The sequence below is a fragment of the Anomaloglossus baeobatrachus genome, chromosome 4 (assembly GCF_048569485.1).
Source record: "Anomaloglossus baeobatrachus isolate aAnoBae1 chromosome 4, aAnoBae1.hap1, whole genome shotgun sequence".
Lineage (NCBI taxonomy): Eukaryota > Metazoa > Chordata > Amphibia > Anura > Aromobatidae > Anomaloglossus > Anomaloglossus baeobatrachus.
The window spans coordinates 685,139,980-685,212,068 of record NC_134356.1 but is presented as its reverse complement, the minus strand read 5'-3'; the positions used below and the strand labels follow the sequence as shown (position 1 = coordinate 685,212,068).

The window sequence follows — 72,089 nt, the reverse complement described above, 5'->3', positions numbered from 1 at the left end:
CTCCTAGAAGCTTTCTTATCCACATCTCTTCTCCTCGTAGGGGTTTTTCCACAAAGGCCAGATTAGAGCCTTGTGCTCCCAGAAGCTTCCCTAGTCATGTCTCTTCTCCTCGTAGGGATTTTTCCACTATGGCCAGAGTAGAGCCTTGTGCTCCCAGAAGCTTTCCTAGTCACGTCTCTTCTCCTCGTAGGGGTTTTTCTACTATGGCCAGAGAAGAGGCTTGTGCTTCTAGAAGCTTCCCTATTCACGTCTCTTCTCCTTGTGTCACGGGGTCCTTCTCCAATATCACACAAGCAACAGAGCAGGAGATGGGTGAACAATCCAAAAATCCTTTATTCCAAGCAAATCAGATTGTCCATAAAATAATCCACCACACAGAGGGTAAAGTAGTTCAGTAATGGGATAAATGTCCCTGGGATGAATCACAATCCTCCAGCAGTGCTTTTCCAGGTAAATTGGAGTTTCTCAACTGCTTTCCGGGGTGCTGCCTGTAGCCACAGCTTCTCCTCCAGATGATGAATATTCCTGCTTGTCTCTTGTCCTTCTCAGCCAGACTGAATAATCCTTCAGGTCAACAGAGAGGTTTGGTGGATTTCAGGTCCCCCTCCCCTAGACTTAGGGACAAAAGCCCAGCAGGTGGTGATTAACCTGCAAACAGGACAATGTGCACACAAGGCAAGCAAATGGTAGCTGTGCTGAGCTAATTAACCTGCAGACAAGACCAGGAATACATAGAATGAATGGAGCAAGGCTCCTAAAATATGAATCTACAAAAAATGATACACAACCCACAATATCACACCTCTTAAGGGGTTTTTCACTATGGCCATAGTAGAGTTTTGTGTTGCCAGACATTTCAATATCCACGTCTCTTCTCCTCGTAGAGGAGGATACCGAGTAGCCAGTAGTGCCAGAGTAATGCCTTGAGTAGTGTGTTGAAGCTTGGGAAGAATCTGCCAGGAAAGCTGAATTTGCTCACATTCCAGGTCTTCTTAATGTGTTAACTTTTAAGCTTGGGGCCTTAACACTAAAGTCCCCTCCTACGGAGTCTTCTGCCTGGGGACACTCCGTTAGAAGCCCAGTCTTTAGCCTCAATGTTGTCTGGCATTCTGTGTCTCGATCAACACCTCAGGATCTCGCTATCTCCACTACAGTCTCCTTTTTCCTTCTGCCACAAGTCACCCACTGCATGCGACCTTGATGACCTATAGACTATGTTTCTTTCACAAGTGGGGTCTTACCTAAAGCTGGGTTCACACTAAACGACAGCGACAACGACGTCGCTGTTACGTCACCATTTTCGGTGACGTAACAGCGACCTTGTAAGTCGCTGTTATGATCGCTGCTTAGCTGTCAAACACAGCAGAAGCAGCGATCATAACGTCGCTGTGCTACATGTGCAGAGAGCAGGGAGCCGCGCTTAGCGCTGGCTCCTTGCTCTCCTACAGTACACATCGGGTTAATTAACCCGATGTGTGCTGCAGCTACATGTCACAGTTCAGAGAGCAGGGAGCCGCGCGCACTGCTTAGCGCTGGCTCCTTGCTCTCCTTGCTACAGTATACATCGGGTTAATTACCCGATGCGTACTGCAGCCACATGTCACAGTGCAGGAGCCGGCGCTGGCAGCAAGAGCGGAGGCTGGTAACCAGCGTAAACATCGGGTAACCAGGGAAAGGGCTTCCCTTGGTTACCCGATGTTTACGCTGGTTACAGCTTACCGCAGCTGCCAGTGCCGGCTCCTGATCGCTTCATTTCGTCGCTCTCTCGCTGTCACACACAGCGATGTGCGCTTCACAGCGGGAGAGTGACGACCAAAAAATGAAGCTGGACATTCAGCAACGACCGGCGACCTCACAGCAGGGGCCAGGTCGTTGCTGGATGTCACACACAGCGACAGCGACGGGACGTCGCTGCAACGTCACAGAAAATGGTGACGTAGCAGCGACGTCGTTGTCGTCGTCGCTGTGTGTGACACCAGCTTAAGCTCATAACGACGGCCGTACGACTTAAAGCGGCGGCAAAACAGGGTACTTATTCTGTTCCGCCGCTTTAAAGCGGCGGCCCGAAAAAACCCTGTAGCGCCCCCCAGCGACCGAAAATCTCGGGGGTTTCAGCTACCGGGGGTAGCTGAGACCCCCCAGATTATGAATCGGGGTGTTTTTTTTGGACCCCGATCATGTGATCGGCGGTATACACCGTATACCGACGAACACATGAAAAAAAAAGAAATGGCCGGTAAAACTGATTTCTTTTTCATCTGACATGATCAAACATGTCAGATGAGAAAGAAATCTAACCCCCTAGTGCCCCCAAAGCCCCCGGTACCAGAGAGTCCCCCCACCCCCACCCCTACCCCCACCGGACATCCAAAATGGCGCCGAAGCGCACAGAAAACTGCTGCCGGCGCCGGCTCTGCAGTCATTTCCCTCCGATCTGAAATGATCAAACATTTCAGATCGGAGGGAAATGTCCTCCCCCTGACCCCTCCTCCGGTCCACCGGAGCCCTCTGGTCACCGGAGCCCCCTCCGGTTCTCCAGAGCCACCACCCCCCCTCCCCCCTCCGGAGCGTGGAAGATGGCGGCGCACAGCGCGCGGCCGCCTTCATTCTGCTCTTTCTGCCGCATGTGACACGTCACATGCGGCAGAAAGGTGTCCCCAGGTCCCACTAGGTCACCCCCCGTCACCCCCCCCCCAAGCCCCCGGTTATACGTTACCTGTCTGCCGCTCCGGGCCCGCGATCGCCGCCTCCTTCTTCAATGCTGGCGGCGCATGCGCAGACAGCGGCTGTCAGCTGGATCCCTGCAAGCAGGGATCCTGCTGATGTCGCTGATGCACAGGCTCCACTGTGGACCGGGGGAGGGTGAGTGCAGTGATCTGCAGCCACACTCCTCACATGGAGAGGCTGCTGTTCCAGAAAATGGGGGGTACGTTCTGTGAGCGTGCCCCTCATATTCTGGAATGAGGTTACTGCAGGTCACTCTGCCCTAGGTTGGACCGGGGCAGTGTGAGTGCAGTATTCTCAGATTACTGCACCCACACTGCTCATGGAGAGCTTGCTCTTTCAGAAAATGGGGGATACGTTCCCTGAACGTGCCCCCCATATTCTAGAAGATCCAGAGTCGGCGTGGGACCTCCAAAATGGATTACAGCGACCGGAATTTCTTTATTTTCAATAAATTGGTAAAAGAGGAATGTTTCGGGGAGTGTTTTTTCAAATAAATTTTTTTTTTGTCTTTTTTTTTTCTATTACTGACTGGGTTAGTGATGTCGGGTATCTGTTCAGATGCCGTGACATCACTAACCCCAGGGCTTGATGCCAGGTGACATTACAGCTGGTATCAACCCCATATATTACCCCGTCTGCCACCGCACCAGGGCGCGGGATGAGCTGGGGCGAAGCGCCAGGATTGGGGCATCTAATGGATGCGCCACTTCTGGGGCGGCTGCGGCCTGCTATTTTTAGGCTGGGAAGAGTCCAATAACCATGGCTCTTCCCACCCTGAGAATACCAGACCCCAGCTGTCCGCTTCACCTTGGCTGGTGATCTAATTTGGGGGGGACCCCACGTTTTTTGTTTTTTTTTTAAAAAACGCCTGGGGAGCCCTCCAAATTGATCACCAGCCAAGGTGAAGCTGTCAGCTGTGGTTTGCAGGCTACAGCTGTCTGCTTTACCCTAGCTGGCTATCAAAAATAGGGGGGACCCCACGTCGTTTATTTTAATTATTAATTTTTTGGGGGGCTAAATACAAGGCTAGGCACCCTTTAGTGCCACATGAAAGGCACTAAAGGGCGCCAGCTTAGAATATGCAGGGGAATGGGACGTTATATTTGTTTGACATCTATCCATTCATCCATTGTAGCATTTAGGCTGTGCGCCCACAATCAGGGTTTGCAGCGTTTTGGGCGCAGAGTGTTTTCCCTGTGTCCATAACGCTGCATTGTGCAGTAGAAGCACAGTGGAAGGATTTTTAGAAATCCCATGCCCAATGTGCTTCTTTTCTCTGCAGCATAAACCGACCTGTGGCGCAGCTTCCCAAGCCTCCGCATGTCAATTTATGCTGCGGAGATGAGTGTTCTCTGCAGGTAGCATAGAGCTCCACAGCGGCCTGAACCCAAATCGTGGGCTTGGGCAGCTGCGTTCTCCCGTGGACAACACTCACATCTCTGCAGGAGGCTGACACTGTGTACTAGATGCCGTGTCGCTGGATCATGGCCACAGAGCCTAACAGTGAGACATTTGTTGCTACAGCAACATTTTTGTGAAGTACCTGTGGATTCAAAATGCTTACTATACTCCTGAATAAAATCCAGTTTCCAAAATGGGGTCACTTGTGGGGGTTTTCTGATGTATAGGTACCCAAGGGGCCCTGCTAATGTGACATGGTGCCCGCAATTTATTTCAACTTTTCCAGAATTCAAATGGTGCTCCCTCCATTCCAAGCCCTCCCATTTATCCAAACAGAGGTTTTTGGCCACATGTGGGGTATCCCTGTGCTCATAAGTCATTGGATAACAACCTGTGGGGTCCACGGTTTGTTGTTGTCTCTTGAAAAAGTGAGAAATTTGATGCTAAAGCAACAGTTTTGTGAAAAAAATGAAAATTTTCAATATGGCAACCTAAGCTTATCAAATTCTGTGAAGTACTCGTGGATTCAAACTGCTCACTATACACCTTGATAAAAGCCTTGAGGTGTCTTGTTTCCAGAATGAAGTCACTTGTGGGGGACCGCCACTGTTTAGGCACCTCAGGGGCTCTCCAAATGCAACCTGGCATCCGCTATTGATTCCAGCCAATTTTGCAGTCAAATGGCACTCCTTCCCTTCCGAGCCCTGCCATGCGCCCAAACAGTTGATTTCCACCACATATAAGGTATCGCCAAACTCAGGAGAAATTGCACAATAAATGTTATGCTGAATTTTTTCCTTTTACTCTTGTAAAAAAAAAAGCTACCTGGTTGAAATAACAATTTTGTGGTAAAATTTTATTTATTTTTTTTCATGGCTCAACGTTATAAAATTCTGTGAAGCACCTGAGGGTTCAGGGTACTCACCAAACATCTAGATAAATTACTTGAGGGGCCTAGTTTCCAAAATGGGGCCACTTGTGCGGGGTTTCTGCTGTTTAGGTACCTTAGGGGACCTCCAAATGCGACATGGTGCCCGCAATCTTTTTCAGCCAAATTTCCTTTCTAAAATTCAAATATTGCTCCTTTCGTTCCAAGCCCTCCCATTTGTCCAAACAAAGGTTTCAGACCACATGTGAGGTATCACCGCGCTCATAAAAAAGTGGTTAACAAACCTTGAGGTCAAATTTTTGGAATTACCTCTTGAAAAAGTGAGAAAATTGATGCTAAAGCAACATTTTTGAGAAAATTATTAAAATTTTCAATATGACAACGTAACGTTAACAAAATCTGTGAAGTACCTGTGGATCTAAAATGCTCACTATACCCCTAGATAGAAGCCTTGAGGGGTCTAGTTTCCAAAATGGTGTCACTTGTGAGGGATTTCTTCTGTTTAGGTACCTTAGCGGACCTGTAAATGCAACATGGTGCCCGCAATCTATTTCAGCCAAATTTGCTTTCCAAAATTCAAATATTGCTCCTTCTGTTCCGAGCCCTCCCATTTGTCCAAACAGAGGTTTATGACCACATGTGGGGTATCGGCGCGCTCATAAGAAAGTGGGGAACAAGTTTTGGGGTCCATTTTGTTGTGTTATTTCTTCTAAAAGTGAATAGATTTGGGTTAGAGCAACATTTTTAGGTAAAATTTAATTTTTGCTTTTTTTCATTCCACATTGCTTTTGTTCATGTGAAGCACCTGAAGGGTTAATAAACTTCTTGAATGTGGTTTTGAGTACTTTGGGGGGTGCAGTTTTTAGAATGGGGTCACTTTTGGGTATTTTTTGTCATCTAGGCCTATTGAAGTCACTTCAAATGTGATGTGGTCCCTAAAAAACTGGTTTTGTAAATTTTGATGTAAAAATGAGAAATTGCTGATAAACTTTGAACCCCTCTAACTTCATAACAAAAAAAAATTTTGTTTCCAAAATTGTGCTGATGTAAAGTAGACATGTGGGAAATGTTATTTATTAACTATTTTGTGTCACAGAAATCTCTGGTTTAACGGTATAAAAATTCAAAAGTTGAAAATTGCTAAATTTTCAAAATTTTTGCCAATATTCAATTTTTTTCATAAATAAACACAAAAAATATTGTCCTAAATTTGGTACTAACATGAAGTCCAATATGTGACGAAAAAACAATCTCAGAATCACCGGGATCCGTTGAAGCGTTCCAGAGTTATAACCTCATGAAGTGACACTGGTCAGAATTGCAAAATTTGGTCTGGTCATTAAGGTGAAAATTAGCTCCGTCACTAAAGGGTTAACTTTCTAGAAGAAACCTATCAGCTGACCCCTCCCCTTGTGTTGTGGGCTAGTCCCAAGACCTAATTACCTCTTGTCCTACAGTCTGGCAACTACATATAAAAGTGCTGTACATTATACAAGAAAATATTATGACATATGACATTACTACCTTACATCAAAATCCACATGGTACAAAAGCCGCAGGACATAATTCACATTACACTACATGACCATACAATAACACGATTGGGATCTTCAGGGAAAGGAACGTGGCAGTAACAGCTCACCTCCTTACAGGAGCACAGATCTCCTGGGTGAGGAACTACATTGTCCTGATGTGGGAGAAGAGGTCATAGAGGTGAATCGAAATGATCACGATACGAATAATCCCCATTATTTGTTACACACAAGCTTATTTCCTTTGTGTGTATTGTAACAACAACAAAAAAAGAGAAAGAAAAGACAAATTGGACATAATGTCACAAAAAAACCCAAAAATGGTTGTTGTCCCCTTCTCTCAATATTTAGCTGTGCCCTTTACCCTTTGGGATAAATCCCTTCCATCAGTCGCCTCCTATCCCCGTCCACAAGCTTCTTCCTCCCCTCACCTGGAATCTCAGACTCTTCTTTATAAATGTCTCCAGGTCTCTCATATCTGAAGGCATCTTCTCGTCTCTCTTCTCTTTCTCTTTTCTCTTCTCTTCTCTTCTCTCTTCTCTCTTCTCTTTCTCTTCTCTTTCTCTTCTCCCAATTTTCAGATCTCTCCACAGGTGTCAATGGGATTTAGCTCCGGACTCAATGAGGCCACTTCAGAACTCTCCAGCACTTTGATTCCATCCATTTCTGGGGCTTCTTGAAGTGTTTGTGCTCATTGTCCTGCTGGAAGACCCATGACCTAGGATTCCCCCTCAGCTTTCTGACACTGGGTGCTACATTGCCACCCAAAAACCTTTAGTAATGTTCCGATTTCATGATGTCTTGCACACAGTCAAGGTCCCCAGTGCCAGAGGTGGCAAAACATATCTGACCTCCACCGTGTGTGATTGTAGGTCCTGTGTTCTTTTCTTTGTAGGACTCATTCTGTCTTTGGTAAACAGTAGAAGGATGCGCTTTATCAAAAAGCTCTATCTTGGTCTCATCTGTCCACAAGACGCTTTCCCAAAAGGATTTTGGCTACTCATGTACATTTTGGCTTTTTTCTGCATCTGTGTTAGCGGTGGAGTCCTCCTGGGTCTCCCCCATAGCGTTTCATGTCATTTAGATGTGGAGGGATAGTTCACGCTGAGACTGATGCCCCCTGACACTGCAGGACAGCTGGAATTTATCTGGATCTTGATTGGGGCTTATCCACCACCCAGACTATCCTACATTACAAATATTATTTTATTATTAATAAACTCACAAATATACACTTTCAAACAAGAGAGCCACCAGGGGGGCACATGGTGCCAGAAAATCTGCATATCGTATCCATCCTATATATAGCGTATCAAAATTGAATCCAAACACAGGATAATTACACCCAGTATTTATACATAGATACTATTCAGATAAAAAAATTACATCCAGTGTCTATTTACATTAACATACAGTGTATGACATCATAATTATTCCGCATCGGCATATAATCTTATAAATGCCCATAAGAGCAACCTTCAATTAGTCATCCAGACATATTCGGCTAATCTTAATGCGCATATCTGTCACGCTCCCCGGGTCCTCTGCTCCGCTCCCCGGGTCTCCTGCCCCGTTCCCCGGGTCCTCTGCTTCCCTCCCCGGCTCACCTGCCACGCTCCCCGCTCTCCAGCATCCGGTGCCCGTACTTCCCAGGCCCCCTGATCTCCGCTCCCGGCGCCCGACGGCTTCCCAGTCCCTGGCCGGCTCCCCTGCGTCCTCCTCTCAGCTTCCTGCCCTGGCTTCTGGCACCCGGGCCGCGCGCATGCGCATTAGGGCGCGCGCGCGGTCACTGACCCTTTCTTAAAGGGCCAGTGTCAACTAACAGGAAATGATGCACACAGGTACAGGGTATATAGGGGATTAATGTCCAAGGGAGCGGGGCCTGTTCTTCGTGTTTTCCCAAGCTAGGAGTCAGGTCCCCTTGTGTTCTGTGAGATACTTACCTCTCTGTCTTCTAGAGCCGATCCTGCATCGCCATCCGGTCCTGCGGTACCTCGAACCCCGAACGCTGCCCATCTGCCATCCTGACAGTCCGTACCATCTCGGATCCCTGCGGTGACCCGTCATCTCGCTCCAACGGTTCCGGACCCCGCCTGACACCATCACGGCTTCCGAACCTGAGCTCCGTCACCCGGACCACCATCAGTGACCTCGTGGTCCCAGGGACTTCTCCATTTTCTCCCATTGCACGGACTGTCCTGCTACCTACAGTGCTCCGGCTACCGGACTCCTTTCCCTCATCCGGGAGTTCGGCCCAGTGGATCCACCTCCAGGGTCTACCCGTCCATCTGGCCCTAACAGTAAGAACAGGCCATGGATCCCGCCGAAGCACTAGCGGCCTTGCATGAGGAACTCCAACGCCAGCGTGAAGTCCAGACCCGCATGCTGAACTTTATGACTTCCGTGGACACCCGCCTGACCACGCTACAAGCGGCAGTCACGTCTTCAACATCCCGAGCCTCCACTAGTCAAGCCACGACCCCCGCTCCCGTGGCTGCCTCTTCGGATGCTTCCAGACTGCGTTTGGCCTCACCACCCCGGTACGCCGGAGATCCCAAGACCTGCAGGGGGTTTATAAACCAATGCTCCCTCCATTTCACGCAGCTGCCACATCTGTTTGCCTCCGACCAAGCCAAGGTCGCCTTCATCATGTCTCACCTAGAGGGCGAGGCACTGGCGTGGATGAACCCCTTGTGGGAGAAGGAGGAACCTATGACCAAGAACCTCCAGGAGTTCCTGCAGGCCTTTCGCAGCACCTTTGACGAACCCGGACGCGCCTCCGCGTATGCGTCATCACTTCTCCGGTTACGTCAGGGAACACTGACGGCGGGTCAATACGCCATCCGTTTCCGCACCTTGGCTTCAGAACTCGGGTGGAATAACGAGGCCCTAACCGCCGCCTTCTGGGAAGGACTATCGGGTCGAATCAAAGATGAGCTGGCTGGACGTGATGTACCGTCCACCCTGGACGCCCTGATTACCCTAGCGACTCGAGTGGACATACGCTTTCAGGAGCGGTCCAAAGAGGTATCCCGTGAGAGACGTCCGGTACGGCATTCCTCCCCTCCACAGAAGCCCGCCGTACTCCAGTCAACGGCCTCTGGTGTCTCCGTCCATGAGCCCATGCAGATCGACCGTGTGCGACAGTCTGAACAACGTCGAGCAGAGCGGCTCGCCAAGGGTCTCTGCTTTTACTGCGGAGAGGGCACACACCTGCTACGCGCCTGACGAGAGAGGCCGGGAAACTCCAAAGCCTAGGGTTGGTAGGAGAGGCCACCCTAGGTGCTGGGACTCTCTCAGACCCAGTTACATGGACTGTGCAAGTGACAACGGGAGAGACGCGGTTTACGGCTGAGGCGTACCTCGATTCTGGGGCAGCAGGCAATTTCATCCAGCAGGCCACGGTGGACAAGTACCAGGTGCCTGTTACTCCACTCGCCAAACCTCTTGTGATTGCCTCTGTGGATGGGAGACCCCTCTCTGACACCATCTCCTGGATCACCAAGCCGCTTGAACTGCGTATCGGTGCTCTGCACACCGAGAACATCGCTCTCTACGTCCTCCCACATATGTCACATCAAATCCTGCTGGGCCTTCCCTGGTTGCGGACACACGAGCCTTCAGTCAGCTGGGGCACTGGCGATATCACTCGATGGGGGTCTTCTTGCCATGAGAGGTGTCTGAAGACCATACAACCCATCCGGCGACCTCCGGTTCCCGAGTCCCTACCGGGACTGCCCTCAGCCTATTGGTCCTTCGTGGACGTCTTTGATAAGAAGGAGTCCGAAGTACTTCCGCCACATCGTCCTTACGATTGTGCGATTGACCTGCTCCCGGGAACTACACCACCTCGAGGACGGATATATCCACTGTCTCCAGCCGAAACAAGGGCCATGTCTACGTACATCACAGAGAGCCTGGCTAAGGGATTCATCCGGAGATCCTCCTCTCCTGCTGGAGCAGGCTTCTTCTTCGTAAAGAAGAAAGAGGGTGACCTACGCCCATGTATAGACTACCGGGGATTGAACCTAATCACCGTGAAAAACAAGTACCCCCTGCCGCTCATCCCCGAATTGTTTGATCGGCTCAGAGGAGCTCGTGTGTTCACCAAGTTGGATCTTCGGGGTGCCTACAACCTGGTCCGTATCCGCTCAGGGGATGAATGGAAGACCGCGTTCAACACTCGCGATGGGCACTATGAATACTGCGTGATGCCCTTCGGCCTGTGTAACGCACCAGCAGTCTTCCAAGAATTAGTGAACGATGTGTTTCGGGACCTTCTCTACGTCTGTGTGGTGGTATATCTGGATGACATCCTTGTCTTCTCTCCGGACCTCCAGACCCACCGAGAGAACGTGCAACTGGTTCTACAAAGACTGAGAGAGAATCGTCTGTACGCCAAGTACGAGAAGTGCGTCTTCGAACAGTCTTCTCTCCCCTTCCTGGGGTACCTCATCACCGAGACCGGACTGCAGATGGATCCAAAGAAGGTCTCCTCCATTCTCAACTGGCCTCCTCCTTCTGGACTGAAGGCAATCCAACGCTTTCTGGGATTCGCTAACTATTACCGCCAGTTCATTCCTCACTTCTCGGCTCTGACTGCTCCTCTCTCCGCCTTGACCAAGAAGGGGGCTAATCCAAAGGACTGGTCACCTGCGGCCGACGCCGCGTTTGGCGCTCTAAAGCGAGCCTTTGCCTCCTCTCCTGTACTCCACCGTCCAGAGTTAAACCGCCAGTTCACCTTGGAGGTGGATGCCTCCTCCTCGGGAGCCGGAGCAGTGCTCATGCAGAAGTCCTCCTCCAGGAAGATGGTGACGTGCGGTTTCTTCTCCAAGAGCTTCTCCGCGCCTGAACGCAATTACACCATCGGTGACCGAGAGCTATTGGCGGTCAAACTGGCTCTGGAGGAATGGCGCTATCTTCTGGAAGGAGCAGTGTACCCTGTCATTGTTTACACGGACCACAAAAACCTGGAATACCTGCGGACTGCTCAGCGACTGAACCCACGGCAAGCCAGGTGGTCCTTGTTCTTTGCTCGGTTCGACTTCCAGCTTCATTTCCGACCCGCGAACAAGAATGTACGCGCTGATGCCTTGTCTAGGTCTTTCGTGCCCGTGGAACAGGAGGAAGAGACATCTCAACCCATCATCTGTCCAAGTAAGATTATTCCGGTGGCTCCTGTCACCCTGGCCCAGATACCGCCCGGGAAGACCTATGTCTCTGAGACTGACAGGCAAAAAGTGTTACACTGGGGCCATGCCTCGAAAACAGCCGGTCATGCAGGTCAGAAGAAAACATGGAGCGCTATTGTACGTCATTACTGGTGGCCATCCCTTCGCACGGACGTCGCCTCTTTTGTCTCTGCCTGCTCCTCCTGTGCCAGGAACAAGACACCCAAACACCTGCCATACGGCCGTCTTCTGCCTCTGCCCATACCCTCAGTTCCCTGGCAACACATAGCGATGGACTTTATTACGGACCTGCCATTGTCCTCCGGACACACAGTCATATGGGTCGTGGTGGATCGGTTCTCTAAAATGGCCCATTTCGTTCCTATGGCTGGACTGCCCTCTGCTCAGGAACTCGCGGACGCCTATATACATCACATCTTCCGCTTGCATGGCTTTCCATCACACATAGTGTCCGACAGAGGAACTCAGTTCACCTCCCGCTTCTGGAGGGCTCTCTGCAAACATCTGGGAGTGACTCTGGACTTTTCTTCGGCCTACCACCCTCAGTCGAACGGCCAAGTGGAACGGGTCAATCAGATATTGACCTCTTTCTTACGTCACTACGTGAACGCCCATCATGACGATTGGTCCACGCTTCTTCCTTGGGCTGAATTCTCCCATAATCACCACGTCAGTGAGTCCTCCTCCAGTTCTCCCTTCCATGTCGTCTACGGACTTCAGCCGTCTGTCCCATTGCCTGTATCCTCGTCCTCGGACATCCCTGCTGCTGATGCAGTACTCCGTGACTTTACAACCATTTGGGACTCAGTTAAGGCGTCCCTTGCACGGGCAACCCTGCGGATGAAGAGACACGCGGACAAGAGACGCCTGGATCCTCCGTGTTTCTCTCCGGGAGATCTCGTCTGGCTTGCTTCCAAGTACATCCGACTGAAGATACCATCCTACAAGCTGGGACCTCGCTACATCGGACCGTTTAAAGTCCTCGGCAACATCAATGAGGTCTCCTACAAACTGCAGCTCCCGGCCACGATGAGAATACCCAACTCCTTCCACGTCTCTCTGCTCAAGCCGGTTGTCCTTGGTCCCTTCTCCGCTGCCGCCAGTCCGGCTCCTCCTCCTATTGCTGAGGACGACATCTATGCGGTAAGAGATATCGTGGCCATGAAGACCGTACGTGGTCGGCAGTTCTTCCTGGTGGACTGGGAAGGGTATGGTCCTGAGGATAGGTCCTGGGAGCCCAGGGAGAACGTGGGCACTCCTCTGATCCGTGCCTTCCTGTCCCGGTTGCGGGGAGGGGGGCGTGGGGGGGGGTACTGTCACGCTCCCCGGGTCCTCTGCTCCGCTCCCCGGGTCTCCTGCCCCGTTCCCCGGGTCCTCTGCTTCCCTCCCCGGCTCACCTGCCACGCTCCCCGCTCTCCAGCATCCGGTGCCCGTACTTCCCAGGCCCCCTGGTCTCCGCTCCCGGCGCCCGACGGCTTCCCAGTCCCTGGCCGGCTCCCCTGCGTCCTCCTCTCAGCTTCCTGCCCTGGCTTCTGGCACCCGGGCCGCGCGCATGCGCATTAGGGCGCGCGCGCGGTCACTGACCCTTTCTTAAAGGGCCAGTGTCAACTAACAGGAAATGATGCACACAGGTACAGGGTATATAGGGGGTTAATGTCCAAGGGAGCGGGGCCTGTTCTTCGTGTTTTCCCAAGCTAGGAGTCAGGTCCCCTTGTGTTCTGTGAGATACTTACCTCTCTGTCTTCTAGAGCCGATCCTGCATCGCCATCCGGTCCTGCGGTACCTCGAACCCCGAACGCTGCCCATCTGCCATCCTGACAGTCCGTACCATCTCGGATCCCTGCGGTGACCCGTCATCTCGCTCCAACGGTTCCGGACCCCGCCTGACACCATCACGGCTTCCGAACCTGAGCTCCGTCACCCGGACCACCATCAGTGACCTCGTGGTCCCAGGGACTTCTCCATTTTCTCCCAGTGCACGGACTGTCCTGCTACCTACAGTGCTCCGGCTACCGGACTCCTTTCCCTCATCCGGGAGTTCGGCCCAGTGGATCCACCTCCAGGGTCTACCCGTCCATCTGGCCCTAACAATATCACCGCTGTTGCCCAATACAATCACCTAACCCTCTTTTTTATGCTTTCATCAGCGCGGCATATATTGGGGTGGACAGATATAACGTCCAATACCTTCCAAGCGTCACTAGTATGCTAAAGCGTATCACACGCACAGCTAAATTATTGCCATCTATTGATACATCTATTCAGCACCTGCTGACTTGTATATGTGATAAGACACAATTCAACTACTGCGTCACCGCCATCTACTGATCCCCATATATATCACGCTGATAACGCAAGGGCACTCATTGCCTATATATATGATAGGGCAATACAGCAGAGATACGCGTTGCAGATAAAGTATTTGAAATACACTTTAAGGGATGGAGTATTAGATTGGATACTTACATTATTAACTGGTTCATCTGGCCATGCGTCCCACCACCCCTGACGTACGTTTCGCCGCTGCTTTTTCAAAAGGGGGCGCCCCCTCTATGTATAAATACTGGGTGTAATTATCCTGTGTTTGGATTCAATTTTGATACGCTATATATAGGATGGATACGATATGCAGATTTTCTGGAACCATGTGCCCCCCTGGTGGCTCTCTTGTTTGAAAGTGTATATTTGTGAGTTTATTAATAATAAAATAATATTTCATTAATGATATTGTATTAATTCACTTCATTCTTGGCCGGTAATTCGGTGTCAAGCTTGTGTTTAGTCAGAATCTATAGAAGTGTTCATAAGTAAGTGGACTTTGGTGATTGATTATCCTACATTACAACCTGTCATCAATTTTTCTCTGCCGTCCACGCCCAGGGAGATTAGCTGCAATACCATGGGATGTAAACTTCTTAATTATGTTGCACACTATGGAAAAAGGAACATCAAGATCTCTGGAGATGGACTTGTAACCTTGAGATTGTTGATATTTTTCAACAATTTTGGTTCTCCAGTCCTCAGACTGTTCTCTTCTCCTCTTCCTGTTCTCCATGTTTAGTGTGGCACGCACAGACACACAATGCAAAGATTGAGTCAACTTCTCCCCTTTTTATCTGGTTTCAGGTGTGATTTTCATATTGCCCACACCTGTTACTTGCCAACAGATGAGTTTGAAGGAGCATCACAGGCTTGAAATAAAGATGTTTGCACACAATTTTGGAAAGGTGGAAACAATTTTGCCCAGACCATTTTTGGGGTTTTGTGTGAATTTATGTCCAATTTACCTTTTTTTCTGTTTTTAGTTTGTGTTGTTCCAATTCACACAAAGGAAATAAACATGTGTATAACAAAACAGGTTTAATAGCAATAATTGTCTTGGAGAAAATCTTCATTTTCGGGAATAAATTCAAAGGTGTCAACACTTTCGGCCATAACTGCAAATAATTATAGAGTAATATTTCTTCTATTTTATATCGCACACGTCATGTCATATATTAAACAATTACAGATTGAACTCCTCCAGTGGGACTTAAAAAAAGTAATATAAAAGGTTTTAAAACATATTAATACTAGAGAATAATTAAAAAAATGATTGACCCCTCTTTTCCCAAACTAAAAATAAATATAAAAACAAGTTGACATTGAACCATCTGCACGAGTCCAATCTATTAAATCATAAAATAATTCCCAAAGGGGTTTACAAAAAAATAAAATTAAAATAAAATATGTTACAATTGCTGTTTTTTATTCACATCCCCCCCTCTCAAAACAGTGTACGTTAACCCAAATAGTAAAAAAAAAAAAAAAAAAAAAAAAAAAAATACAGGAAAAATAAAACCTCCAATAGGAGAATAAAAAGAGACGCGGGGTCCAAAATATGGAGACACCAATATTTACAATAAAAGTCCTTATAAGTTTGGTATCTCCGGGATCGCACTGAGCGGAGGATTCATCATACCAGATCTCATTATTACTGTGCAAACAAAACACAAAGTGCAGAATTTCCGAGAGGGAGGAGAAGAGGGATGAGGAGAAGAGGGATGAGGAGAAGGAGGAGGAGGAGGAGGAGAAGGAGGAGAAGGAGGAGGACAGGTCTCTTAGAAAAACTGGAGGGAAAAAAATGAAAGATCAAAAATGACAAAGGAAGTGAAGGGGTTAAATTGCCACAAATTAAAATACTTTGTTCTTCTTTTATTTATATTAATATTTTTTTGCTTTTTTTTTTTTTTTTCATCATGTTCTTCAAATCCATGGATGGGAAGAGATGTGCAAATATAACTTTCACCACCGGGGGGCATCATAGTCCCTGACAATTCAGAACTGAACGTTGCGGGATGGAAAAAATAAACTATAATAAAATCATAAAACCCAGAGCAAGATAAAGTGATGGTAATAATAACAACAATAATAATAATAATAATAATAATAATAATAATATCAATAATAACAACATTCTTCTTCTTCTTATTATTATTATTATTATTATTATTATTATTATTATTATTATTATTATTATTAATATAATTATTATTATTAATAAAGATCAGTAACATTAATAATAATTATTAATAATAATAATAAAGATCAATAACATTAATAATAATACCATTCATAATAAAAATAATAATAACATTAATAATATCAATAATAATATCAATAATAATATATACATTAAAAATGTATTAATAATAAAATTAATTATAAGAATATCAATAATATTAATAATAACAATAAGAATAAATACTAAAAAAAATAATTCTAATAAATAAGAATAATATTAATATAAATAATAGTACCAATTATGTGTATTATTATTGTTATTATTATTAATCATAATCATAATAAAAAGCAATAATAGTAAAATATACAAATAAATATTAGTATTAATAATAATAAAACTAATAATATTAATAACTGTATTACTAAAAATAAATAAAACAAATAATACTAATTATTATTATTATTATTTATTATTATACCGCCATCAATTCCATGGCGCTTTACATGTGAAAGGAGTATACATAATAGGGGCAAGTACAATAATCATAAACAATACAAGGCACAGACAGGTACAGGAGGAGAGAGGTCCCTGCCCGCGAGGGCTCACAGTCTACAAGGGATAGATGAGGATACAGTAGGTGAGGGTAGAGCTGATTGTGCGGCGCTGCATCAGACTGAGGGTTACTGCAGGTTGTAGGCTTGTCGGAAGAGGTGGGTCTATAATATATAATATATATAATAATGAATAATAATATTACTACTAAGAATATTATTAATAATAAATAATAGTAAAAAAAAATGTTAATCATAAATAATAACTATATTGCTACTGCTACTACTGCTAGTAATAATCATCATCATAAATAATAATATTAATGATCAGAATAATAATAACAAATATGAATAATCAAAATGCAATAATAATATCAAAATAATAATAATAATAGATTACTAATTTAGTTGTTATTATTATTATCTAATATATAAAGCTGAGTATATGTGTGCATATATGTGTGTATGTATGTATATGTGTGTATGTATGTATATGTGTGTATGTATGTATATGTGTGTATGTATGTATATGTGTGTATGTATGTATATGTGTGTATGTATGTATATGTGTGTATGTATGTATATGTGTGTATGTATGTATATGTGTGTATGTATGTATATGTGTGTATGTATGTATATGTGTGTATGTATGTATATGTGTGTATGTATGTATGTATGTCCGCTAAAGGAATTTGCACCGTCGCATTTACAATCATGACATTTTGCACAGACGCCCCATGTGACTCAGGGAACGTCCTAGACTATGTTTTGACGGGAAAATTTAACCCCGCGCTTTACAGTTACTCTCCAAAAAACCTCCATTAAAGTAAATGGAGCTGTGAGCTAAAGGTTATTAATAGCAGCTGTGAGTGGTTGCTAAAGGAACAAAATAAACTGTTAGTATAAGAAGCTTATGTGTGAGGTAATAAGATGTCGGTGGGGAGACGGATAGAGAGAGACAGAAAAAGACAGACACAGACAGAGTAAGAGGCAGGGAAATAGACAGAGACAGACAGACAGACAGACATAAAAAAGACAGAGAAAGACAGATAGTGAAAGAGACAGACAGAGGCAGACAGCCAGGGAAAGAGACAGAGGCGGTGAAAGAGACTGACAGACACAGAGATAGAGATACACAGACAGACATGGATAGAAGATAGACACACAGAGACATACACACAGAGACACACAGAGACATACACACAGAGACAGACACACAGAGACATACACACAGAGACATACACACAGAGACAGACACACAGAGACATACACACAGAGACAGACACACAGTGACAGACACACAGAGACATACACACAGAGACAGACACACAGAGACATACACACAGAGACAGACACACAGAGACACACACAGAGACAGACACACAGAGACAGACACACAGAGACATACACACAGAGACAGACACACAGAGACATACACACAGAGACAGACACACAGAGACATACACACAGAGACATACACACAGAGACAGACACACAGAGACAGACACACAGAGACAGACACACAGAGACATACACACAGAGACAGACACACAGAGACATACACACAGAGACAGACACACAGAGACATACACACAGAGACAGACACACAGAGACATACACACAGAGACATACACACAGAGACAGACACACAGTGACAGACACACAGAGACATACACACAGAGACAGACACACAGAGACATACACACAGAGACAGACACATAGAGACACACACAGAGACAGACACACAGAGACAGACACACAGAGACATACACACAGAGACAGACACACAGAGACAGACACACAGAGACATACACACAGAGACATACACACAGAGACAGACACACAGAGACATACACACAGAGACAGACACACAGAGACATACACACAGAGACAGACACACAGAGACATACACACAGAGACAGACACACAGAGACAGACACACAGAGACATACACACAGAGACAGACACACAGAGACATACACACAGAGACAGACACACAGAGACAGACACACAGAGACATACAGACAGAGACAGACACACAGAGACAGACACACAGAGACAGACACACAGAGACAGACACTCAGAGACATACACACAGAGACAGATGGGGAGACAGACACACAGAGACATACACACAGAGACAGACAGAGACAGATGGAGAGACAGTTTCTATCCCGGGCAGCGCCGGGTGCTACAGGTAGTTATTAATAATAATAAAACAATAAGAATAAAAGTAAGATAATAATATGAAGACCCGCTATCATAGCACACACAGAGGATGAATAGATCCTCAGATTACATAGCACAAATAATACAATATTTAAACAACATAAAAATAATTAAAAACGGATTCATTTGAAATCATACATTATACATGGTGTAATAAAATAGAGGTGAGTAATTGAAGGAGGTTCGGTCAGTAAAGCGTTAATAATGACGTCATGCTCTAATTATGGAAATTCCACTTTAAATCTAACGAGTCCTCCGTGACGTCATTACTCCGCGCCGCGCCTGCCAGTACAGAACAACTGTGTCCTGCACTCTGTGCCCACAGTTAAGATGGCGGCGCCGGAGCTGTGAGGTGGAGACACTCGTGACGGGAAGTACCTGGTGTGGGCTCCAGACCTCCAGTCCGCGCAGGATGGAGGCCGTGCTGGATGACACGGTGGCCGTGGACGATCTGCTGGTGAGCGGGAAGGGGAGAGGACGCCGTGACATGGGTGACGTCATGGATAGACGGGAGAACTGAGCTCAGTGACGTCACCTGACAGTGTGTGATGTTACTTGTATCTGCATGGAGGGAGAGACAGGGACGAAGAAGACCCCGAGGCTGCTGAGTGTGCCCAGCAAAACACACACACACACACACACACACACACACACACACACACACACACACACACACACACACACATATACACACACACACACACACACACACACACACACACACACACATATACACACACACACACACACACACACACACACACACACACACACCGAGGCTGACCCTCCCCTCATCCACTATGGCCACCCATCCCCCTCCCACCGTTCAACAAAACTATCCCTCCCCCCCCCATCCTGTCTGTGACCTCTCACCCCCCCATCCTGTCTGTGACCTCTCACCCCCCCATCCTGTCTGTGACCTCTCACCCCCCCCATCCTGTCTGTGACCTCTCACCCCCCCATCCTGTCTGTGACCTCTCACCCCCCCATCCTGTCTGTGACCTCTCACCCCCCCATCCTGTCTGTGACCTCTCACCCCCCCATCCTGTCTGTGACCTCTCACCCCCCCCATCCTGTCTGTGACCTCTCACCCCCCCATCCTGTCTGTGACCTCTCACCCCCCCCATCCTGTCTGTGACCTCTCACCCCCCCCATCCTGTCTGTGACCTCTCACCCCCCCATCCTGTCTGTGACCTCTCACCCCCCCATCCTGTCTGTGACCTCTCACCCCCCCCATCCTGTCTGTGACCTCTCACCCCCCCATCCTGTCTGTGACCTCTCACCCCCCCATCCTGTCTGTGACCTCTCACCCCCCCATCCTGTCTGTGACCTCTCACCCCCCCCATCCTGTCTGTGACCTCTCATTCCCCCCCCCCCATCCTGTCTGTGACCTCTCATTCCCCCCCCCCCCATCCTGTCTGTGACCTCTCACCCCCCCATCCTGTCTGTGACCTCTCACCCCCCCCATCCTGTCTGTGACCTCTCACCCCCCCCCATCCTGTCTGTGACCTCTCACCCCCCCCCATCCTGTCTGTGACCTCTCACCCCCCCCCATCCTGTCTGTGACCTCTCACCCCCCCCATCCTGTCTGTGACCTCTCACCCCCCCCATCCTGTCTGTGACCTCTCACCCCCCCCATCCTGTCTGTGACCTCTCACCCCCCCATCCTGTCTGTGACCTCTCACCCCCCCATCCTGTCTGTGACCTCTCACCCCCCCATCCTGTCTGTGACCTCTCACCCCCCCATCCTGTCTGTGACCTCTCACCCCCCCATCCTGTCTGTGACCTCTCACCCCCCCCATCCTGTCTGTGACCTCTCACCCCCCCATCCTGTCTGTGACCTCTCACCCCCCCCATCCTGTCTGTGACCTCTCACCCCCCCATCCTGTCTGTGACCTCTCACCCCCCCATCCTGTCTGTGACCTCTCACCCCCCCATCCTGTCTGTGACCTCTCACCCCCCCATCCTGTCTGTGACCTCTCACCCCCCCCATCCTGTCTGTGACCTCTCACCCCCCATCCTGTCTGTGACCTCTCACCCCCCCATCCTGTCTGTGACCTCTCACCCCCCCCATCCTGTCTGTGACCTCTCACCCCCCCCATCCTGTCTGTGACCTCTCACCCCCCCCATCCTGTCTGTGACCTCTCACCCCCCCCATCCTGTCTGTGACCTCTCACCCCCCCCATCCTGTCTGTGACCTCTCACCCCCCCCATCCTGTCTGTGACCTCTCACCCCCCCCCATCCTGTCTGTGACCTCTCACCCCCCCCCATCCTGTCTGTGACCTCTCACCCCCCCCATCCTGTCTGTGACCTCTCACCCCCCCCATCCTGTCTGTGACCTCTCACCCCCCCCATCCTGTCTGTGACCTCTCACCCCCCCCCATCCTGTCTGTGACCTCTCACCCCCCCCCATCCTGTCTGTGACCTCTCACCCCCCCCCATCCTGTCTGTGACCTCTCACCCCCCCCATCCTGTCTGTGACCTCTCACCCCCCCCATCCTGTCTGTGACCTCTCACCCCCCCCATCCTGTCTGTGACCTCTCACCCCCCCCATCCTGTCTGTGACCTCTCATCCCCCCCCCCATCCTGTCTGTGACCTCTCATCCCCCCCCCCCATCCTGTCTGTGACCTCTCATCCCCCCCCCCATCCTGTCTGTGACCTCTCATCCCCCCCCCATCCTGTCTGTGACCTCTCATCCCCCCCCCATCCTGTCTGTGACCTCTCATCCCCCCCCATCCTGTCTGTGACCTCTCATCCCCCCCCCATCCTGTCTGTGACCTCTCATCCCCCCCCATCCTGTCTGTGACCTCTCATCCCCCCCCATCCTGTCTGTGACCTCTCATCCCCCCCCATCCTGTCTGTGACCTCTCATCCCCCCCCCATCCTGTCTGTGACCTCTCATCCCCCCCCCATCCTGTCTGTGACCTCTCATCCCCCCCCCATCCTGTCTGTGACCTCTCATCCCCCCCCCATCCTGTCTGTGACCTCTCATCCCCCCCCATCCTGTCTGTGACCTCTCATCCCCCCCCCATCCTGTCTGTGACCTCTCATCCCCCCCCCATCCTGTCTGTGACCTCTCATCCCCCCCCCCATCCTGTCTGTGACCTCTCATCCCCCCCCCATCCTGTCTGTGACCTCTCATCCCCCCCCCCATCCTGTCTGTGACCTCTCATCCCCCCCCCCCATCCTGTCTGTGACCTCTCATCCCCCCCCCCATCCTGTCTGTGACCTCTCATCCCCCCCCCCATCCTGTCTGTGACCTCTCATCCCCCCCCCATCCTGTCTGTGACCTCTCATCCCCCCCCCATCCTGTCTGTGACCTCTCATCCCCCCCCATCCTGTCTGTGACCTCTCATCCCCCCCCCATCCTGTCTGTGACCTCTCATCCCCCCCCCCCCATCCTGTCTGTGACCTCTCATCCCCCCCCCCCCCATCCTGTCTGTGACCTCTCATCCCCCCCCCCCCATCCTGTCTGTGACCTCTCATCCCCCCCCCCCCCCATCCTGTCTGTGACCTCTCATCCCCCCCCCCCATCCTGTCTGTGACCTCTCATCCCCCCCCCCCCCCATCCTGTCTGTGACCTCTCATCCCCCCCCCCATCCTGTCTGTGACCTCTCATCCCCCCCCTCATCCTGTCTGTGACCTCTCATCCCCCCCCCATCCTGTCTGTGACCTCTCATCCCCCCCCCCCATCCTGTCTGTGACCTCTCATCCCCCCTTCTGACTGTGACCTCCGCCCATCCTGGTGGCTCTCCTGGTTGCTCGTGGTGCTGGGGTCTCTGCAGTGTCTCCCTTGTCCTTCTCCTCTGATACTGGTAGAAGCTGTGATGTCTCGGGGGCAGCGCACAGCGGCCTCACATCCTCGTACTGTCAGGGGTTAAGTCTGAGTGCAGCTCCTGTCGTGAGGCAGCAGGTGGCGCCAGAACATTAATATCTGAGCGGCGCTGACACCACAAGCCTCCTGCCCTGCACTGCTGCCCGGAATTTGTCACACCCTGTATTACAGGGGCAGGGTCCTCAGGGTGGGGGGAGGCAGGGTCCTCATTTCTGTCACTTCTCCATGTACTTTGTGGTTACTTTCCTCACTCTTCGAGATCTGTGCTTCTTGTCAGTGAATGGAGACGTCCCTCGCCTGTACATGTCTTGCTTTCAGCTGTAGGATTTAGGACAGGAGAGATCACTATTATCTACACTGACGCATTGTAACAAACCCTCAGTAGTGTGGGAAGTATCAGGTATGGACAGATTGTCGGCATTTGCATATAACGGAGCTGAATGGATCCATCCTCCCGGGACAGGACAGGAGGCTGCTGCCCGCGGTTGTGGCCTCAGCCAGTGTCACCGGACTGAACGCATGTCTATGGCAGGGGTCACCCCGTGATATCATCATCAAGGTGGCCAGTTTACAGTGTCCATCTTCCCCGCACCCTATTATCCCACCCTTCCTTTGCCCCCCATGTACCTTTCATACTGAGCCCTTACAGGGCCTTCACTCCCGGGGCTGCCGGCCTTCACTCCTCGCCCGACGCTCCCCTCCCGGGGCTGCCGGCCTTCACTCCTCGCCCGACGCTCCCCTCCCGGGGCTGCCGGCCTTCACTCCTCGCCCGACGCTCCCCTCCCGGGGCTGCCGGCCTTCACTCCTCGCCCGACGCTCCCCTCCCGGGGCTGCCGGCCTTCACTCCTCGCCCGACGCTCCCCTCCCGGGGCTGCCGGCCTTCACTCCTCGCCCGACGCTCCCCTCCCGGGGCTGCCGGCCTTCACTCCTCGCCCGACGCTCCCCTCCCGGGGCTGCCGGCCTTCACTCCTCGCCCGACGCTCCCCTCCCGGGGCTGCCGGCCTTCACTCCTCGCCCGACGCTCCCCTCCCGGGGCTGCCGGCCTTCACTCCTCGCCCGACGCTCCCCTCCCGGGGCTGCCGGCCTTCACTCCTCGCCCGACGCTCCCCTCCCGGGGCTGCCGGCCTTCACTCCTCGCCCGACGCTCCCCTCCCGGGGCTGCCGGCCTTCACTCCTCGCCCGACGCTCCCCTCCCGGGGCTGCCGGCCTTCACTCCTCGCCCGACGCTCCCCTCCCGGGGCTGCCGGCCTTCACTCCTCGCCCGACGCTCCCCTCCCGGGGCTGCCGGCCATTACCCTCTCGGGGAAATCCGCGGTGCCTGTGAAGCAGAATCTCCATGTACTGTAGGTAGATTTCTTCGGATTGACCGCGAGATCTGTGGGAAATCTCCTGCCCTGTATGGCCCTTTCCTTCAGCGTCTTCTCCACGAGTGCTATATCCTTGTCCTCATGTACTCGCTGCCCGCAGATGGCACCCGGGCCGATGTTGAGCCCGACCCTGCGGCTGCCGCCAGGAAGGAGACAACACTTGTTTTCGGGGTTGATGAGTTAAGTCGTGGTGTTTGCAGAGCGACGCTCTGAGACATCTCCTTGTGACAGACGTCTGCCTCGCACCAGGCTCGGAGGTTACGTCCTCTGCACCCGTCCCCTGAGTCACCTCCGCGTCAGGCTTCACAGTGCACAGCATTGATAACTAGAGATTAATTTCTCAGCCGATACGGCTCCTGAACGTCTTACTAAGAGGCTGAGTCGCAGCCGGACTACAGGGTCATCGATGGGGTGAAAAATGACAAACTTCAGGCAGTAACCTCCATGGATCCAGCAGAGGCTTCACCAACAGTGATGACTTAACCATTACTGTGTCCCAAGAACTGCTGAGACTAGTGATTGGCTGCAGCGGTCAGGTGATTAGAACGTTGCACCCATTCTCTTGCAGGCTGCAGTCTGTAGCATCTACTGCCTCCTGGCTCTCCAGCCCCTAGCAGTGTTGGAAATGCCTGCTTCGTGTGACCGGGCATCGGTTTTTAACGGTGGCCTGGATATGGGGGAGATGTGGCCGGTGCTGCGGTGCCAGTACTTGTAACGGTGGCCTGGATATGGGGTAGGTGTGGCCGGTATTGCAGTACCCGGACTTCTGCTTGTAGCGGTGGCCTGGATATGGGGTAGGTGTGGCCGGTGCTGCGGTGCAAGGACTTCTGCTTGTAACGGTGGCCTGGATATGGGGTAGGTGTGGCCGGTATTGCAGTACCCGGACTTCTGCTTGTAGCGGTGGCCTGGATATGGGGTAGGTGTGGCCGGTGCTGCGGTGCCAGGACTTCTGCTTGTAGCGGTGGCCTGGATATGGGGTAGGTGTGGCCGGTGCTGCAGTGCCAGTACTTCTGCTTGTAATGCTGGCCAGGATATGGGGCAGGTGTGGCCAGTGAGCTACAGAGTTTTCCTCCTCACGTTTGCGCCTTATGTTTTGCAGAAGTTTGAGAAGAAGTATTTGGCGGAGCTGTCCTCCGGATCGCTGAGTAGGAGCACGCAGTTCGAGTACGCCTGGTGCCTGACCCGCAGCAAGTACACCACCGACATCCAGAAAGGGGCCGTCCTCCTGGAAGGTGAGCGCCACCAGATGACTCTTTCCAATTTATTTTCGAGCATCCGGATGGACCGATATCTTCTAGAATGTTTTGGGATTAAGTTCTAAGCTGTAGTGAGATCCGGAATAAGACGTTGTGCGGGATCCGGAGATTCCTAACTTGTGCCGTTTGCCAGACCCAGACACAACTTTTTCCTGAATTTTGCAGCTTTCCAACCTGTAACGAGCCGTGCACCTCCTAAATCTGCGGTTTTTCCTTTTTTAAGATCTTTTACCAAAGGGCAACAAAGACGAGCAGCGGGACTACCTGTTCTACCTGGCCGTGGCCCACCACAGGTTAAAGGTGAGTGTTGTCGGCCCCCACCTGACCCCCAGGAACCCTTGAGAGGGTCCGATATCCTATAGGTGATGACTGTGGCTCTGTCCTCAGGAATATGAGAAAGCCCTGAAGTACGTGAGGACTCTGCTCAGTAAAGAACCAAAGAACACACAAGCCCTGGAGCTGGAGAAGGTGATCGAGAAGAAGATGCAGAAAGGTGACTAGGCGTTTGGTGCCTGAAGGGGGGTCACATATAACTTCAGAAGGTGTCTGCCGAGCCCTCCTGTGGCCGACAGCTGCTCTTTTCATCCCCAAACACATGCACGCTCATAACTGCTGAGGGTACACTTGTTTAGTAATGGATATAAGGGCATAAACAGCATCCAGACATCCCTGTGGGAACGAATGATCAGGTGTTCTGACGTCCTCCTTATTTCTGCAGACTGGAGTAAGGGTTACAGAGATGCGGCCAGTATGGTGCAGGGTATTGAAAAAGGGGAAAAGAGAAGGCCATAGATGAGTGTGGCGCAGAGAGCAATGATGGAAGGACGTAACCATGTCTGGTGTAGACTAGGGTGGGAAGACTAGAGGTGAGCAAAGAGATGCAAATGTCTAGTTAAGACCTTCTCGGCCGGTGGACCAGGGCAGCGCGCACGTCTCGGCCGGTGGACCAGGGCAGCGCGCACGTCTCGGCCGGTGGACCAGGGCAGCGTGCACTTCTCGGCCATCGCACCATGCAGCGCGCACTTCTCGGCCGTCATCCACGATGCGACATCTCTTGGGTCTAGTAACCGGTAGAGGTGCCCAGGATGCCAGGCGGGGGATTGTCGATGGAGAATTGATCACTGCCATGAAGGGCAAGAATGGACACCGGGCTGAGAAACTTTGAATCTTTTTTTTTTCTTCAGAAGAATGATTTTTGTACATTCGTGAAAGATCTGGTGGACAGAAGAGGTAAAGAAGGGCAAGAGGTGGTGAGGAAGGTGTAAAGGGAAGGAGCGACTGTGTGGGGTGTAGGAAGGGTCAGGAATACATGGAGTGCAGGAAGGGGTGAGAACTTTCCAGGCTGGATGGACGGCTAACATTCTTGTCTTCTTTTTCAGAGGGTCTGGTCGGCATGGCCATCGTTGGCGGAATGGCCATCGGAGTCGCCGGTCTCGCCGGCCTCATTGGTTTGGCCATTTCTAAATCCAAATAAAGGGAATAAACTGTGGCCCAAAGCCTCGTTCTGGTCGCCCTTCTCACTAATCACACTTAATTATACTGGACACCTGACCCCGGAGTGTAACTCATCATCTAACACCAATGACTCTGCACTGATGCTAGCCTTCTCTCGCCGTCTTCCGGCCGGTATCACTGTCCTCCTCAGTTTATACTGCACTCGCTGAATAAATGGAGTTTACATCTAGTTCTTCTGTCTCTGTCGGACGCTCTCGCTCGCTCTCTCGTCTTCTGATGACCCCACGCGCGCTTCTTCAGATTTAGTGTCAAGTGCAAAAAGTTATTTTGCCAATTATTATTATCTTTCCGCTTCTCAGGTGTTTGGTTTGTCTTTGACCACAGTTCGTGCCGGGCACCACGAGACCTGTTTTTCAGGCTGTCATCCGCCCGTCTTTACACCTTCACCGTGAAATCCTCGTCAGGATCGCGCCTCTTCTTTACGCAACGCTTTATTTTACTTTCAGGGGCGGTGATGTTGTTTTTTTTTTATTCATCAGTCATCTCCATGATTAATCCCTCGTGAATGGCCGGACAATGAGATTTTGTCCAGACTATTTATGAAGTCACTGGACCCCGGATAAATATTTTGAGACTTGTTGTTAGGGGACCCGGCCATATTGTGCGAGGAGACAATGGCGGAGCACAGCCCAGTCACTCTGTTTGTTCAGCGAGATCCTTTTTTTTGGCCGAGAGATGGATGAAGATCGTAAACCTGTCCGGATCAGAGACTGAGCTTGTTTGGAAGGGATGTGTCATCGGGCGAGATTAATGGCTTCGATTTTACGACCTGCAGATAAGTAACCACTCGCTGCTGCTTCTGAATGGACTGGATGTTGTTGGTTCGTCCCACGTCATGGAGGCCACTTATGAGTTTTTGCCAATTCCAAAGTTGCGTGCCATGTGTTGAGTGAAACTCTGCAGTCAAAGCCAATGTACCCTGCTACGAAATGTGTGAAGGTAAAAAGGGAAGAGCATCTGTGGCTCTGAGATGGATCCCTGTAGAGTCTCCCAACATGGGAACATCTACATCAGGTGCCAATGTATGGAGCTGGCTCAGGAACTGAGCCCGCAACATACTCTATAGGTGCAAGTGTATGGAGCAGAGAGACTAGCTGAGCCTGTAACATTCTCTGGAGATGCCAGCATCACATGAGCTGTACCGGTACGTCCTACGTCAGGTGCCAGTGTATGGAGCAGGCTCAGGAGCTGAGCCCGAAACATTCTCGGCAGATGCCGGCATCACATGAGATGTACCAGGACATCCTACGTCAGGCACCAGTGTATGGAGCAGACTCACTAGATGAGCCTGTAACATACTCTGGAGATGTCAGCATCACATGAGCTGTACCGGTATGTCCTACGTCAGGTGCCAGGGTATGATGTAGGCTCAGGAGCTGCGGCCGCAACATACTCAGCAGGTGCCACCATCACATGAGCTATACTGGTACGTCCTTCGTCAGGTGCTGGTGAGCGGCGCAGGTTCGGGAGATAAGCCCGCACCGTACTTGGCAGGTGCCAGCATCACATGAGATGTACCGATATGTCCTTCATCAGGCTCCATTTTATGGAGCAGGCTCAGGAGCTGAGCCCGCAACATACTCAGCAAGCACCAGCGTATGGCGCAGACTCACTAGTTGAGCCCACATCTGCAAATGCCAGCATCACATGAGATGTACCCGCACATGAACTGAGCCCGCACCGTACTTGGCAGGTGCCAGCAGCGCATGACTTGTACCGTTATGTCCCACGTTAGACGCCATTTTATGGAGTAGGCTCAGGAGCTGAGCCTGCAACATACTCTGCAGGTTCCAGCATCACATGAGCTGCACCGGAACGTCCTACGTCAGGGCGCCTTTTTTGAGCCCGCACCAAACTCCACAGTTGCCAGCTGTGTTATACAGCCAGCATCTCTCTGAATTGGAAGAAAAAATAAAATTTTTTATATTTTTTTTTTTCTTTTTTCTTCAAATGCTATTTCTGCATCCGTAAAAGTAGAGTCTAACAAAATATCAAATCTAAAGCAAAATTGCATTTTTTTTCCATTTAACCCACCAAAAATAAGGGATCAAAATACTCCATGCACCCCAAAAATGGTATCCATAACAAACGTAACGGGGGGTAATGGGGGGGCAGGGCATACAAAAAACCAAGCTCCATGCACAGAAAAATAAAATGGTCCTATTCAAAACTACAAGTTGACAATATAACTTTTCATACGGCCCTGTCAAATAAAATAGGTTTTAGGGCTCTTTGGAGGAAAAAGAAGGGGTTAAAAAGGCCAATATGGAACATGGTGTCAGGTCAGTAGGGGGGCGCCGTGTTTACATGGGATTTTTAGTGTCTTCTGTATCAACTCATGTTCATGATCTGTTCTGTCCCCAAAAATATAACTGCCCCCATATGCACGTTATCTGATTCAGGGCAGGTTTTTTTTTATATTTTTTTTTTTTAATGTGATTTTCTTTTTCTTTTCTGTTTTTCTTTTTGTAATAAAGCACATTTGTCCGTTTTCTCGCCGAGTTGAAGAACCGGTTTCCCGGCTGCAGCCCTGATATAAAGCTCATATTGTATTTATAGAAGACTTAATTCACAGCTAATGTAAATAAAATTATATTTCAACAGATGTAAAGCGTCAGCTCCTCTGTGGCGGGGACGGCGAGGGTCCTTTAATTTTCAGGTTTTGTGGCCTCCGGCAGACGGAAGCTTCCTACGTGACGCAGGACAACGTCACTATATGAGGGGGGTGGGGGCGGCGGTTGGGTTTTCTGTGTTTACTGATCGTCACCGAGACTCGTTCACATGGGAAAATTAAGAACAACTGGTAAAGGGGAAGGTCGTGGAAGTAAGACACAGACGAGGGTGGGAGGACGTACTGGGGTAAATACTGATCAATGCCTTCATAGAATGAAAACGTAGCATTGGGGTGCTTGAGTGCCATGATAGTCCCCATCCCACATGCTTCGCGGCTGTTAACCAATCAACGTGCAAGGATTGCCTGCCATAGACTGTAATGCCGTAGCCATGTTGGTTACTGGCATTACTGTGATTGGCCAGCCACATCATGTCATCGGGTCTTATATAAGACCTGGTGATGTGATGCTCGGCATACTCTCCTCTGTGAGCAGCTTAGGGAGAGTTGATCTAGCAGGGTTAGAGATTAGATTACAGCAGGCATATAGGCAGGGTTGAATTGTTATTGCAGTAATTGTATACCGCTGCTGCACTATTAAAACAAAAGTCCTTTTCAGAGCGACATACTGTCCTTTCTGTAGTAAAACCGCTGTTATTTGTATTCACTGTAGCGATAGCTGGTGGAGAAGGGATAGATCTAGATTAGAGGCATATAGGCAGGGTTTATTGCTTTACAGTCCTTCCATACTTATATTGCTGCTGCAAACGAAAAGCAAAAGTCCTTTTCAGGGTGACATACTGTCCTTTCTTTAGTAAAACTGCTATTACCTGCATTCAGTGTAGCAATAGCTGGTGGAGAAGGGATAGTTCTGTATTAGAGGCATATAGGCAGGGTTTATTGCCTTGCAGTCACTCTATACTTATACTGCTGCTGAATCCTAAAAACTAAAGTTCTTTTCAGAGCTGCATATTTTCTTTTCCCTATTAATACCAGAAGATTTGCAGTTTTTTTTATATAAAAAATATATATTAGTATCTACCTAATTTAAAATGGACAAGGCGTGCGGCAAAGGATGGGGAAGTGGATGTCCTTCTGCTGATGGTGCAGACAGCGGCCGTGGGCCAGGTGAATATGTGCCTACTGTTGGAGCACAAGCAACATGCTAACCCACAAGAACTAGCTTCCTGTCCCACTTTGCAGGAGGGCGCGGGACACTACTTTTGAAGCCAGAACATTGAGAGCAGGTTCTGGGCTGGATGGTTGATAATGCTTGTCTTCCACACAGTCCAGTCTCACTAGCCAAGAGTCAGGACCACATAATCCTCACTCTGATCTTCCTCCAATCATGGCGAGTCCCAGGATACAAGTGATGCCACACTCAGACACTCCAAGGAGCTCTTTACATTTCCATTTATTGATTCTGGTCTGTCGCCCTGCTTTTTTCAAGAGGGATATCAGAAGACCATATGTAGTGATGACAAGATATATGAGCAGCCACGATCAGAAGAAGATAGTGGGAAACAGCAATTAGTTTCTCAAGAGGTAGGTGATCGTGAGAAACAGTTGCCATCATATACTAATATGTTAATTCAACAATTCAGGAGGACCAGAGTGTAGAAGTGGAAGACGAGGTGGGGGATGATGAAGTCACTGACTAAAACCTGGAAGGTGATATGCAGAGCGAGGACAGCAGCATAGAGATGGAGGGATCCACAGCACCGCAACAGGCAGAAAGAGGCAGTGGGGTGGCCAAATGGTGAAGGCGGGCAAATGTTCCTCATAGCACCCACACGCGGCAAGTTCCTAGGCCAAAAATTAGGTGTTCCCCAGTTTGGCACTTTTTTAAGAAAATGTGGACGATGATAGAATGGTCATTTGCAATCTGTCCCTTATCAAAATCAGCAGGAGCCTGACCACTACCAACGTTATCACCAACATCATGCTCAGGCAGATGTCATCAAAGCACCCGACTAGGTGACATCACTGCCTCTTCCCCTGTGCTACGTAATTGTCAATCCCCTGTCCAGGACCTGGTGTGCATGCCTCCTGCCTAGCACTTGTCGTTGTACATTCACAAGCGCCATCACCAACTATGTCCAGTTCATTGGCCCAGAGCATTCAGCTGTCCCTACGCCAGGCCTTGGAACTTAAATAAAAGTACACAGCCACCCATGCACAGACTGCTTGCTTTGGAAATTTTGTCGTTTAGTCTTGTGGACACAGGCTTTCCGCAACAACGTGGTGGTGTTCGTCCTTCGGTACTTGGTACCCAGCTACTATTTTTCCCAGTGTGCCATCCCTGCTTCACACCAGCATGTGTTCCATAATAACCCTTGCCCTGACCAACACAGTTACTGAGAAGGTCCACTTAACTACAGACACATGGACAAATGCTTGTGGCCAGGGTTGTTTCGCTTCACTGATGGCGCAATTGGTGAACTTTGTGGAGGCCAGGACTGAGTCAGACCCTGGGCTGGCACACATGCTACTGATGCTGAGGATTATGGGCCATAGTTCCATCAGGGTTGCCGCCGCCTCCTACACCAGTTCCTGCAACCCGTCCTCCTCATCCCCCCTCTCCAAATTGTCATCTATATCAGTCGCCATCTTTAAACACTGTAGCCCTGCCTTAGTGAAGCGGCAACAGGCTGAAACTCATGTGTTAAGGTGACAAACTGTAACAGACCAGACAGCAGACAGATCTGTGGCTTTCGCCGCTGAATCTACAACCAGGCATGGTGGTGTGTGATAATGGCCATAACCTGGGGGGGCTCTGAAGCTTGTCAAGCTCGCACATGTACCATGCCGGGCCTATGTACTCATATTAGTGGTTCAGCAGTTTCTGGAAACCTACCCAGATTTGTTTGAGCTACTTGTGAAGGTATGTGCCCATTTCCACAAGTCACCTACAGCTGCCGCTGATTTGGCAGTGCTGCAGCTGTACTTACAAGTACCATCTCACCGACTGGTATGTGATATGCCCACGCACTGGTACTCCACATTACAAGTGTTGGCAAGAGCAGCAGAGTGCCATAGTTGAATACCAGCTACAACATGCCCATCGGTATTCCGATCAGCCTCTGCACATAAGTACTGAAGAGTGTGAAGAGTGGCCATGAATATGAGGTACCAGAAAACTTTTAGGAGTCAACTAGGATGGTGAGTGGCAATGACGCCATAATCAGCGTAATCATCAAGTTCCTGTGTCTACTGAAATACTCGTTGCTTACAATTGAAGTGGAAGCTTTGCATGCGAGTACACAGGGCGATACTACCGAGCTCAAAATCTTTAGAGCGTCATCAGGCGGCCTTTGTTCCAAATCTTTTGAGGGTCATCAGGCATCCCTCATTCAAAATCTTTTGAGGGTCATCAGCCGGCCCTTTCTCCTAATCTTTTGAAGGTCTTCATGCAGCCTTCGCTCAAAATCTTTTGATGATCATCAGGGGACCCTCGGTCAAAATATTTTGGAGTGTCAACAGGCAGTCCTCACTCAAAATCTTTTGAGGTCATCAGGAGGCTTGCTCCAAGTCTTTAGAGGGTCATTATGTGACCCTCGCTCTTATTTCCAAGGTGTGTATGACGCCTTCCTTCATAACTTTTTCAGGATGTGTATGAGACCTACCTCTACAATTCTCTTACATATTTAGATGTATACCCACTGGGGTAAATGTTTTTCAGCCCTTGGAATCAGGGGTGGGATTCAGCCGGTTTTGTCCGGTTCGGGCGAACCGGTTGTTAAAATAGCAGCCGGTTCCCTGAATCGGCAAGAAACGGCTCTGGCGATCCGGTTCCCTGTATTCACTTGTGTAGTCTCTTTAAGACACTAGCACACATGAATCCCCGTACCTCCGCGCTGCACTTCCGGGTTCAGTGGAGCCTGTCTGCTCCCTGACCTAGCGTGCAGCGACGTGCTGATGCTGCAGAGGGGGTCACGGCAGTGTGAGCTCCTTTTACTGCCATCTGTCAGCGTCAGAGTGCTTAGAGAGTGCCGCGGAGGACGGAAGACAGAGCAGAGGCCACCGGTGCTTGGAGCAAGTAAGCGCTCAGTGAGCCAAAGATGCAGGGAGAGGAGCCGCATAAAATGGGAGCTATATGGGAGAGGAGCCGCATAAGATGGGAGCTATATGGGGAGAGGAGGCCGCATAAGATGGCAGCTATATGGGGAGAGGAGGCCGCATAAGATGGGAGCTATATGGGGAGAGGAGGCTGCATAGATGAGAGCTATATAGGGAGAGGAGGCTGCATAGATGGGTGCTATATGGGGAGAGGAGGCTGAATAGATGGGAGCTATATGGGGAGAGGAGGCTGCATAGATGAGAGCTATATAGGGAGAGGAGGCTGCATAGATGGGAGCTATATGGGGAGAGGAGGCTGCATAGATGGGAGCTATATGGGGAGAGGAGGCTGCATAGATGAGAGCTATATGGGGAGAGGAGGCTGCATAGATGAGAGCTATATGGGGAGAGGAGGCTGCATAGGTGGGAGCTATATGGGGAGAGGAGGCTGTATAGATGAGAGCTATATGGGGAGAAGAGGCTGCATAGATGAGAGCTATATGGGGAGAGGAGGCTGCATAGATGGGTGCTATATGGGGAGAGGAGGCTGCATAGATGGAAGCTATATGGGGAGAGGAGGCTGCATAGATGAGAGCTATATGGGGAGAGGAGGCTGCATAGATGAGAGCTATATGGGGAGAGGAGGCTGCATAGATGGGAGCTATATGGGGAGAGGAGGCTGCATAGATGAGAGCTATATGGGGAGAGAAGGCTGCATAGATGGGAGCTATATGGGGAGAGGAGGCTGCATAGATGGGATCTATATGGGGAGAGGAGGCTGCATAGATGAGAGCTATATGGGGAGAGGAGGCTGCATAGATGGGAGCTATATGGGGAGAGGAGGCTGCATAGATGGGAGCTATATGGGGAGAGGACGCTGCATAGACGGGAGCTATATGGGGAGAGGAGGCTGCATAGATGGGAGCTATATGGGGAGAGGAGGCTGCATAGACGGGAGCTATATGGGGAGAGGAGGCTGCATAGATGGGATCTATATGGGGAGAGGAGGCTGCATAGATGAGAGCTATATGGGGAGAGGAGGCTGCATAGATGAGAGCTATATGGGGAGAGGAGGCTGCATAGATGGGAGCTATATGGGGAGAGGAGGCTGCATAGATGAGAGCTATATGGGGAGAAAAGGCTGCATAGATGGGAGCTATATGGGGAGAGGAGGCTGCATAGATGGGATCTATATGGGGAGAGGAGGTTGCATAGATGAGAGCTATATGGGGAGAGGAGGCTGCATAGATGGGAGCTATATGGGGAGAGGAGGCTGCATAGATGGGAGCTATATGGGGAGAGGACGCTGCATAGACGGGAGCTATATGGGGAGAGGAGGCTGCATAGATGGGAGCTATATGGGGAGAGGAGGCTGCATAGACGGGAGCTATATGGGGAGAGGAGGCTGCATAGATGGCAACTATATGGGGAGAGGAGGCTGCATAGATGGGATCTATATGGGGAGAGGAGGCTGCATAGATGAGAGCTATATGGGAGAGGAGGCTGCATAGATGAGAGCTATATGGGGAAAGGAGGCTGCATAGATGGGAGATACAGTTAGGTCCAGAAATATTTGGACAGTGACACAAGTTTTGTTATTTTAGCTGTTTACAAAAACATGTTCAGAAATACAATTATATATATAATATGGGCTGAAAGTGCACACTCCCAGCTGCAATATGAGAGTTTTCACATCCAAATCGGAGAAAGGGTTTAGGAATCATAGCTCTGTAATGCATAGCCTCCTCTTTTTCAAGGGACCAAAAGTAATTGGACAAGGGACTCTAAGGGCTGCAATTAACTCTGAAGGCGTCTCCCTCGTTAACCTGTAATCAATGAAGTAGTTAAAAGTTCTGGGGTTGATTACAGGTGTGTGGTTTTGCATTTGGAAGCTGTTGCTGTGACCAGACAACATGCGGTCTAAGGAACTCTCAATTGAGGTGAAGCAGAACATCCTGAGGCTGAAAAAAAATAAAAAATCCATCAGAGAGATAGCAGACATGCTTGGAGTAGCAAAATCAACAGTCGGGTACATTCTGAGAAAAAAGGAGTTGACTGGTGAGCTTGGGAACTCAAAAAGGCCTGGGCGTCCACGGATGACAACAGTGGTGGATGATCGCCGCATACTTTCTTTGGTGAAGAAGAACCCGTTCACAACATCAACTGAAGTCCAGAACACTCTTAGTGAAGTAGGTGTATCTGTCTCTAAGTCAACAGTAAAGAGAAGACTCCATGAAAGTAAATACAAAGGGTTCACATCTAGATGCAAACCATTCATCAATTCCAAAAATAGACAGGCCAGAGTTAAATTTGCTGAAAAACACCTCATGAAGCCAGCTCAGTTCTGGAAAAGTATTCTATGGACAGATGAGACAAAGATCAACCTGTACCAGAATGATGGGAAGAAAAAAGTTTGGAGAAGAAAAGGAACGGCACATGATCCAAGGCACACCACATCCTCTGTAAAACATGGTGGAGGCAACGTGATGGCATGGGCATGCATGGCTTTCAATGGCACTGGGTCACTTGTGTTTATTGATGACATAACAGCAGACAAGAGTAGCCGGTTGAATTCTGAAGTGTACCGGGATATACTTTCAGCCCAGATTCAGCCAAATGCCGCAAAGTTGATTGGACGGCGCTTCATAGTACAGATGGACAATGACCCCAAGCATACAGCCAAAGCTACCCAGGAGTTCATGAGTGCAAAAAAGTGGAACATTCTGCAATGGCCAAGTCAATCACCAGATCTTAACCCAATTGAGCATGCATTTCACTTGCTCAAATCCAGACTTAAGACGGAAAGACCCACAAACAAGCAAGACCTGAAGGCTGCGGCTGTAAAGGCCTGGCAAAGCATTAAGAAGGAGGAAACCCAGCGTTTGGTGATGTCCATGGGTTCCAGACTTAAGGCAGTGATTGCCTCCAAAGGATTCGCAACAAAATATTGAAAATAAAAATATTTTGTTTGGGTTTGGTTTATTTGTCCAATTACTTTTGACCTCCTAAAATGTGGAGTGTTTGTAAAGAAATGTGTACAATTCCTACAATTTCTATCAGATATTTTTGTTCAAACCTTCAAATTAAACGTTACAATCTGCACTTGAATTCTGTTGTAGAGGTTTCATTTCAAATCCAATGTGGTGGCATGCAGAGCCCAACTCGCGAAAATTGTGTCACTGTCCAAATATTTCTGGACCTAACTGTATATGGGGAGAGGAGGCTGCATAGATGGGAGCTATATGGGGAGAGGAGGCTGCATAGATGGGAGCTATATGGGGAGAGGAGGCTGCATGGATGGGAGCTACATGGGGAGAGGAGCCATATGGGACAGGATCTGCAGGGGAAAAGGAGCACATGAGATAAGATCTGCTGGGAAAAGAAGCTGTTGTTAAAAATTTGAATCCCACCCCTGCTTGGAATAAGTGCATAGGCTTTATCACTCTAGGAGTCCCACTCCTTAAAAATGTGAAAAAAATGTTTTCTGATGCCTTTCTCTACGTGTCTTCCAGGGTGTATTGAAGTCCCTCATTCTAATTTTTTGCAGCCCTTGCACTTGGTGCATAGGCTTTAGGAGTCCCTCTAGCTAACCAGTTTAACAGAATGTGTATGAGGCCCTCCTCTATGTCTAATACAGGGTGTATCAAAGTCCCTCTTCTAAATTTTGGCAGTTCTTGCATTGTCTACATAGGCTTTGTGAAATTGAGTCCCTTCTTCATAAATTAAGCAGACTATGTCTGATTATGACACACACACCACATGCCCAGATAAGGTAGTGAAATCTTAAAATTACATTTATCGGCGACCACAGGCTGGTGTAGTTTTATTTCCCCCTCTAATATGTCATCTACAGTAGTCATAAGCGAAAGAAAAACACAGATGAGGGTAAAGCCAACCTGCTGAATGGCTTTTTTTCTACGGTTTTTATACAAGAAAATGCCATGGCAGATGACATGACCAGTGATACCATAAATTCACCCTTGAATATTACCTGCTTAACCCAGCAGGAAGTACGCCGCCGCCTCGAAATCACTAAGGTTGACAAATCTCCGGGCCCGGATGGCATACACCCCAGAGTACTACAGGAATTGAGTTCTGTGATAGATAGACCATTATTTTTAATCTTCTCAGATTCCTTACTAACAGGGTCGGTACCGCAGGACTGGTGCATAGCAAATGTGGTGCCAATATTCAAAAAGGGGACAAAAACTGAGCCGGGAAATTATAGGCCGGTAAGTTTAACCTCTACGGTTGGTAAAATCCTTGAGGGTTTCTTGAGAGATGCTATACTGGAGTATCTCAAGAAAAATAACCTTATGACAGAGTATCAACATGGGTTTATGAGGGATCGATCCTGTCAAACTAATTTGATCAGCTTCTATGAAGAGGTAAGTTCAAGCCTGGACCAGGGAAATGCAGTGGATGTTGTGTATATGGACTTTTCAAAAGCTTTTGATACGGTGCCACACAAAAGGTTGGTACATAAAATGAGAATAATGGGGATAGGGGAAAATATGTGTAACTGGGTTAAAAACTGGCTCAGTGATAGGAAACAAAGGGTGGTTATTAATGGTACGTACTCGGACTGGGTCTCAGTTCATAGTGGGGTACCACAGGGGTCAGTATTGGGCTTGCTTCTTTTCAACATATTTATAAATGACCTTGTTGGGGGCATGCGGAGTAGAATTTCAATATTTGCAGATGATACTAAACTCTGCAGGGTAATCAATACAGAGGAGGATAATTTTATATTACAGGGAGATTTATGTAAATTGGAGGATTGGGCTGAGAAGTGGCAATTGAAGTTTAATGTAGATAAATGTAAGGTCATGCACTTGGGTAGAGGAAATAACATTTATGATTATGTACTTAATTGTAGAACACTGGGTAAAACAGACACAGAAAAAGACTTGGGTGTATGGGTGGATGGTAAACTTCACTTTAGTGGACAGTGTCAGGCAACTGCTGCCAGGGCTAATAAAATAATGGGATGTATTAAAAGAGGTAGAAGTGTTCATGAAAAAAATATAGTTCTACCTCTGTACAAGTCACTAGTGCGACCGCACTTATATACTGTGTACAATTCTGGTCACCGATATATAAGAAGGACATAGCTGAACTGGAGAGGGTGCAGAGAAGAGCCACCAAGATTATTAGAGGAATGGGTGGGCTGCAATACCAAGACAGGTTATTAAACTTGGGGTTATTTAGTCTGGAAAAACGAAGGCTTAGGGGGGATCTAATCACAATGTATATGAGGGGACAATACAGAGACCTTTCCAAAGATCTTTTTACACCTAGGCCTGCGACTGGAACACGGGGGCATCCGCTACGTCTTGAGGAAAGAAGGTTTAATCATAATCACAGACGAGGATTCTTTACTGTACGAGCAGTGAGACTATGGAGCTCTCTGCCGCATGATGTTGTAATGAGTGATTCACTACTAACATTTAAGCAGAGCCTGGATGCCTTTCTTGAAAAATTTAATATTACCAGTTATGTATATTAGATTTTATGACAGGGTATTGATACAGGGAACTAGTCTGATTGCCGGATGTGGAGTCAGGAAGGAAATTTTTTCCCCATTGGAACTTGTTTGCCACATTGGGTTTTTTTTGCCTTCCTCTGGATCAACATGTTAGGCTACAGGTTGAACTAGATGGACTTAGAGTCTCCCTTCAACCTTAAAAACTATGATACTATGATACTATGATACATTGAGAGATGGCCTGGCTATTAAGGAGTGGAGGAGGTCGGGGTTTTTTCTCTTCTTAATTTGCCTTATATGCAAGTCATTATACAGGAAATAATGTTTCCTAACATTTCTACCTGTAAAATCCATTTGTCTTTGGTTTTGTATGTTTTATTGTCACTCCGTAAAAGTAGTGTAATACTCTGACAACATTTCCCAGCAGTGACTTGGGAGTCAGAGACATGTCCTGTGATCTTCCCCATGCAGTTACCATTCCATTTGAGCGTGGTTTCCATCCATTTCAGCCCTAGCGCTTTTCCTGCCTCCCCACCTCAGTCCTCCTTCAGTTTCCCATTGACTTCCATTATATTCTTTACTCGAATCGAGACCATCTGAGCTTCCAATCCTATGCTTTTATTTGCCTTGGCGGCAGCTGCTTGGCCCTGGTTGTTAAAATACCATAATGAGGGGACAGCAAGTGATGAAATCTCTAACCCACTATAGACTTCGGAGGTATTGCTGCCAGTAACACAATGTGGGAACCTGTTGTCTCATCTCATGGATCTTTGCAAATGTTAATAGGTCAAAAGAAAGAAGGTTTTGTGCTGTGTATGAGTCTATTTGTATGTAGACAGCAGAGTTACGGTATATGTCTCTGATGCTGATCACTACACACATGTGGGACCATGGGTTGTCCTTGGGTTGTGTATTATCCTTAGATACAGCAAGATGGAGTCACTGGTTCTCTTTGGCTTCTTTCCATATTTGCAATTGCTTTTAGCTAGAGGGGACATCAGGATTACCAGCTCTACCAGGCACTGGGATCGAGCTGAGGAGTCACCTTATCTGTGCCAGGTAAAGCATCTTCTGTACACTGGGAGATCAGGTGCTCGGCCTTAGTGATCACAGGCCCAATGCTGCTCTTCTGTTTATCTTCTCACTAGCTTTCAATGTTACAACATTGACCATTAATCTTTGAGGCTAAGAAGGCTCCTGACATCCAGGTATTTATTAGGGAGGCTCATCTTGACATGAACACATCGCCGGGCAATGATTTCTGTGATAACAGAAAACACAGATTCCGTTCCAAATGTGATTCATTAGTTTATGTCTATAAACCCAAGTTACCGGCTTCTCTTCCTTGAGTGTGTCATCCGACACCTAGCTTTCCACCTCAACAGGATCTGGTAATGTTATGGCTGGAAGGAGCCCAAACCACAGCTGTAGATCAAAGGGCTTGAAATGTCAACTAATGCCTGCCAGGTAGACCCACGGCCCACACATTCTTCCCTGATCTGCCGTCAGTTTATAAGAAATGTGCGCAAAACGGCAAAGAACCAAGATAGAGAAGATTGCACTGTGGAAGACCTGATAGACAATGATCAGATGAATGGTGGTGGTGCCAGTCTGTATAAGCCTATGGTGCGGTGGATTATCAGTGCTAAATACTGCAGCTGTGGGCAAAAGAAGGTTTGATGCAATCACCGTGATTGAATACTCATGGCTCAGCCATTGGTGTATAGATTTGGTGCAATCACCATAGTTGGATATTTATGGCTCAGTTATCTGTGTATTGGTTTGGGGAAGTCACCATGATTGGATACTTGTTCCTCAGTCATCCGTATATAGGTTTGGTGCAGTCAAAATGATTGGATACTCATGGCTCAGACATGCATGTATAGGGCTGGTGCAGTCACCATGATTTGATACTTGTAGCTCAGCCATCCATGTATAGGTTTGGCGCTGTCAAAGTGATTGGATACTCGTGGCTCAGTCATCCATGTATAGGTTTGGCGCGGTGGTTTGATACTTGTGGCTGTCATCCGTGTATGGGATTGGTGCAATGGCCGTGGTTGGATGCTTGTGGTTCAGACAATCGTGTATATCTTTGGTGCAGTAGCTGTGGTTGGATACTCCTCATTCAACCAGCCGTGTATATGTTTGGTGCAGTGGCTATGGTTGGATACTCATGGCTCAGTCATCCATGTATTCGTTTAGTGCAGTGGATATGATTGGATACCCATCATCATCATCATCCGTTTATAGGTTTGCTGCAGTGGCTGTAGTTAAATACTCTTTTGGTGCAGTGGCCGTGGTAGCCCTCTGTATAAGGGCACTTGGGTGATTATCTACACTATTCTGTATGAAAAATTAAGCTTCTCTTACAACCATCTGCTTTGCACACAAGCACACGCCGCCAGTTACACCTGAAACTGAGTGCCCCAATTTTACAAAAAGGTGTCCCAACCTAACCTTGTTGCCTCTAACACTAAAGAAGATAATTGTGTTCCTTAAGACCCACGAGTTTTGGTGACCCATCCCAGTATTATTACCCTGGCACAACCATGCCTACAGACAATCCCTTTGACTGTGTGGTTTACTTTTTGGCCTTCTTACAGGTGGGTGTTTCTCCATGTCAGGTCGAATCGTTTTATTTTATCCTGAGTTGTAGAAACATCTCAAGTGCCATGGTTCCAATATGCAGAGCAGCTTGTGCTCTCTTACGTTCTGCCATGCTCTTTTGCACAGCCGGTACTTGCCTATTCCATCGCGCTGAGTGTTTTGCAGGTTTAGATGCTCTGTTGTTTATCTTGGGCTCCTGTGGATGGGTTATTTCTCAGCACTGGGTCGTACGCTGGTTCTGGGAGGGGCTTTATCAGATGCTCCTCATACCTGGTGATTGCTCTGCTTCATTAGGGAGCATGCTCGCCCTGGAACGTCACCAGTCGTATTTCCTGATTTCGCAGTAAGTGCTTTTGGCTCCCATTTGTGTACAGTGATCTTGGCTTCTCGACCCTGGACTGTAGTTGACTCTGCTCTGCCCAACCCCCTGACTTTGTCGTTACCTCCTGGCTTCTGACCTCGGACCTTCTCCTGACCACGTCTCCTCCTGCTCCCTGTATCCTATACATACTCTCCTTGTATCCTGACCCTCGGCCCGTATCTTGATCTCGTGTCTGACTGCTCCCTGTGTCTTGTCACGCAGGTAGTATCTAGCGCCACCTAGTGACTAGCATCACACTACGCTATATAGTGTCAAGCATCACATCAAGGATGTTGAGTCTTTATTACATTTACACAATGTTGATTTACAATCGAAGGGTCTCACCAACGTCTGCCGAAAACCTCAACCACATGCAGGTGAAGAAGACTCTTCCCAATAAGTAAAATACATCTTGAATCATAGAATGGTAGAGTTGGAAAGGACCTCAAGGGCCAATCTCCTACTTGAAAACTTGTGGCTAAAGTTGAGAGGTGTGAATACTTTGTGAATGTGCTGTGTTTCTGGATGGAGGATGTTGTGTTGTGCAGTCATCAATGTATAATCCGCAGATTAGGCTCACACTGCCCCATTGTCTGCGTAACCCTATCTTCACAAGTGTTTTCCTTATCGTGGTTGAAGATCTGGCACACTTTGCTTCCTTTATTATGCAGTGAAAGGAAGTATCTTAACATCTAATTGCTTTATCTGCTGAAGAAGCCAGACTTTTACTTTATCTGGAACAGGATCCGAGTCACCAACGTCATGATTTAAAGGGACTTTCCAGAAGTTTCCATAAACTGTATGTTCTAGGTGATCACGTATTAAAATATTCCTCGGTTTCCTAATCCGAGTCCTGTCTGTGCAAGTAACGGAAGTTAGTCTCTTTAGAGGAGTAAATACTTTTATGCTCAAAAATAATAAAAGTATTCTAGGAGTGATACCTTTATTGGCTAACCAGAAAAAATATATTTGCAGCTTTCAGAGCACAAAGGCTCCTTTTATCAGGAATAGTTACCAAATAAAATTTAGAAGGATACAATATTCTTCTTTGGTGGGTTCCCAGCTCGGAGCGTCTCTACAGACCAGTATCGAGGGCTTCACTCCCTTTATGGGCTCCATTCCTCTGAATCAGTTCCTCTTTGGGGGAATGAAGTTCCAGTCTCAGGCAACTCCACTACACCCAAATTTCCATGTTCTCTTCACTTTCTGTTTAAAACACCCCAGACTGTCTAGACTGAAATGGATCGTTAACGGGAAGAGATATTTTTTCCAGTCTTTGGCTTCGATAGTTTTCGAAGAGGCTCATCGTCTTGTCTTGAGATTTACACAAGGGGGCAATCTTGTCGCACTTGCTGAAGTTACTTAGAGAATGTGAGCTTCTACCGGTGTCTCTCCTCCGTGCCGAGGCTTGAGCCGAGACTCTTATACTATGAGTCGGAGAAGGCTCCAGGTTTTTCTATTTTAAGTATTAACATTGCTGCTTCTTACATTAGCACTCCGGTAATTATTCTTAATTTATTACTCCTTTGACCATACTTATTTTGTGCATAGTGCATTTGAAAAATCTATAAAAATGCCACATTACACTCATAAACACCTTAAAAATGTTTTGCATTGGAGTGAAGTTTTTCTTTGTGTGTGTATGTACAGTGTGTATATATATATATATATATATATATATATATATATATACAGACACAATTATTATTATAGCGCCATTTCTTACATTTACATGTGAAAAGACTCATACATAGTAAAGACAAGTACAGTGATCATGAACAATACAAGTCACAGACTTGTACAGGAGGAAAGAGGACCCTGCCCATGAGGAGCACAGTTTACAAGAGATATATATATATATATATATATATATATATATATATTATAATATATTGTGTGTGTGTTTATACACTAGCAAGCAAAAGAGTAACAATGTTTTGCACTTTTGCCTTTCAGTCTCCATATCCCACCATCCTCTACAGCCTTGAGCGTGAGACTAACCTAACTTCACTTTATAGACAATCATCTTGGCTATCTTATATATAATTTCCTCTTGGAACTATTTAGGATATGATTAGTTATATAGATTCTTGTCATGTCTCTGCATTATTACTGTTTTGCTCCTAAAAATCAGAATTTTAATTTGTATTATTTTGTTAGTATTTTGTAAACCCACCTTTGGCTTTCTGCACAGCCTGAATCCATTTGGGCTCTCCACCAGATTCAAGGATGTCTCCACCGAAATCTGATCCCAGGTCTCTTCTCCACGTTTCCAGTGTTGGTGTATACTGGTCGCTCTCTTGGGTATGTATACAGGTTTTTCTTCTCCCACAAGTGTAGGATTGGGTTGAGGTCCGGGGCCTGTGATAACAATCCAACTCCTCTACTTCATGGTCACTGGACCGTTTCTTCTCCAATCTCGCCATATGCTTCGGGTCGTTGTCCTGCTGGAACACTATGTCATCTTTTTCATACCTACAGTACTACAGTATACAGAATAACTAACTCGTTTTGTAGAATACTCACATATAGCTCAGCACTGAGACCACCATTGATGCTGATCAAGTATCCAATACCTTTGTCTGTGAAATATATCACCAGGCTTCCTCCACCGAACTTGACAGTTCCTTCAATTTCTCAATCCATTAGCCCTTTTTTCCCTTGTTTCTTCTAGACCCATTTCCCCCATCAGAGTCATCTATTGACTTTCGTCTCATTGCTCCATATCACCCGTTTCCAATCTTTCACTTTTCTTACATCTTTGCAAATACGATCCGACGCTTCTTATGACGATATTGACATTGAGGCTTCTTCACCTTTTTTCGGACCACCCTTCCAAACTAGTGTAATGTACGTCGCACGGTGCATGGACGTCTATGATTTCACTATTACAAAGAGCATATGAGCTGCCTCCACTACCGGATTTGTCCACAACTGATAAATCTGAGAATGAGCCGACTTGTTGACTCTGATATTTTGATGGACGTCACCTCTTTGCTTTTGAATGGATGGATCGACTTCATTTTGTATTCTTCTATCTGTCATGGCGCTCACATTGTGCAGTTTGGAAATTTTCTTGACCGAAAGACAACTATCAATGAGCTGGACGATGCTGTTTCTCTTTCTTGGGAATCTCTTTTATGGCTGTTTCTCGATTCGAATCAGTGGCCATTCGCTTGGGAATCATCCTATTAACACACTGAGCTACTAGGGAATGCGAGTGTCATGGGGTATGTAATGACAGGATATGGGCTCCTAGGCTGGCCCTCAGATTCGAGACCTTGCGCTGTCCCTTATCTCAGAGGTAGGCTTGATGGTAGCCAGGTCTGAGCAGCCCCCAGCGTAACCTTGACTCCTGTCCGAGCCCTGATCTTACTCCTCCTTTCCCCATTCTTTGGGGTGGGCCGAAACACAGTAACAAAACTCCACAGAAACGACATGGACAAGGGACAACGAAAGACTCATACACAATGTACTCAATCACAAAGGAGAGACAATATGTGTATAGGTGAATAATGACAATGGAAGGAAGTAAACGCACAACAGGGAAATGTACACACCATTCAAAATCGCAACTACAGATCACCATAAACAGGATCACCACTAAAACCGGAATCGCTGGAGTTACGCTGAAGCTTTTACCGGCACATACTGAAAGAAACCGTACCTTAAATATGAAGGAGACAGCTGCATGTGGCAATTAGCAACCTGAGCTCTTAGGTCCTGCTTATCAGTCTGCAGGAAATAACTCCTGCAGGGCTGAAGACCAGTAAATCTGAATCAGCCAACACCCGACTCTGGCTGAACAACTATAAAGCATCAGGTTACTTGTCAGACTGTGTAGTGTAAACAGAGTCCAACACCAACGTGCCACCAAGTCCGTGCAGAGCCGAATATCACCTGTCAGTGAGGACAGGTTGTAATTTGTAGTATACAGGAAGAAAAAGATTCAAACACCAGGAGCAAATCGGTAACAATGCAGTGACATGACAAGAATCTACATAACTGATCTTATACTAAATAGCTGCAAGTCACATTTATGTATGAGACAGCCAAAATGATTGTCTATAAAATGAAGGTCATCTCATGCTCAAAGCTGTAGTGAATATAGAGATATGAAGCCTGAAAGTCAAAAGTTCAAAACATTGTTACCCTTTTGCTTTTCACGTCACATTTGCCGCAGGTCATAACAGCTAAAGGGGTTCTGCTAACTACTAAAAAGACTAGTCATGAAGGGTGTGAATTTTCAGTCTGCAGTAATTAGTAAATGTGGCATTTTGTGATGAATTTGCAGAAAAAAACTTGTTATATTAGTTGTTCTTGTTTTTTTGGTTTGTTACAAAGAATAAAAAATTTGGAAATTTTACTAATTATTAATGGGAGTGAATAATTTTGGTTGACGCTGTACATTGCTTGTGATGACAAAATTAAAAGGGGTTATCCCAGAATTTTGTTTTTCAAACTTTAATAACCTGGGGCTATGCATAGTTTCTAATAATACAGTATATCAACACGTGTAATTCTTGTTTGTCCCCACCACCCGTGTAAAGGTTTCTAATGCTCCTGTTCTGGATGTGTTCTAGGTATATATATTCCACTATGTGTTCACTCTTAGCTCCAAACACCAATCGCAGCGCAGCTTTCATTTTATCAGAGCTGTTTGAAAATGAAAGCTGCTTTCTGATTGGTTAGGGTGAGCAAAGTGCGAAACCAGTGGTGGATTAGAGACTGGTACTTCTATGCTTACACGGCTGCATCTAAGTCACGATGGCTCCTAAGCTGTCCCTCAAGCTATGGGACCCTATGCTATCCCTAATCTCAGAGATACTCCCGATGGTGGAGAGGCCTGAGTCTCCTTCCTGGCCCTGCTCCTGACCATTTTTGATCGTATTCCCCCTCCTCCCAGGGAGAGTCGGTTCAGGAGCGTGTTGAAAACCACAGATCATGACAGACAAGGCTAAACCAAAACTCTGTCACACAGCACACACACAGGATAAGACAATAAGAGATTCAGGAGGAAAAACAAGAGCAGGAAGGAAGCGACAAAACAACAGGGGTAAACTTCCACAACCACACCAAACAAAAGGCACAACTTTCACCAGAGAGTCTGGGACACCACACCTCACAGACCAACATAGACAAACTATAGCTGGCATGGGTGGAAGGATTCAACCAACATAAACAGGAGGGGAGCAGATGTGATAGACCCCCCTACAAAATGTGATCAAAAGGAGCAGACAGAGATTAACTCTTGCTAGCCTGGCTATGAATCAGCACACAATAGGTTGACACCCAAGTATGCCTATGTTGTCCCAGACACCAGAACCCATTGGGCGGAGAGTCAGAATCTGCAATCTGAACTGAGCCCAATTTTGCCATAACAGTCAGTGAAGTTTGTGTAAACCTCCGTGTGACAGTCTACCACCGAGCAGGGCTATCAAAGAGAAGGACAGCTGTCCCTCCTTTGTCAGCTGCAAGTGCACAGTGCCCATGTTCAGTCTATGTAGGATGGAGGATACTGCAATCATATATAAACTGTCTCACTCTTAAAAGGAGAAAACCCACTATAGAAGAATAGCCGATATTTACTGAGCATGTGCAACCTGTTATAAAAAACTTACAGGACCTATCCATGGGCAACCTGGTTAGTAATAGCCTATGACATACAGGCTTTTAGGGAGAGATATACAGAGCAGTGAGCATTTTTGGAACTTGATTGGTTTTACAATTTCATTTATTTCAGAATTTGTAGCCACTGAGCTGTTATTGATATTGTAGAAATAAGGTTTTAAAGAGTACCTGTGACTTGCTGAAAAAACATAGGTTATAATAATCTTGGCGCTCCCCTGACTCGGCCGCTTTTTTCCGTTTTGAACTGCCCCAATTCATTGCAAAGATATTCACATTTGGTTTTTTTCTGGAGCACACTATGTGAAATCTCTGCTTGCAGTCCAAGTGGCCGTTTCTTCGGAGTCTTCTCTAGAGGCGTGCGTTTTCAGCCCTCCCTTCCAAAAGGTGCCAATCACAGCTCAACAGCATTTGAGACAGTGATTGGGAGGGGTGCAAGCACACGCCCCCCGAGAAGACTGAAACACCCAGTTGTTCTGCAAGCAGAGATTTCACATACTGCACTCTGGAAGAAACAAATGTGAATATCTCAGCAATGGAGCGATGCATCTGAAAACGGAAAAGAGCGACAGAATCAGGAGAGCTCAGAGATTTTTACAGATAAGTGACAAGTCCTCTTGTAATTTTAATTAGTAGTGGAATTGGGAGCTTTTACCATTTTTTTTATGAAAAGGGGGACCCCCTTTGCTTTAAGTAATCAAACCCCATTCCATTAACCTTCTTACAGACTTAATTGACACTTGAGAAGATTAAGTCATCGGGGCCTTTCCTCACTGTAGTTTGGGAATCGAGGATTATAAATTTCAGGTAATTGTGTGATGTTTCTGTAGACGTAATTATTCTGTTATTCTGTTTTTGTTTTTTAATAGAACAACTTTTCCCGTCACTGATAATAACCCGAACCTTCAGCCAATGTGATTCATAATAGACGAATGCCCATCAATCTCATCCACGTCTCTTCAGTCATCCTGCAATCACAAGGTCTCAAGGCCGGTCATGCGAGTAGAAGTTAATTTACCCGCTGATCTCATAGAAAGAACAATCGGGCATTGGCAAATACTGTGCAGAGCTAAGCCTACTGTATCCTGACTGTGACGGCGATAGATGTGTGCGAGGAGGATACGGCTTAAAGGGAACCGCGATGTTACTGGAAAACATGGTGGAGACCTGAGACATTACTACATTTACTGAAAAAGTAACCGTCAGTTTAATTTTTATTACATAAACCAATAGTACTGTAACGCTCACTGCCAGTGTAGAGGCAGCGAGCGGGATTAGTGGACTAACTGGACCACAGGGGGAACCCGGGCTTATCCTTAATGGGAGGGGCTTAATTAAGAGCCTACCATGAGGCAGACAACAGGTTCCCCCTCCCAGGGCAGTGACTGGGACTGTGGCATCTGACCCCCAGGGCAGGTATGGACACAAGTGCAGGCAAGTACAAGCAGGATCATAACAGATTTCCAGAAAATCATACTAGAAATATACCCGGCGTCCCTGTCTGCCCAGGGACCACACAGGTAGCACAAACTCCTAATTAAATCCAGGAAAGGAGAAACACGAGTTTTTGTAGTGCAAACAATACATAATTTATTTGGTGAATATGGTGACAAGGGCTTGAAAGAGTTAAGATGAACACTAAAAACCGGATCAGAAAATAGATATTACATGCACCTAATACGGTAGGTCCAATACATCCACAAGGAATGTCCCTCTGTTTACAACATATAAATGAGGGCGTACAAAATCGTATTTACATATAATACAGAGGGAACACTAGTATACCCAAATAGATAGTGGATGTATCAAGGCCAATGGCAGGTCCAAGGGTATGCAGTCAGATCATAACATTATATCATTAGAGTTCCTAGTGAGTCCAGGGTTTTGGCAAGCGTAATGTGAACATCACGCCTGAGCATAGATCATACCCTTTACTTGCCAGGCCCACGTCTGATAGCAGGTGCTGTGGTGTGACTTTTTGATCCGGAAAGGAGGCCCCAAATAGCCCGACGTACGTTTCGATGAAGGTATTCAGTCTTCTTCAGGGGATGGGATGCCATGGGGTACGTAGCAGAAATGCTGGTATTTAAATGGTGGCGGTAATTTTCCAATCCCGGAAATCACGTAGTGGCGCATGCGCAGATCCACCCGCAAAGTCTCGCGTGATGCACCGCCGTCATATCATCCCGCGCATGAGCGGGAGCGGGGACGCGTCACCATAGCTCCCGCGCATGCGCCCGATACCAGACGGCGGCGACAGTCACGGAGACAAAGGCAGGGGGACCTGGGCATGCGCGCATGAGAGCCGGGAATGGAAAAGATGTATATGCATCAGAACATTCAAGCCACCGATGAAAATATTTTCCAAAGGGATCCATAATAACATCATTAGGTGAATAGGATGCCTATATGGAAAAAAACAGATAAAGCCAGCATTAAAATGATGGGACCATGAGAACAGTTAAAAAAAGAGTTTAAAAATCACATTAACAATGACAAGAATTGCAGTAAGGCAAAAGGTGGTCACTCGGAGAAGATCAAAACCAACTAAAATAAGAGAATTTAATACCTAGTTTTTTAATAAAAACAATGTTATAGAAAGGGAGCGTAGCTAATGGACTCATTAAGTCCCTGAGGGGCCATGGTGTTAAGTGTGAGAATCCATTTCACTTCACATTGTGCCAAGCGCTTTTTAAGATCACCACCCCTGATCCCCCCATTTATCATATCGATACCTCTGATTTTCAATTGGGAAGGGTCACAGGAGTGGTGAATCTTAAAGTGTCTTGGCAAGGTTTTCAGGAGTGTGTCATCAGTTGCCGTCCTGGCTGCAGCAATGTCTCTCACATGTTCTCTAACCCTGATGCGGAGCTCACGTGAAGTGAGCCCCACATATATCAGGTGGCAGGTACAGGTTGCAAAGTACACCACATGTGTAGAACCACATGTGATGTATTGCCGAATATTATAATTTTTCCTGCCATCCGAGGAACAGAACTGTGTACTGCGGAGGACATTGCCACAAGCCAGGCAATGTCCACAGGGAAAACATCCCTGTAATGGACCCCGTGAACCGAAAGTATTAGGTATGGGGGGGACATAATGACTTCTTACTAGAAAATCTTTCAGATTTTTAGCTCGTCTAGGTGTCATTAGTGGCCGGTCTGTAAGGTTCTGGGCCAACACCGGATCGGTTAATAAAACCGACCAGTGTTTCCTCATAATGTCCCGCATAGTATCCCATTTCTCATTATATGTCCCTATGAATCTTACTGAAGGGTCGAAAGAGTCCTGTTTTTTGGGAACGTGGGCAAGTAATTGTGCTCTAGGGGTTTTCTTGGCCCTATTGTACCCGAATTTGATGTTCCTATTGCTGTAACCCCTATCTGAGAAGCGGGCCCTGAGATCGGATGACTGGGTTTCAAACTTACTATCAGAGGAGCATATCCGCCTCATTCTCAGAAATTGTCCGGTAGGGATGGCACGGATAGTAGATGGATTATGGGCAGACGAAGCGTGCAGCAACGCGTTAACGGACGTCTTCTTACGAAAAACGTCCGTCTGGATTGACCCCCTGTCGTCAACCGATATTTCGACGTCCAGGAAGTCAATCAAGCGATTGCTGCACTTATATGTGAGTTTAATGTTAAACTTATTTTTGTTCAACTGCCCCATGAACTGATCAAGCTGCTCCGCCGGGCCCTGCCACACAAAAAGAATATCATCAATAAAACGATACCAGCACTGCACATGGGCCGATGCCCCCACGCCTCCGTCACCAAAAACCAGCCTCTCCCAAAATCCAAGGAAGAGGCAGGCGTACGAAGGCGCACAGGCCGCGCCCATGGCAGTGCCACGTCGCTGTAAATAAAAATAATCTTTAAAAACAAAAAAATTGTGTGTCAGGACGAAGCGGAGCAGCTCCAGAATCAGTTCACCCATTTCATCATCCCGACCAGACATCTCCAAGAAGAAGCGAACTGCTCTTAGCCCATCCTCATGTGCTATGCAGGTATACAGACCCTCTACGTCAGCAGTGACAATAATCATATCGTCATCTAAAAAGATACCGTCAATTCGCCTAAGGACGTCCGTCGTGTCACGGACATATGAGGGTAGTGTCTCAACCATTGGCTGAAGATAATAATCGATGAATTTACATATAGGGTCACACATCCCCTCAATGCCTGACACGATCGGACGTCCAGGCGGATTGACAGCATCTTTGTGTATTTTTGGTAAGACGTAGAAGGTCGGTATTTTAGGGTATTTTCTGCATAGGCCATCATACATTTTTTTGTCAATCAACCCGATCTCAAGGGCCCTCTCAAGGATTACAGCAAGTTCGCTGGTATATTTTCCTAAGGGGTTTGAAGGAAGCCTCACATATGTTCCCTTATCACGTAATTGCCGAATTACCTCATGCTCATATTTAACAGATGACATAACCACAATGTTTCCCCCCTTATCCGTGGGCTTTATAACAATATCAGGATAACTCTGTAGTTCAGTGAGGGCCTTTCTCTGCGAGTGGGTTAAATTATCCCATTTACGCCGAGTATCAATTTTTCTGAAGTCCTCACTGACTAACCTCACGAAGATATCTACCGCAGGGCATAGTAGGAAGGGGGGAAACTTAGTGGATTTTGGTAAAAGAGACTGGGGGAACTCACCTGTTGAGGGAGCCTCCTGCTCCTGGAGTAACTCTTCCAGGTTTTGGATGGCTTCCCTTTCGGCTTGGCTGTCTGTCACGGTGTCCTTCTTGTGAAAAAGTTTTTTAAGGATTAATTTACGTGCAAATAAGTTAACATCTTTCAGGGCTGTAACAAGATGGAAAGAGTTAGATGGAACAAATGTTAAACCACGGGAGAGGACCTCCACCTGAGCACCGGAAAGAACTCGTTCAGATAAATTGATTACCTGTAACTTGTTTCCGGATTTTTTATTTTTTCCAAGGGGCACAAGTTGTCGGTTCCGCTGTTTGACGCGATCTCCCACCGTCTCCGCAGGTATATAAGAACTCTCCGATGCCCCGGAGGAGGAGCCCTCACCAGAGGTCTGGGACACAGAAGATGCAGATCTAGTGCGCTGGCCTCTACCAAACCAGTTAAAAGGGCGTCCTCTACCATTATCAATTTTCCATCTATATGCCTTTTGAGTAGAATAGTCCAATAGGTCCCTATTGAATTTCTTGATTTTATACATTTTAATTTCTTTTTCCCATTTCTCCAATTCCTTCTCCATCTCTGAATTGAATCGGGATATAACTGTGACATCACATTTCTCTGTAACGACGTTATGAAAATTGATGGTGACTCTGCTGGTGGGGCGACTGGTGTTCACTCGGATGATAGTCTTATTAATAAATACAAAGATCTTTCCAAAAAGAGAATGAAATTATGGTGGAACCGTGCCTTTTTAACTAAATATCTCGAAAGGGACATGGTCCCACGAGGCCTTAGAATTAAGGTATTCCCGTCTTTTGCAATTGAGGACGAGGAATTCCGCAGTAAATGGGAAACATTGGCACAAACCTGCTCAAAGGGGTTTTTGACTCTCTTGTGTGACCACAACTCCAGTTCCCTGACTCTGATTGAAAGTGAGCTGGAAACCCTGGACAAAACTATTACAGAGAAATGTGATGTCACAGTTATAACCCGATTCAATTCAGAGATGGAGAAGGAATTGGAGAAATGGGAAAAAGAAATTAAAATGTATAAAATCAAGAAATTCAATAGGGACCTATTGGACTATTCTACTCAAAAGGCATATAGATGGAAAATTGATAATGGTAGGGGACGCCCTTTTAACCGGTTTGGTAGAGGCCAGCGCAGTAGATCTGCATCTTCTGTGTCCCAGACCTCTGGTGAGGGCTCCTCCTCCGGGGCATCGGAGAGTTCTTATATACCTGCGGAGACGGTGGGAGATCGCGTCAAACAGCGGAACCGACAACTTGTGCCCCTTGGAAAAAATAAAAAATCCGGAAACAAGTTACAGGTAATCAATTTATCTGAACGAGTTCTTTCCGGTGCTCAGGTGGAGGTCCTCTCCCGTGGTTTAACATTTGTTCCATCTAACTCTTTCCATCTTGTTACAGCCCTGAAAGATGTTAACTTATTTGCACGTAAATGAATCCTTAAAAAACTTTTTCACAAGAAGGACACCGTGACAGACAGCCAAGCCGAAAGGGAAGCCATCCAAAACCTGGAAGAGTTACTCCAGGAGCAGGAGGCTCCCTCAACAGGTGCGTTCCCCCAGTCTCTTTTACCAAAATCCACTAAGTTTCCCCCCTTCCTACTATGCCCTGCGGTAGATATCTTCGTGAGGTTAGTCAGTGAGGACTTCAGAAAAATTGATACTCGGCGTAAATGGGATAATTTAACCCACTCGCAGAGAAAGGCCCTCACTGAACTACAGAGTTATCCTGATATTGTTATAAAGCCCACGGATAAGGGGGGAAACATTGTGGTTATGTCATCTGTTAAATATGAGCATGAGGTAATTCGGCAATTACGTGATAAGGGAACATATGTGAGGCTTCCTTCAAACCCCTTAGGAAAATATACCAGCGAACTTGCTGTAATCCTTGAGAGGGCCCTTGAGATCGGGTTGATTGACAAAAAAATGTATGATGGCCTATGCAGAAAATACCCTAAAATACCGACCTTCTACGTCTTACCAAAAATACACAAAGATGCTGTCAATCCGCCTGGATGTCCGATCGTGTCAGGCATTGAGGGGATGTGTGACCCTATATGTAAATTCATCGATTATTATCTTCAGCCAATGGTTGAGACACTACCCTCATATGTCCGTGACACGACGGACGTCCTTAGGCGAATTGACGGTATCTTTTTAGATGACGATATGATTATCGTCACTGCTGACGTAGATGGTCTGTATACCTGCATAGCACATGAGGATGGGCTAAGAGCAGTTCGCTTCTTCTTGGAGATGTCTGGTCGGGATGATGAAATGGGTGAACTGATTCTGGAGCTGCTCCGCTTCGTCCTGACACACAATTTTTTTGTTTTTAAAGATTATTTTTATTTACAGCGACGTGGCACTGCCATGGGCGCGGCCTGTGCGCCTTCGTACGCCTGCCTCTTCCTTGGATTTTGGGAGAGGCTGGTTTTTGGTGACGGAGGCGTGGGGGCATCGGCCCATGTGCAGTGCTGGTATCGTTTTATTGATGATATTCTTTTTGTGTGGCAGGGCCCGGCGGAGCAGCTTGATCAGTTCATGGGGCAGTTGAACAAAAATAAGTTTAACATTAAACTCACATATAAGTGCAGCAATCGCTTGATTGACTTCCTGGACGTCGAAATATCGGTTGACGACAGGGGGTCAATCCAGACGGACGTTTTTCGTAAGAAGACGTCCGTTAACGCGTTGCTGCACGCTTCGTCTGCCCATAATCCATCTACTATCCGTGCCATCCCTACCGGACAATTTCTGAGAATGAGGCGGATATGCTCCTCTGATAGTAAGTTTGAAACCCAGTCATCCGATCTCAGGGCCCGCTTCTCAGATAGGGGTTACAGCAATAGGAACATCAAATTCGGGTACAATAGGGCCAAGAAAACCCCTAGAGCACAATTACTTGCCCACGTTCCCAAAAAACAGGACTCTTTCGACCCTTCAGTAAGATTCATAGGGACATATAATGAGAAATGGGATACTATGCGGGACATTATGAGGTAACACTGGTCGGTTTTATTAACCGATCCGGTGTTGGCCCAGAACCTTACAGACCGGCCACTAATGACACCTAGACGAGCTAAAAATCTGAAAGATTTTCTAGTAAGAAGTCATTATGTCCCCCCCATACCTAATACTTTCGGTTCACGGGGTCCATTACAGGGATGTTTTCCCTGTGGACATTGCCTGGCTTGCGGCAATGTCCTCCGCAGTACACAGTTCTGTTCCTCGGATGGCAGGAAAAATTATAATATTCGGCAATACATCACATGTGGTTCTACACATGTGGTGTACTTTGCAACCTGTACCTGCCCCCTGATATATGTGGGGCTCACTTCACGTGAGCTCCGCATCAGGGTTAGAGAACATGTGAGAGACATTGCTGCAGCCAGGACGGCAACTGATGACACACTCCTGAAAACCTTGCCAAGACACTTTAAGATTCACCACTCCTGTGACCCTTCCCAATTGAAAATCAGAGATATCGATATGATAAATGGGGGGATCAGGGGTGGTGATCTTAAAAAGCGCTTGGCACAATGTGAAGTGAAATGGATTCTCACACTTAACACCATGGCCCCTCAGGGACTTAATGAGTCCATTAGCTACGCTCCCTTTCTATAACATTGTTATTATTAAAAAACTAGGTATTAAATTCTCTTATTTTAGTTGGTTTTGATCTTCTCCAAGTGACCACCTTTTGCCTTACTGCAATTCTTGTCATTGTTAATGTGATTTTTAAACTCTTTTTTTAACTGTTCTCATGGTCCCATCATTTTAATGCTGGCTTTATCTGTTTTTTTCCATATAGGCATCCTATTCACCTAATGATGTTATTATGGATCCCTTTGGAAAATATTTTCATCGGTGGCTTGAATGTTCTGATGCATATACATCTTTTCCATTCCCGGCTCTCATGCGCGCATGCCCAGGTCCCCCTGCCTTTGTCTCCGTGACTGTCGCCGCCGTCTGGTATCGGGCGCATGCGCGGGAGCTATGGTGACGCATCCCCGCTCCCGCGCATGCGCGGGATGATATGACGGCGGTGCATCACGCGAGACTTTGCGGGTGGATCTGCGCATGCGCCACTACGTGATTTCCGGGATTGGAAAATTACCGCCACCATTTAAATACCAGCATTTCTGCTACGTACCCCATGGCATCCCATCCCCTGAAGAAGACTGAATACCTTCATCGAAACGTACGTCGGGCTATTTGGGGCCTCCTTTCCGGATCAAAAAGTCACACCACAGCACCTGCTATCGGACGTGGGCCTGGCAAGTAAAGGGTATGATCTATGCTCAGGCGTGATGTTCACATTACGCTTGCCAAAACCCTGGACTCACTAGGAACTCTAATGATATAATGTTATGATCTGACTGCATACCCTTGGACCTGCCATTGGCCTTGATACATCCACTATCTATTTGGGTATACTAGTGTTCCCTCTGAATTATATGTAAATACGATTTTGTACGCCCTCATTTATATGTTGTAAACAGAGGGACATTCCTTGTGGATGTATTGGACCTACCGTATTAGGTGCATGTAATATCTATTTTCTGATCCGGTTTTTAGTGTTCATCTTAACTCTTTCAAGCCCTTGTCACCATACTCACCAAATAAATTATGTATTGTTTGCACTACAAAAACTCGTGTTTCTCCTTTCCTGGAAGTACAAGCAGGATGACAGAGGCAGGTGGCTATGGACAAGTATGTGGGCACAGCAGGGACAAACAGGTATAGCAAGGCACGTAAATGTACAGGTGATGGACACAGGGATAACAGCTAAGATTAGACCACCATGTATCGGCTGTGGCGAGGGTGGCGTTTGCCCAAGTACGCCTGGTGCACCAGTTGCAACCTTTTTTGGATCGTGAGGCTCTGCACACAGTTGCCCATGCCCTTATTACTTCAAGGATCGACTACTGCAATGCTCTCTACATGGTTCTACCTTTGAAAAGTATTCGGAAGCTGCAGGTAGTCCAGAATGCAGCTGCAAGAGCCATTGTGGGACTGCCTAGATGTTCCCACATTTTACCAACACTCCTCGAGCTGCACTGGCTACCGATTAGTTTCCGAGTGCAATTCAAAGTGTTGGTGATTACCTATAAAGCCCTACATGCCATAGGACCAGCATATCTCCGAGACAGTCTCTGACCTCATGTGTCCCAGCGACCAGTCCGGGCCCATAGGGAAGGCCTCCTCCAAATCCCGTTGATAAGCCACTGTCGACTGGTGACTCCCAGGGTTAGAGCCTTCTCCACAGCAGTCCCAACCCTATGGAACAGTCTCCCCCCAGAGCTCCATATTGCTGCTATCCTACTGGCATTCCGTAAAGACCTTAAGACTTATCTATGTCGGCAGGCCTGGGACCGTTAGTGTTGACTAAGGCTAATAATTTATAAAAAAAATTGGTATAATTAAATAGGGTATGCTTTGGAGGGGCTTTTTAATGCTTTTTAAACTTAATGGATTTTATGTTTCAGTTTGTTTAAGGCTACTTTCACACTTGCGTTGAACGGTATCCGTTGCATTGCGTTGTGTAACGGATGCAACGGATGTGTTGCATATAGTGACACAACGGATGCAACGGATGCTGCAAAACAACGCAATTCGTTTTGATTTTTTTTTTTTTTTTTTCCCGGTTTTACCAGCGGCAGACTATAGTGAACGATCAGCTGATCGTTCCCTGCAGCCGGCCGCTGGGTGATCAGCTGATTGCTCCCAGTAGCCGGCCGCCGGGTGATCAGCTGATCGCTCCCGGCTGCCGGGTGATCAGCTGATCGCTCCCTGCAGCCGGCTGCCGGGTGATCAGCTGATCGCTCCCGGCCGCCGGGTGATCAGCTGATCGCTCCCTGCAGCCGGCCGCCGGGTGATCAGCTGATCGCTCCCTGTAGCCGGCCGCCGGGTGATCAGCTGATCGCTCCCGGCCGCCGGGTGATCAGCTGATCGCTCCCTGCAGCCGGCCGCCGGGTGATCAGCTGATCGCTGTCACTTGCCGGCGCCCGGGCATGCCGGCGGGCGGGCGCTCAGCTGAGCGCTGTGACTTGCCGGCGGCCGGGCATGCTGGTGGCCGGTCATTCAGCTGAGCGCTGTCGCTTGCCGGCAGCCGGGCGCTCAGCTGAACGTTCGGCCACCGCGAGCCAAAATAAAGTTTGATTTAAAAAAAAAAAAAAAAAAAAAAAAAAAAAAGAGCATGCGCAGTGAAATCCAGAGGATTCCGCTGCTCAAAATAACGTTACATGCTGCGTTGCTCCCGCTGGGCGGAAGCAACGGAGCGTCGCCCAGCGGAAGCAACGCAGCTCCTTTTGGTACAATCCGTCACCCATACAAGTCTATGGGAAACAGCGGAATCCGTTAACGGATTCCGCTGTTTCCCAAAAGGGCGGATTGTAACGGAAGGAAAATAACGCAAGTGTGAAAGTACCCTAAGACTTTTTGTTTTGCATTTATATGTTGTGAGCCGCTCTGAGTCTTTGGAGAGGGGCGGCATACAAGTTTGAAAAATAAATAAATAACAGAACCTGACAACTAGCTAGCAGATAGACAGACTAACTAACTAGAGACATTGCGCAGGCACCTCCCCTAATGGGAGGGTGTTTTAAATACTCAGTGTCTCTCAGCCGTAGGCTGAGAGGCATTTCCGGGAAGTGGCGCGGCAGCCATTTAAGAGGAGGGCCGGCGTGTGCTCACCCTAAGTGCATTCCAGGGAACCTGTGCTATGTGCACAGTCTCTGGGGGAGAGGAAGGCAGACAAGCACATGGGTGGCAGCGGAGCTGCCGAGGAGGGCACAATCCGGTAGAGTTGGTGAGTAAGTCGGCTTTCTGCAGGGATGCCAACAATACAAGTACACAGAAAAATAGAAACAATGTAATATATCTTATTAGAGAAATCTGCTTCTTTCTCCTCTCATTCATCCTCAATTCAGACATAACATGTATAAAATTTGTTTCCAGAGAAAACTTTTACATTACTGAGATAGGAGATGACAGTTGGTGCTTATAATGTTCTATTGATGGGGGAGGAGCTGGAGGTGGACTCGAATATTCTGCTGCAAGTTCACCTGAAGTGACAGTTACACTTTAAATCTATGGTTAAAAATAAAGTTAAACTGTAACTGTCACTTCAGGAGAACTTATTTTACAGAGACTTAAGGGGGCTTTACACGCTACGATATCGTTAATGTTTTATCGTCGGGGTCACATCGTTAGTGACGCACATCCGGCGGCATTAACGTTATCGCAGCGTGTGACACTTCTGAGCGATTTTGAATCGTTGCAAAAACGTTCAAAATCGCTCATCGGTGACATGCCCCCCTATTCTCGAAAATCGCTGCTGCAGCTAACGATGTAGTTCCTCGTTGCTGCGGCAGCACACATCGCTATGTGTGACGCCGCAGGATCGAGGAAGCTCTCCTTACCTGCCGCCGGCCGCAATGCGGAAGGAAGGAGGTGGGTGAGATGTTCATCCCGCTCATCTCCGCCCCTCCGCTTCTATTGGGCGGCCGCTCAGTGACGTCGCTGTGACGCCGAACGGACCGCCCCCTTAGAAAGGAGGCGGGTCGCCGGTCACAGCGACGTCGCTAGGCAGGTAAGTAGTGTGACGGGTCTGGGCGATGTTGTGCGGCACAGGCAGCGATTTGCCCATGCCGCACAACAGATGGGGGCGGGTACCCACGCTAGTGATAGCGGTACCGATATCGCAGCGTGTAAAGCGGCCTTTAGGCTATGTTCACACATTGCATTTTTGCAGTGTTTTTTTTTCTATGCAAATTAAAACCTACATTTTACAGTGCCAGCAATAAAAGATGAGATTTGAGAAATCTATGCACACCAATGTTTTTTTTCTTCCAGACTCAATTGAATACCTTCTGCGTTTTTGAAAACTTCCACATGTCAATTCTTTTGGCATTTTTGCAGTTTTTATTTCACCATAGAAAGCAATGAGAAAGTGCAAAAATGCTGTAGAAAACACAACCGCTGCGTTTTTGCAGCTTTTTTTGGTGAATGAAACTAACTGTATTAAACGTACTATAGGCAAAAGACACAAAATGTGCAGCAAAAAAGCATCAAAACCTGGTATTTGTAAATCGCTTCTTTACTGCCATGAGGGAAGGTTTTGTCTGAACAATATGTGAACATTAGTGATAAGCGAGCGCTACAATGCTCGGGGGCTCGAAACGAGCAGGTTGGACACTCCAACGGCCTCGACCCGAGTACCAAGTATGATGGAAGTCAATGGGGGAACTTGAGCATCTTACTGGAAGATGTTCAGGAAAGCTGCTGGAGTTTCCCATTGACTTCTATCATAATTGGTAAACGAGTCAAACCCGTTGGCGCGTCCAACTGCTCTTAACGAGTATTGAGCACCCGAGTCTGGAAGTGCTTGCTCATCACTAGTGAACATAACTTTACAGCAGAAGTACATTGCTCTGTGGTTCTGTAGAAAGTACTCTGAGTATGAAGCCTTCAGGTACCAATACTTGTATGGAGACTTTCCTGATGAATGGTCGGCTTGGTTGAGAGCTCTTATGTCTATAACAGGGATAAAACCACTGTCGGATTCCTCTGATCAATGCTTATCTCCCCTCAGAACAAAAAGGAGTTAAATCTAAGCTTCCTTATCCAGATGGTGTTGACAAGGAATCCATAGGCCGCCATACACTTCCGATGCCCAAAGCTCTAAAAAGTTGTTGGACTTTTTGGGTTCCTAATCAGTATCAGAAGAAACTCGTTCAAATGTGTGAGCCAAGAAGCGTCTAGTCTCTAAAGGACCCCGATATCGGTGAGCTCGGCCGACAGTCTGAGGTGCATGGGGGCTCCCAAACTCTCACCTGATGGATGATGTTGGGGGAGATCAAGTCCATTTTTGGACTTCCATTCCTCTTGTTCTCTATGAGATAAGCTGCCAATAGAGCTGTCCGGCAGTGGTCTCATATAGAGATGAGCAAACCGGACGTTCGGTGTTTGGTACGAACTCAGACTTTTCCAAGAAAACAGGGTTTGGGTTTTGAGTTTGGGTGCTTTACCAATGCAAACCACTCACTCGAGCATCGCTATGCACGGGTACACGTGGTGCTCAGCCCAGTGCGAGCCGCTTGTAGTATTGATCGGCTCACACTGGGGTAACAACAGCGTGATCAGATGTAGGGTGCACCAAAAAAAACGAAAAGGAAAAAATTTCGTCCACATTCCCCGAAAGTGTTGTGTTAGTGGCTGGCTGAATGTGGGAGAAGACCCAAACTGCCCAATTAGTGACTTCAAATGAAGTTCAGGTCACGTCCTGATCCAAAACCGAACGTTAAAAAAGTTGAATCGGACCAGCAGAACGCAAACTTTCATGCGTGTGCTCAACTCTAGTCTCTTAGAAAACACAAGACAAGGCGATGTCCAGGTCTCAAAGCTCAAAGGTTCAGCTCTACAATCTTTACATTGGTTCCCCTTGATATATTTGGTTTTAAAAAAAAATAAAAATTTAGTGTAATGTCTAGAAAGAAGCAAATATTTTTGTAAATTGTTATGATACCTTTCCTTTCCATTTTTGGGGTGAAGCGTTTGCTAAATTTTGGGGCATGTTCCCACATCACACTTCTGACCATTGGTATTTTATCACTTTTCACTCTAAACCGTTACAGACATTAGTTTGTGACTTTTTTTGCAACTTTTTTAAAAAGTTGTAATTGTTAAATCTGGTGAAAGCCTTCTTTGTGTAGCTACCAGGCCCACGAGTTTATGCAAAGTGTCAGAAAGTCTCACATTTTTGCACAAATATGTCCAAATTTCGTACAGTAGACAACAGTGGAAATATCCTTGATACGCGACCTTGTTTGTGTTTTACTCGTTGTTTTCTGGGCAGTATCGGTAGCACCGAAACTCCCGCTGTTACCACGTAAGGTATTTGGTCCTCACACGATAGCACATGTAAATATTAACCATATTTCTAGGCCAGTTATTTTTTTGAACCATCGGAATGATAGAGTTTACGTTTCATAAATGAGATCCTGTCAATGTACAGCGAGAGGAGAGCAACATTTTGCAGTTTTTTAGATAAGAGCGGTCACGTAAACTCGACCTGTGCCTCAGACATTAATCCTGCGCTCTGCCTTGTGAACCATGGGCTGCAATGTAAAGGAGCATCAATTATTAACGAGACCTGCTAACAAAAACTCTCTCACTCAATAAATGGGTTGTAACAAACTTCACTTCCTTTGGGACAATTTGCTCCTCGGTATAGATTTATGGGGAATTATTTACCACAGATGTCATAAATCTATGTAATTATGGACGAAACCGTATAATCCAGAGAAAGGTGGTGATAAAACATGACACATTAGCACGAACCTCAACACTCAGAAACAAATCTTCAAAAAAAAATCCTTAAAAATTCTACCTTCTCCTTTATTTTTTTTTCAGAGTTCGGTCAGGTCAAGGGCAGATGATAGTTTTGGTTACATAATGGACAAATCTACGGGAACACAACCTGCTCCCGTGACACGTCAGGAGCACAATGATAAATGTGTTGGAGAATCAAAACATTTCTGATGGGACATATCTGGTGATGAGCAAACACTACCATGCTCAAGTGCTCGGTACTCCTAGTGATGAGTGAGCACTACCATGCTCGGGTGCTCGATACTCAAAACGAGAAGGTTGGATGGAGGTGTACCGCCCCCATGTCAGCAGCCGGAACTTCTCGGATCAGTATCCACGGTGGCTCGAGGGGTTCTCCGGACACGGGGGTCATGCGGCAACTCAAAATAAAAAGGGGGGGGTATTTACAGGGGACTGTATATTTAAAGTTCGTGACGCTACCCACGGTGTCTGGTAGGTGGAGTACCACCGCTGGCGTTGGGAGCAACCGGTGGCGATGGGATGGCAGCCAGGTGTTTAACCCCTCCATGGGTAGGGGGGATGTCCGTGGGCTCGGTGATGCTGGCGGAGGGATACCGTTAGGGAGGTAAGGGTCACTGCGTACTCAGTCCAATAACGCTGACACCGACAACTTGTAAACCAAAGTTCTGAGCACTGCTGCAGCAGGGAGGTAGCACGCCATGATCCCGTGCCCGTTGGTGTTGCTTGTTAGCCTGTGACATTTTCCTTGGCACCTTTCTACTGATTGGCCCCTGTAGTGTAAAACTAGTCGGGTCCCGCTAACCAGTGTGGCTAACTGGGTGAGTTTGCTCTCAGGGTTCACGCTTGGGATTTTCTGGACTGCGGATTGGGAAAGTCCTATTACCTTCGTTGCGCTAGTACCCCGATTTTGGAGTGGGTGGAGAATGGATCTTGAAGGCTCCGTCCTCATCGGGGGAATTACCAGGACGCTTGAAGCTACTTCCCGGCCTAGGGTCCACGTACCCTGTCGTGCCCTGGCCCCAGCCCGGAGATGGCACAAGGCCGCCGGCTGCCCTCCTCGGCAGTTCCGTGCCCCTTGTCACGATCCCCTGCAACCGGGTTTCCAGCTCCTACCAGGCCCAGACCAACGTCTGCCACCTAGTAGTCTCAAGGAGCCCTGCTCCCAACCTCCTCCAACGCTACAACTCTCTCAACTGACTGCTCCTGACACTCCTGACCCTCCCTTACCAACCCCACAAGTGGGCGGCCCTATTCCCTTCAGGCTGCCCATTGGTGTGTCTGGTGGGTGTGGTGCAGAGTGTTCCTAGGATTTTGATTAGCTTGTTCTTAGCAACACCAAAGGTCAGGGATTCATAACCAAGGAGGATGTGGATACTGTGCAGAAGGGCAGATTGCACAATACCCTGTGACGACCTGATAGGACCAGGGCGTCACATTCCACCTTGGTTAAACGTATCTCGTCCCCGAGCTACAGGACACCAGAGGGTTTTTTTTGTTTTGTTTTGTTTTTTTTAAACTGTAATAGTAAGAAAAAAGTTAACATATTTATTTGCATTTTCATCCCACGCAGGGGAGGCACTGTTCTTAAACGTTACCAACATATAAAGAGTTTATCTCCAACAATGGAACGCTACCGGTTTTAATGGTAGTGGAGGCTCATCCTGCTCCGTTGCAGCCCCTTCCTGCGACAGTCCAGTCTCACTGTCCCGCATCACGTTAACCCACCACCCAAACAACCTGAACCCCTGGAAACCTATGGTGGGTCCGTGACCAGGTTAAGGTCCCAGGTTTTGTGATAGACGACTCTGGTGGGCACACGAGGTGCAACTATATACAATACACAAGTTCGTGTTGGTCACGCCAGTCCTGTGACTATGGTCCATTTTTACTAACTAGAAAAAATCAACAGAGTCCATGTACCGGGTGTACACACTGTAAAGGAATCTGGTTGTCAATCAAGTAACTTCTGCGATCATTTGGGATTGCTTAAACAATTATTTGCTAACATTTCTAAATGAACAATAACAAACTGTGGAAAATAAATACCGAAAACACCGATACCTAACAGTTCTATGGCATCGTAAAACTACTGGCATTTAAATTTTCTCAAACTACCGGGTCCCGTAGCCACGCCTCTTTGCGGCTACGCACTAGCGACGCCGGCACAAATTCTTCTTCAGGCATCGTATGCTTGGTCACCTCCAGGGTATACCAGCCCCGCTCTCCGCAATGCTGGGTATAGGTGACCATTTCTTCGGGTTAGAGGTTGCGCTCGGGGTGCCCCCAGGGGAGGTGCGGTGCTACGTCCTGCCAGGACACACACACCCCTGCTGTGAGGCCTGCTTCTCGGATAAAACCCCACCCTTGCTCGGGGTCAAACCGATCCATGAGACCACGTTACCGTGGCCCTCTTACTTGTGAAGTAGCGCTCCTCACCTGCTCTTTTTCTGGTCTGTTGCGAGTGGCAAGCTCCCGCCGTCGCCGTTTTCGTGTGGTGATTTCAGCTTGTTTATGTCGTTCCCAGTAGGGGGCGTCAGCGTCCGGCCTCAGCTCCCTAACTGGCTCTGGATTTAAGTGGACTCTTGTGGCCCCAACAGCCGTCGGGATGCCGCGCGGTAGTGGAACCGGTGGTTTTAAAGGTCCCACTTCCGCATCTGTAGATAGAAAGACCGACTGCTCCGCAGCCGGGGTTGCAGGGTCCGGGTGCTCCGCCTCTGAGGACGGGCCCGATGATGCGGTCGGGTCTAGTCTGGTCAGGGTCTGGATGACCTCTTTCGTGACAGGGAGGAGGGACAGCACCGTGGTTTCTGCAGCTGGAGCTTCCTTTGAAGACATTGAAGGTTTTGCTGCCACGATTGGTGTGGGCAGCTCGTCGTCTGCCGAGGACGGGGTAGGTGGCAGTGTAGGACTCACCGCGAGTGGGGGCGACCCGAATCCCTCAGCCACTGTGGCCGTATTTGGCCAATCAATAGGGACTGGGTAACCGCTTACCCTCTCTTCACATGGGATCTCAATCTCACGGGCTCGCACCGCCATCGCCAGGCTCCTCATCTCTTCCCTCCAGTGGTTTAGGATGAATAAGAACTGCGTCCACATTCTTTTGCAGAGCTGCTCTGTTTCTTCCTCTATCCATGTCGCGGTCCCGGGAACAGCACGTTCCGGTGACCAGTCTCGCTTTGCCATCTTTCTTCTGCGTTGTCCAGGAACGTTATGGCAGAGTCCTGGCGTTCCTGCTTCACTTCCGCTGTTGTTACATTCCAGCACACCCCCTCGCTTTTCACTCAGCAATCTTTCGTGCGCTATGACCCTCTGGGAACTTCCGGTTCCGGCCTTACACACAAGACAAAGGTCGTTGCTTACACTTCGCGCACTTTCTCGGGGAAGACAGCGTTTTGGCGGGAAAAGATAACGGAAAACGGCGGAATTGGCGGGAAGAGGAATTTTGACTTGTGGTTTTCGGCTCTAAGGCACACATCACCCAGGTAAGTGGGTCCTGCTTGTATCCTGTTCGTGACGCCAGAAGTTTTGAGGTGTACCGCCCCCGTGTCAGCAGCCGGAACTGCTCGGATCCGGATCCGCGGTGGCTCGAGGGGTTCTCCGGACCTGGAGGTCATGTGGCCACTCAAAATAATAAGGGGGGTATTTACAGGGGACTGTATATTTAAAGTTCGTGACCCCACCCACGGTGTGTGGTAATGGAGTAATACCGCTACCGTTGGGAGCACCTGGTGTTGATGGGATGGCAGCCAGGTGTTTAACCCCTCTGTGGGTAGGGGGGATGCCCCGGGGCTCGGTGATGCTGGCGGAGGGATACCGTTAGGGAGGTAAGGGTCACTGCATACTCACTCAGTCCAATAACGCTGACACCGACAACTTGTAAACCAAAGTTCTGAGCACTGCTGCAGCAGGGAGGTAGCACGCCATAATCCCGTGCCTGTTGGAGTTGCTTGTTAGACTGTGACATTTTCCTTGGCACCTTTCTACTGATTGGCCCCTGTAGTGTAAAACTAGTCGGGTCCCACTCACCAGTGTGGCTAACTGGGTAAGTTTGCTCTCAGGGTTCACGCTTGGGATTTTCTGGACTGCGGATTGGGAAAGTCCTATCCCCCTCGTTGCGCTAGTACCCCGATTTTGGAGTGGGTGGAGAACGGATCTTGAAGGCTCCATCCTCATCGGATGAATTACCAGGACGCTTGAAGCTACTTCCCGGCCTAGGGTCCACGTACCCCGTCGTGCCCTCGCCCCAGCCCGGAGATGGCACAAGGCCACCGGCTGCCCTCCTCAGCAGTTCCGTGCCCCTTGTCACGATCCCCTGCGACCGGCGTTCCAGCTCCTACCAGGCCCAGACCAACGTCTGCCACCTAGTAGTCTCAAGGAGCCCTGCTCCCAACCTCCTCCAACGCTACAACTCTCTCAACTGACTGCTCCTGACACTCCTGACCCTCCCTTCCCAACCCCCCAAGTGGGCGGCTCTATTCTCTTCAGGCTGCCCATTTGTGTGTCTGGTGGGTGTGGTGCAGAGTGTTCCTAGAATTTTGATTAGCTTGTTCTTAGCAACACCAAAGGCCAGGGACCCGTAATCAAGGAGGATGCAGATACTGTGCAGAAGGGCAGATTGCACAATACCCTGTGATGACCTGATAGACCAGGGCGTCAGAGACGCAACTCGAGTACCCAAGTATAATAGAAGTCAATGGGTAACTCAAGCATTTTTCCAGAAGATCTTCCGGAAAAATGCTTGAGTTGTAATTAATTTTTGTTATATTCGGTACTCGAGTTGCCCCCTTCCAAACGTCTGACTGCTCGTTCCGAGTCCCAAGCAGCTGAGCATGATAGTGCTCACTCATCACTAGTTATGGGTACTGAGCACTCGACCATGGTAGTGCTCACTCATCACTAGGTACGACTACCGAGTACCCAAGCATGGTAGTGCCCGATCATCACTAGTTATGAGTACCAAGCATGGTAGTGCCCGATCATCACTAGATACGAGTACTGAGCACCCGAGCATGGTAGTGCCCGCCCATCATTAGTTATGTGTAACAGGCACCCAAGCATGGTAGTGCTCACTCATCACTAGTTATGAGTACTGAGCACCCGAGCATGGTAGTGCCCGCTCATCACTAGTTATGAGTACCAAGCATGGTAGTGCCCGATCATCACTAGTTACGAGTACTGAGCACCCGAGCATGGTAGTGCCCGCTCATCACTAGTTATGTGTAACGGGCACCCCTAGAATGGTAGTGCTCACTCATCACTAGTTATGAGTACTGAGCACCCGAGCATGGTAGTGCCCACTCATCACTAGTTACGAGTATTAAGCACCCGAGCATGGTAGTGCCCGTTCATCACTAGTTATGTCCCCCAGCCTGGTATGTATGTTTCCATCATGGTCTTTATATCCCCCATCCCGGTATATATGCCTCTTGTTATGCCGCACCAAAACTAAAGAATTTTACTCATCTTCCCTCCTCTCCGTGGTGTGCAGCAATCTCTTCTGATGCTGGAAACGGACATTGGCGTGTAAGTGACGCAGTGCATGACGTCCGTGCCATGCTCCCCCAGTCACACGACTATGTTAGCTGCCAGCTAGGCCAAAATTAATATTCCCACACCCATAATCTCGTCCTGCTCTTGGCACTGGCATCAGTGATAGTAAAAATCTTCACAATCATTACTATCACTGACTCCAAAGCTGAGAGGTGGGCAGGATTATGGGTGTGGGGAGCAATGAATATTAATTTTATTTAATGGCGGACACACATGAATACCTAACTCCTGTCTCCTGTGACCCCGCTGCCGAGCCGCCCCCCTCACAGAGAGCCAGGTACATCCTAACTATAAGACACTCCCTAATTTTCTCCCAAATTTGGGGGGGAAATTGCGTCTTATAGTTTGAAAAATAAGATAATTCCCTCCAGCTTGACTAAGGCCCTAGCTCCAGCTGATGGAAAACAGTCTCAAAGCATAATGCAGCCTCCAGCAGCTAAATGGTGCATCACAGTCGCTCATGGCCCCTGTCTTGCATTTGATTTTCCATGAGATTGATGGAGACAGTGCAACATTACGGGGGTCCCATCACTCATTGATAGGCCTTACACAGGTTAAATATTCTTGCACCATAGCGCTGCTTCCCATCCCTAATACCCTCAATCATTCCTTGTCTTTTCGTTCTTCCTCTCCTCCTGGTTCTTGGCATTTGCTCCTTTGACCGATCTTCTCCCACTCTTACAGAGTTGTCTCCTTTTCAAGTATTTTATCTGTGGAATGCCACAAATGTCCATGGCACAGCTCGAGATTTTACCCCTTCCGTCTAGCTGCCTTTTCTATCGTCCTACCTCAAATAAACTGTTTATTTTGTCCAAGAAAATAGAAGTCAATGGTCCAAATTAAGGTGAATCATGTTATATTGAAATTCCACAGAAATTAGAGGTTGTCTTCCAGAACAATCTCACCATTATCGATGGTGCCGAGCACGATGTGTTCCATTTCATCGAGTTTTATAGTTTTTTCTGATCTGATACAAAAACAAGTACGGGTCATGATTTTCCTTGAGTATTGCTTGTATTTAGATGTGCAGGAGAAATTCGAGCCTTTTCACCTGTTTACCTCCATGTAGCATAGAGATCCCCAAACATATAGAGTACAGGCATGTGAGCAGTCACAGAGATGCCCAGTCCCATATAATAGGGAACATTCAAGAAGCTCAGACCCAAAGGTTATCCCCAGCCACTGTCCATACCCGCAACGGATCGCAGTCACTCTTTACATTGGTGGTAAACACCAATTGCTGACACCTCAAACCCTTCTTGGCATACCTATTCAACCAAGGAAAGAGAGAGAGATTGATGTGTCTGTCTCTCCACATCTCGTATATGCACTCCTTATCATTGAAATTGCAACGTCAAGAAGGAAAAAGTTGGGGAATTATGAGGGTTTTGTGCAGAAATCTCAACACTTACAACCTCAGATGCAATCACTGAGGTTATTAATGGTTGTCTGTGGAAGGTTCTGTGTATGTGTGGCGCCCCTGAGGCTTCAGTCGCCACAGGGTACTTCATCTCCCTTAAGATGTAGTACTCATCCCGAGTAAGGAGAGGTTAATCACTGGTGTTTCTCACATTGACAAACTACACAGTTAGGTGATTGCCTGGGGTAGATAGTGGGGTGGCCATCATGAAGCATAGGACTTACTCGGTCACTAGGACAACCACCTGGGGGGCGGGCACCACTTGGCAAAAAGGGAAGGAGCATCTCTACACATAGTCAGTTAGCCCCGGGTACAGCTTGGGGTGAGGATCATATTTGGGACTTCGGTCCAGGCATATTCTCTCCCTACGTTCACACTTCTGGGAGCGCTGTAGGACCCGCGGCTTGGGGAAAGTAGCTCAGCCCGGGTTCTCTACAACTACACGGGATTTCAGGGACTGCGGAGAGTGCAAGAGACACCCGCAGCATGTGCCACATTCCACATACACCGGTATTGGAGGAACCCCGACCAGAAAGGACTCACAGTGGGAACACCGGCAGTGACCTCAAATTGCTTGGGATCGGCTGGGGCCCATCAAGGCGGTGACCAGTATCTCTCGGGTAAACTGGAACTGTGAGTAAAGAAACCTTGAACCCGCAGAGACTGTGTCCGTCCTTCATTGCCGGTACCATCAACTCGCGCTTCGGCACCAGCCATCACTACAACCCTCATTATCCTCCCCGGGGCTCACTCCACCTGTGGGTAGCAGAAACATCTTAGCTGCTACAACCATCCGCCCCGGAGGACAGCGACAGCAGCGGCGGCAGCTAATCCCTGGTCGCATACCACAGGTGACATTATGAGACAAATCACCTCCACCAACATTCCCCCCACCCTTTTATTGTACACCTTGGGGCCACAAAGCTGGGCAGGGCCACCCATGACATCTCCAGGCCCGACATCACCAGGCCAGGCAACGAGTATATTTATCCCCTTGCCCTGTGGGTGCTACATATGTACTTGCAAAAATCATCAAGATCCTCTGTAATCTCTGACTAATGACATCCATCCCAGATGTGCTCTATGGAGACAAGTCCGGAGACACTGAGGCCATGGAAGACCAATCTGGAGATGTTGAGGTAATGGGGGGCAAGTCCGGAGATGCTGAGGCCATGGAAGACAAGTCTATAGATGGTGAGGTCATGGGAGACAAGTCCAGAGACACTGAGGCCATGGGATACAAGTTCGGAGATGTTGAGGCCATGGAAGACAAGTCTGTAGATGTTCAGATCATAGGAGACAAGTTTGGATACGCTGATGCCATGGGAGATAAATCCGGAGATGCTGAGGCCATGGGAGCACGTTACAGCCCCACCAGCTGCTCACAGTAACACCTGCAACATGTGACCTGATGTTATATTGACAAAAAAAATATGTACAGTATATATTTTTATATATATATATATATATATATATATATATATATATATATATACAGTACAGACCAAAAGTTTCTCACTCAAAGAGTTTTCTTTATTTTCAGGACTCTGAAAATTGTAGATTCACATTGAAGGCATCAAAACTATGAATTAAAACGTGGAATAAAATACTTAAAAAAGTGTGAAACAACTGAAAATATGTCTTATATTCAAGGTTCTTCAAAGAAGCCACCTTTTGCTTTCATTACTACTTTGCACACTCTTGGCATTCTCTTGATGAGCTTCAAGAGGTAGTCACTGGAAATGGTCTTCCAACAGTCTTGAAGGAGTTCCCAGAGATGCTTATTCCTTGTTGGCCCTTTTGCCTTCACTCTGCGGTCCAGCTCACCCCAAACTATCTTGATTGGGTTCAGGTCTGGTGACTGTGGAGGCCAGGTCATCTGGTGTAGCACCCCATCACTCTCCTTCTTAGTCAAATAGCCCTTACACAGCCTGGAGGTGTGTTTGGGGTCATTGTCCTGTTGAAAAATAAATGATGGTCCAACTAAACGCAAACCGGATGGAATAGCACACCGCTGCAAGATGCTGTGGTAGCCATGCTGGTTCAGTATGCCTTCAATTTTGAATAAATCCCCAACAGTGTCACCAGCAAAGCACCTCCACACCATCACCCCTCCTCCTCCATGCTTCATGGTGGAAACCAGCCATGTAGAGTCCATCCGTTCACCTTTTCTACAAAGACACGGTGGTTGGATCCAAAGATCTCAAATTGGACTCATCAGACCAAAGCACAGATTTCCACTGGTCTAATGTCCATTCCTTGTGTTCTTTATATTCTTTAGCCCAAACAAGTCTCTTCTGCTTGTTGC

At 47.7% G+C, this 72,089-nt stretch overlaps 1 protein-coding gene and 1 long non-coding RNA gene across 3 annotated transcripts; both read left to right on the top strand.

The window, feature by feature from the left end:
• Positions 1–19,345: 19,345 nt before the first annotated feature.
• Positions 19,346–29,605, top strand: FIS1 (fission, mitochondrial 1). Its single transcript, XM_075346725.1, has 5 exons — positions 19,346–19,482; positions 25,329–25,461; positions 25,709–25,785; positions 25,873–25,978; positions 26,865–29,605. The coding sequence occupies exons 1-5, from the start codon at positions 19,438–19,440 to the stop codon at positions 26,957–26,959; spliced, it is 456 nt and encodes a 151-aa protein (XP_075202840.1). The 5' UTR covers positions 19,346–19,437; the 3' UTR covers positions 26,960–29,605.
• Positions 29,606–48,442: 18,837 nt separating this feature from the next.
• On the top strand, positions 48,443–57,050 carry LOC142302161 (uncharacterized). Of its 2 annotated transcripts, XR_012752945.1 has the most exons (4): positions 48,443–48,561; positions 53,614–53,751; positions 53,852–53,998; positions 56,267–57,050. It is a non-coding gene; the product is annotated as an uncharacterized LOC142302161 (long non-coding RNA). The 2 variants fall into 2 exon arrangements; XR_012752946.1 differs by lacking the exon at positions 53,614–53,751 and having other exon boundaries at positions 48,448–48,561.
• Positions 57,051–72,089: the final 15,039 nt, after the last annotated feature.

Excerpts from the sequence above, each read along its gene's own strand:
- FIS1 (XM_075346725.1), top strand. The coding sequence starts at position 19,438 with ATGGAGGCCGTGCTGGATGACACGGTGGCCGTGGACGATCTGCTG. Across the intron at positions 25,462-25,708 it reads AGGGGCCGTCCTCCTGGAAG|ATCTTTTACCAAAGGGCAAC; the intron begins GTGAGCGCCACC and ends TCCTTTTTTAAG. Across the intron at positions 25,979-26,864 it reads CGAGAAGAAGATGCAGAAAG|AGGGTCTGGTCGGCATGGCC; the intron begins GTGACTAGGCGT and ends CTTCTTTTTCAG.